Consider the following 72,089-nt stretch of genomic DNA (forward strand, 5'->3'; position numbering starts at 1 on the left):
CATCTTCCCAGGACCATTGGGCAGATGCCTTGGACGTTGGTGTGAGCACTCGGGGCAATTTTGCACAGCAACCACTAAATCGTTATACTTCACTATTACACTTGTCTCTTTTGCTATTTTCCAACCAACACAGGCACTACAGTTGGGCAGTGTTCCCTTTGGGAAGCACCATTCTAACTTGTGCTATAGTGTTTGCTCTTGGTTTCCCGGAAGGGAAAGAGGTGAATGGGCTGCTGACCAGATGACCCTTAAGAATTTTACCGATGTTGCAGGACCCTGCACCTTTTGGGTATTCACGGCCCACCCTATCCCCTGTAGGTGGATGATTAGGGTGTCTAGACACTCCTGTATCAGAGAAACACTTTCAGCAGTTTACATGATATCATCAATGTAATGAAACCAACAGATAGTAGCAGGGAAGGGGAAAGAGTCCAATCCCTAGCAACCGTACCACAGCGAATGGTGGCACTATGTAGATACCCCAGCATAGCTCCTGGAACATCCGTTGCTTTCCCTCCCAAGTGAAGGCAAACTGGTCTTGAGTGGACTGGGCTATGGGGATGCTAAAGAATGCATTGGCCAGGTCTAACACAGCATGATATGTACCTGGGTCTCTACTAAGGATGTTACTTTTGGAACTGAAGCATTGTATAGGAGAGATAGTCTTGTTAAGTTCTTTATAGCCTACAGTCATGCTCCAGGACCCATCTGGTTTCTTCACAGGCTGCACATGGTTGTTAAAAGCACTGTGGGCTCCCTGGAAGATGCCTGCTCTTTTCAATTCTAGAATGGTTTCGCTGATTTCCTTATATCCTTTGGGCAACTTCTATTGCCTGATATTTACCATTCTTCATGGTGGGAACAGGGTCACTGATTCCCATGCCACGTTCCACCTCAAGGCTGCTTTTACCATCCTCACTCACAGTTGTAATTCTCCAACAGACATGGTCAAAGTCGGTCCCATGAGGACATTCACCCCTAGAATATATTCTGGCATTGAGGAAACGTATATATTGACATCTTTTAGGGGGAGTATGTCCTAGTTTATGGCCAGGATTACCTGACGTACATGGATGGACTTTCTTTTGTACCATTCATTTGCCCAGTGGGATCCTCAAAACAACTCAGGGTTTCCAAAGATAAGGGTGTACTCTGTAACGATAACAACCAGAATTGGCAATCACTGCTTGTTTGTTCTTTACCAATGTATTGTAATCTGTACATGGGGCCTTTGGTTCCCCTGCAGGGCCCCAATCTGTAGGTGACTTTGGCCCCAGCCCTATTCCCTAGCTTGGTGGGGTCCACCCAGTGGCAAGGGTTACTTTCTTATGGGGGATGGTGGGACCCAGAGGGTGGTACTGTTGCTCTGGCTTCAGATTCTTCCAAAGATTGACCAGCAATTGCATTAGGTTGTTTACCTTTTCCACTGCTGTCCTGGCAGCTATTAAGTCTACCCATATCTGCTTTTGGATTACTTTCAAGGGACACTTAGACAGTTGCCTTACAGGATTTTCAGCCTTTCTTTTCTCTCTTCCTATGGCTCACACCCCCTTCTCTCTAGCCCTCTCAGTTTCACCCAAATTGGCTATGGCTTGTCCCACATGGTAGACAGTCTGGTCTACTAAGAGGCTAATGATAGGTACCATCATGCCATACCAGGAGCATGGGCTGCCTGTAGGATCTCTGGTTTCATTCCTGCAGTAAAGAGTTCATTGTCTGGTCCCTGGGAGTACTTGGCATAAATGGCGTGGATCATACCCAGGTCCTGTATTAGCTGTAAGTTCTCTACCGAAGACCACTTCCCAATTGTACTGGGAAGATCCCCATCATTGGGCAATGTCTTTTTATAACTCAAGCTGATCAAATTCGTGAGGGCGTGTATGTCCTCTGTGTTCTGAGCTGCATACAAACACTGCTGAAGGGTGGAATGGGTGGTTTTACTCCTTATTTTTTCTGCCTCAGCTCCATTTAAAGAGATATTGTCTCCCCTGATACCCTGCAGAAGTAATCACCAAGCTGCAATAGTTTCCTTTCCTTTCTGCTGACATTTCCCACACAATTCAATCAACTCAATGCGGGTATATTACTGCATCATCATAGAACTGGTGGGTGGAATTTCTTGTCTAGTGTCTTCTGGCTCGTGGGTAGCTTTCATTTTGTGGGTAGCAGTGGCCGTGCCCGGAGGGGCCACTCTGCAAAGCTGGGCTCCTCATCTACTATTGCCTCCACATCTGAGTCCCTAGACTCACTCTCCCAAGGATCCTACATTTTTGAGTCTTAGTCACCTTTCATCAACACTGCCCTTATCTTCACCTTTGTCACTTTCTTTCCCCCATCTTTACAAATCTGTAGGTCAGCGTTTCCAGTTGCTTATCCTGTTCTCAGATATAGCTGCTGAATACATTAGTCATGGCCACACATGACTGCTGCACATCCCTTTCTAGCTGTAATTCTTCCTGCAAAGCTCTTATGCTGCTTCATCAGCTAGCTGGGCATCAGTGGCCAGACAAATGACCCAGAGCAGTGACCAGCCTGTGGCTGCTATTGCTTTCCTAGATCATTTTCCACACTTATGAAGACATGCATCTCCCCAAACATGGTATGCAGCTTGACATTTTCAGGATGTCCCCACACTCACATGGTGGTCCACACACATCAAGCATATAGGCCAAACTTCACCATATTTAGGTTGCTGCCCAACGCAGGATTTCCACCAAGTGGCCTCACTTGTCATTTCCTTGGTCTCCTGGCTGGCTCGCCAATTGTCCTGGCATGGGTTTGTAACATGAAACTTCCCTCCAAAAATGGAGAGACTGAAGAAAGATCTGGGTGACTCCACAGTGGCAGCAAAGAAGTTTATTAGGGTGACTTACATACGAGGTGGGTCCTGGGTGGCAGCAGAACCAAGCAGATCTCCTACCCCACAGTGGGAGAGCGAAGGTTCTATAGTGGTGGCAAACAAGAGTGGCTACATGCCAGGGATGCCTCTAGGCTCCCTCAGCAAGAATTCCGTAAGAATGACTTTGTAAACTGCAATGAAATAGTGGAAGGCATGAGGGCAGTCATGTTCAGCTTTGCAAAACCTGTTTTCCCTTCAGTAACCCTTTCAGATAATCTGTTGTAGATCAGTGCTTCTGAAAGTGCATATAAATCCCTGGAAGATTTTGTTAAAACACAGATTTTGATTCAACAGAACTGGGATGGGGCTCTGAGATTCTGTCTTCTAACCTCCTCCACCCCCCTAGTGATGCCCAGCTGATGATCCAAAGACCACACTTTCAGTAGTAAGGGTTGTGTAATATATATTTTAAATGTGCAGAAGAGGAAACATACGGTGTTGAGAATGCAAATTAGTTTACAGAGCATTGAGGAGGAGGTAATATAAAAGTGGAAGCAATAAGTGTAGTGCATTATTTGAAAAGTTTGGTAACAAAAAGAAGATTAATGGTAAAATAGCTCCAATAACAAATATAGCCTAGGAAAGAAATTTTTAAGACATAGAAAAGTGATGCATATTTTGTTACTAAAGGAAAGAACTAATAAAAGATTGCTGATGTAAGGGCGATAAAATGGATAATTGATTAGTATAATTACTAGACCAGATAGAAGGGATGAAGGGGTTAGGTGGAGCTGCTAGAACTAAAAAGAAGGAGATGAAATATGAACACATAAGAAAAGATACAGGACGAAGGAGAATTTGTGTTCCATCTTGAGTCGGATGGCTTTAAATTTTTTCATTTGTAAAAATGATGGGCTTTTAAGAGATAAAATTGATGGAGGATATGCCAGGTGTTACAGAAGAATGTGCAATACTACTGAAATGTAGGGGAGATAAGGGTAACTGGAGTTAAAATTTCAAGGAATTATGAGGCCAGGCATTGGTGGGTTATATATTAGAATCTTGATAGCTTCTGTATATTGTTTATTGATTATGAGTAGGTTAAATTGCAGAATGTATGATTAGAGGGTCGTATTTTCCAGCTGGAGTCCCTGGGTGGTGCAAATGACTAAGTGCTCAGCTACACATCAGAAGGTTGGTAGCTCAAATCTACCCAGAGTCACCTTGGAAGAAGGACTTGTTTATCTACTTCCAAAAGATCACAACCATTTAAAATCCTATGTACAATTTTACTCTGACACACATGGGATAGACATGAGTTGGAAACAACTCAAAAGCAACTGGTTTGTTTATTTTATAGTCTGCCTTCTTCCACACATTCACCTCTACTTGCAAGTTTCTTAACTCTTTGCTGACAAGAGGTTCATAGTTGTAACTCATGTAGAAATGACTCACTAACATCACAAACTTTTTTTAGGAGCCTCCTAGTACTTTCTTCAAGGCATCCTTCATCTCTTTATTCCAGAGGCTATAAATCATGGGGTTGAAAAATGGAGTCAAAACTGAGTAGAACAAAGCAGTGAACTTCTGTATCCCCTGTGCTTGACCTGATCCTGGGCTCACATAGGTTATCATCACAGATCTATAGAACAGAAATACCACAGCCAGATGTGAGGAGCAAGTGCAGAAGGCCTTCTTTCGGCCAGCAGCTGAGGGTACCTGCATCACAGCCCTGAGCACCATAGTGTATGAGCCAATAATGCAGAAAAAAGTGATAAAGATGAGGAGGGAGCTCATGGTGCTGAATGTGAGAACAGTCCCTGGGATTGGGACACAGGCTGAAGCCAGATCCAGCAGAGTGTTCAGGTCATATAGAAAGTCATCAATCACTTTTGGGCCACAAAATGATAGCTGAGTAACAAGTATCACTGGGATCCGGAACCAGAGGAAACCATACACTCAGCAAAAGACCAGACTGCTACAGAATTTAGTAGTCATGACAGTGAGGTAGTGCAGGGGGTGGAAGATTGCTAGGAACTGCTCATAGGCCATGATAGAGAGAAATAAGCATTCAGTTGTGCCCAGTGAAAAGAAGTACAACTGCAGGAGGCACTGACTGAAGGAGATGGTTTTGGTCTTGGAGAGGAAGTTGTCCAGCATGTTGGGCACATCAGAGTTGACATAGCAGATCTCCAGGAAGGAGAAGTTGGCCAGCAGGATGTACATAGGAGTATGGAGTCGGTATTCCCAGGGCACTGCACACACAATGCATATGTCTCCAAGGAGAGTCAGGATGTACATCACAAAGAATATGGAAAAGAGGAACAGCTGTATTTCCCAGCAGCAAGGGAAGCCCAAGAGAATGAACTCATTCACCATGTGGGAGAGATTTCTGGCTTCTGAGATCATTTCCTTTTGTCCTGTGGGGATAGTAGCAGAAATTATATACTATAGAGTGAATAATGGCTCCTAATTCCTCCCTAAGAGAGTGAGCATACTTTCCTGATGATACGGAGATTTCCAGTTTTTTTTTTTTTTTAAACTGGGCACCTAAAAATACAGCAGTTGTGCATTAAAAAATACCCACTGGCATCGAGTCAATTCTGACTCACAGTGATCATATAGGACAGAGCATAACTGCCTCAAAGGGTTTCCAAGGAATGGTTGGTGGATTCGTGCTGCCAACCTTTTGGTTAGTAGGCATGGCACCTCATAGTTCTTAACCACTTCAATATGATCATTTACTTACATACTAGATATAAAACACTGTCAATCAATATTGTCAATACTGGTAAAGCTTTTTGAAAAAAGTTTCTTAGAATTAAAATAAAAATAGAAATTCAAATATTTCCTTCCTGCTGTGAGCATAAACACAAGTAGAAAAGAAAAAAAAGATTCCTGCAAAAAGGAAAGGGATTCCCCTCTTTTCTTAGAACATTTGCTTTAGAAAACTTGTAAATGTGATTCTTTCTCTGCATCTTTTAAATGTACATAAATCCTTTAAAAAGCTAAATAAGCCTCTTGAGGGTTTTATAACGCACGGTCATTTCCCCAAAGATGAGGGTGCCATCTCTTTTAAAGATATTCATCAAGGAAGATGGCTCTCCTTTCTCTTAGTTTCTGTGGCAGGATAAGGAGGCTAACTTCTCCAACTGCAAGTCTTACTTGCTCCAAGTTGCAAAACTATCTCCTGTAATAAAGAGATGGAAAGTTTATTTTTCCTTTGGATGAAATCAATTAACAAGCACACACACACACACATACAAAGTGGCTAGTTAATTACCAGGTGAATTTAGGATGAAGTATATGTGACAAAAATCTTGAGAACATGTGGGAAATGAGTTGTATCTGCTTGGGTATATAAAGGGTCAGATTTCTTGCTGTCTTTGCAATCTCTTTAGAGGATTGCCTGTGTGAAAACGGCATGGTGGCCACATCAGACCTCCTCCTCTAACTTCACAAGGGGAGGGAGAGAGAATCATTGTCAGCATCAACAGCCCAAGGCTGATTTCTGTGAGGTGGGGGTCCTCTCTCCAACCTTTTTAACAATTCTGACACCAGTTGTCCCTCCCACAACACTCTCTACTTTTCTGTTGGGTCCGATAATATGTTGTAATGGCCACACAGAACTCACAGACAATACTCAGGATTATGGGGCATATTAGGCAATTTACAGATTACAGTTCAGGATCAGGAACAATTCAGTATACAATTCTTTGGTCAGGATATCTTCTCAGCCGTGCCCACAGGCAGACCTCTCCATGGCCCTTGGTTACTTAACCCTCGGCCCCACACCTCAAGCTTCTTGGGGTGGCCTGGCTTCTGCCCTGCTTGGGCAAGTGCTACAGAGCTCTTTAGCTCCACTGATAAGTACCCAGAAGCACCCCACTTCTCCATTAAGCCTCGTTCTGAAGGTGCTCAGCTCTCTCCCTCCTTGGGTCTGTATACCCACCGTAGTAACCACCTTGCTCTGTGGGCCAGGAAACCCACTGTGCCATTTTGTATGAGTCTCCTGGTTCTGTTGCTGCTGTTTCTCTGCCAGCACTTCTCACCATCTTTCACCTTCTCTGGTGCTACAGCTCTCTGCCTCTCTGTTCCCTGAGTCTAGGAGGTTCTCAGTACAGGGACCATGGGTCCAAAGGATGTGGCTCTGCTACCATCTCTTCTTCTTGGTGTTAGTGTGACCCTCCCTTGTTCTGGGATTTGCTCTCTTCTTAAACCCACTGGATGGCAAAACTAAACAATTCCCTCATTAGGGTTCCATACACATATTTGCATGGTCCCACCCCCACAAGAGTGCCATGCACCTTACTTGTATTATTAACAAGCTGTCTAATCCCCTTGGTGGGCCACAACACCATGGCTAGGAAGACCATATGAAAGTGGTCCGTTATACCACAGCCTGTGGCGTGCATCATATTCTCGCTTAATGCTAATTCAATAATAAAAATATCTTCTTTCTCTTCTACCTTTGTGGAGAGCTTTTCTGGGTTGGCAGGGGATTTGGGGTTTAATTACATTTCCCCAACACTGCATTCCTCAGTGGGCTGCCTGGTGTACCCCACTTTGGAGGATACTGGCTCTCTTCAATTTAGTTCTCTGGAAAAAAATTCCCATAAACTTATGCATGAACTTAACTTCCCAAATCTGTGAAGAGTTTAGTAGTGTTTGAAACAGTTTTCCATGTTATCATGTGCACAATGCCACATGGCCAGATGGCATGCACACCAGATCTATTGGAGTGGTGTTTACTGGGGAAAACTCACGTACCTAGGGTTAGTCACAGTCATGCAGGTTGCCTGTGCTCATTATAACCACAGTAGCACACAGCAATCTAGGTATCAGATTCCAAGAGGGACACTTCAACCTTTGGGCTGTGGGCATTTTAGCTGCATCGTTAGGGAAGGACTGACCTTTCCCCTGATATGATTAAGGGACAGGCTTTGATATCAAAATGATGATGAAAACTATGATCCAGTCCTATTTCAGGAACCAAAGTTTGTGACTGGAGGAGAGCAACACCAGCCCTTCTCCTAATGTGACTGGGGTCTGGGTTTCAAGATTTACAGTTGTATCTGTATGATAGAAACCCTGGTGGCATAGTGGTTAAGAGCTATGGCTGCTAACTAAAGGGTCTGCAGTTCGAATCCACCAGGCACTCCTTGGAAACCCTATGGGGACAGCAGTGGGTTTGGTGTTTTGGTTTTATCTGAATGACATGATGAGCTAATAGCAAGATTCTCTGCATCAGCCAATGTGATGGAGCAGATGTTTGCCTGAAACACTGTACAATAGCTGATTTCATTTCTACTGAGCTTTGCAGGAGGACAACTTCCTCTTTGGGAAGGCAGCTTGAAGGAGATCAGTTTGTAGTTGTTGTTAGGTGCAGCCGAGTCAGTTCCATCTTACAGTGACCCTATGTACGACAGAATGAAGCAATGCCTGGTCTTGTGACATCCTCACAATCGCTGCTATGTTTGAGCCCATTGTTGCAACCATCGTGTCAACCCATCTGGTGGAAGGTCTTCTTTTTTGCTGACCCTCTACCTTACCAGGCATGATGTCCTTCTCCGCGGACCAGTCGCTCCTGATAACATGGTCAAAGTATGTGAGATGAAGTCTCGCCATCCTTGCTTCCCAGGGTCATTCTACCTGTATTTCTTCCGTGGCAGAATTGTTGGTTCTTCTGGCAGTCCATGGTATATTCAATATCCTTAACCATGCCATAAATCAAGTGAATCAATTTTTTGGTCTTCCTTATTCATTGTTCAGATTTTACATGCATGTGAGGTAATTGAAAATATCATGGCTTCAGTCAGGCACACCTTAGTCCTCAGAGTAATGTCTGATTTTCAACACTTTGAAGAGATCTTTTGCAGCAGATTTGCCCAAAGCAACATGTTTTTTAATTTCTTGGCTGCTGTTTCCATGGGCATTGATTGTGGATTCAAATAAAATGAAATCTTTGACAAATTTCTCCATTTATCTTGATGTTGCTTATTAGTCCAGTTGTAAGGATTTTTGTTTTTCTTATGTTGAGTTGTAATCCATACCGAAGGTTGTAGTGTTTGATCTTCATCAGTAAATGCTTCATGTTCTCTTCACTTTCAGCAAGCAAGGTTGTGTCATCTGCATAACACAGATTGTTAATGAGTTTTGCCCCAAGTCTGATGCCCGTTGTTCTTCATATAGCCCAGTTTCTCGGATTATTTGCTCAGCATACAGATTGAATGAGTATGGTGAAAGGATACAACTTTGATGCACACCTTTCCTGATTTTAAACCAGTATCTCTTCATTTTGCTTGAACAACTGCCTCCTGGTCTATGTACAGTTTCCACATGAGCACAATGAGGTGTTCTGGAATTCCCATTCTTCTCAATGTTACCCATAATTTGTTATGATCCACACAGTCGAATGCATTTGCATAGTTAGTAAAACACAGTTAAACATCTTTCTGGTATTCTTTGCTTCCAGGTGAGATCCATCTGACATCAGCAATGACATCCCTCATTTCATGTCCTCTTCTGAATCAGTTTGAATTTCTGGCAGTTCTCTGTAGATGTACTGCTGCAACTGCCCTTGAATGATCTTCAGCAAAATTTTACTTCCATGTGATAGTAATGGTATTGTTTGATAATATCCGCATTTTGTTGGATCACTTTGCTTTGGAAAGGGTACAAATATGAATCTCTTTGTACCCATTCTCTTGATGCTTCCTGCTTGTACTGGACTAATAAGCAACATCATGATAAATGTAGAAAAGAATGGAGTTGTCAGGGATTTCATTTTACTTGAATCCACAATCGATGCCCACGGAAGCAGCAGCCAAGAAATGAAACAACATATTGCTTTGGGCAAATCTGCTGCAAAAGATCCCTTTAAAGTGTTGAAAAGCAAAGATGTTACTCTGAGGACTAAGGTGTGCCTGACTGAAGCCATGATATTTTCAATCACCTCACATGCATGTAAAATCTGAACAATGAATAAGGAAGACCAAAAAATTGATTCATTTGAATTATGGCCTTGGTTATGGATATTCAATATACCATGGACTGCCAGAAGAACCAACAAGTCTGTCATGGAAGAAGTACAGCTAGAGTGCCCCTGGGAAGCAGTTGGTTGACCAGGTAGCTGTCTTCCAAGTTTCTTGGCATAACTAACTGAACACCTCCAAGCTGTATCTGTTTGTTGAAAAATCTCAATTGGTGTTCCATCAATTCCTGGAGCCTTGTTTTTCACCAATGCCTAGAGTGCAGCTTGGAATTATTCCTTCAGTAACATCAGTTCTTGATCATATGCTACCTCCTGAAATGGTTGAATGCTGGCCAATTCTTTTGGTACAGTTACCCTGTGCATTCCTTCCATCTTCCCTCGAAGCTTCCTGGGTCATTCAATATTTTGCCCTTAGAATCATTCCAAGTTGCAACTAGAGGCTTGAATTTTTCTTCACTCAGTTCTTTCAGCTTGAGAAATGCTGAGCATGTTCTTCCCTTTTGGTTTTCTACCTCCTGCTCTTTGCACATTTTGTTATACTTTATCTTCTTGAATAGTCCTTTGGAATCTTCTTTTCTGCTTCTATACTTCATCATCTCTTCCATTCCCATTACCTACATTCAGGAGCAAGTTTCAGAGTTTCTTCTGACATATATTTTGGTCTTTTGTTTCTTTCTTTCTTTTCTTTTTAAAGACCTTTTTTGCTTTCTTCACGTATGATGTCCTTGATGTCATCCCACAACTCGTCTGATCTTTGGACATTAGTGCTCAGTGCATCAAATCTATTCTTGAGATGGTCTCCAAATTCAGGTGGAATACACTCAAGGTTGTATTTTGGCTCTCATGGGGTTGTTTTAATTTTCTTCATCTTCAACTTGCACTTGCATTTGATCAGTTGGTGGTCTGTTCCGCAGTTGGTCTCTGGCCTTGTTCTGACTGATGATGTTGAGCTTTTCCAATGTCTCTGCACAAATGTAATTGATTTGATTCCATATTTTCCATCTGGTGAAGTCCACGTGTATAGTCACTGTTTATTTTGTTGAAACAAGTTATTTGCAATGAAGAAGTCATTGGTCTTGCAAAAGTCTGTTATGTGATCTCTGGCATCATTTCTATCACCAAGGCCATATTTTCCAACCACTGTTCCTTCTTTTTTGTTCCCAATTTCTGCATTTCTATCATCAGTAATTACCAATGCATCTTGATTGCATGTTTGATCCATTTCAGACTGCAGAAGTTGGTAAAAATCTTCAGTTTCTTCATCTTTGGCCTTAGTGGTTGGTGTGTAAATTTGAATAATTGTCGTATTAATTGGTCTTCCTTGTAGGCGTGTGGATGCTATTCTATCACTGACAGCATTGTACTTCAGGATAGATCTTGAAACGGTATTTTTGATGATGGATGCTTCACCACTTTTTTTCAATTTGTCATTCCTGACATAGTAGACCATATGGTTGTTTGATTCAAAATGGCCAGTACCAGTCCATTTCAGCTCACTAATGCCTAGGATAGAATGTTTATTCATTCCAGTTCATTTTTGATGATATCCATTTTTCCAAGATTCATACTTCATACATTCCATATTCCTATTATTAATAGATGCTTGCAGGTGTTTCTTTTCATTTTGAGTCATGTCACATCAGCAAATTGAGGTCCCAAAACTTGACTCCGTCCACATCGTTAAGGTCAACTTTACTTTGAGGAGGTAGCTCTTCCCCAGTTATATCTGGAGTGCCTTCCAACCTGAGGGGCTCATCTTCTGTCACTATCTCAGACAATGTTCGGCTGCTATTCATAAGATTTTTACTGGCCAGTTTTTTTTGTTTTTTTTTTAAGAAGTAGACCACTAGGTCCTTTTTCCAAGTCTTAGTCTCAAGGCTCTGCTGAAATCTGCCCACCATGGGTGACCCTGGTATTTGAAATACTGGTGGCATAGCTTCCAGCATCACAGCAGCACACAAGCCACCACAGTATGACAAACTGACAGACAGGTGGTGGGGGATCAGTTTAGGACAAGTAAATTCTTATGTTTGAGGCATATTATCTTTTTTTTTTTACACTCTTAATTACTTGTTAGGGGAGCCATAGCAAAGATTAGTACTTTAATTTCAAATATAGGAAGATGAAGGCTCAAAGCTGTTAAATGCCTGAGGCCCCAAACCAAAAAGTAAAGTTAGGACAAGAGTTCATGCTTTACGGCTCCTAGTTTGCTGTTTTCTCACTGTAGAGGAGCTTTTGTGTAATTGTGTCTAATTTGTCACCCCTCCCAGGGAAAAAGTGCATCAAACTGATCAAATACATCACTGTTGGTGCTGAAGACATCGCCACAACATCTGAAGCAGACCAGCTGGGGTCTTCAAGTATCTCTGAAATTGCTCCACTTAGGTGGAATTATAGTTTTTTCTCCTTTATTTCTCATTCTCACATGGCTATCATATTTTGGTAATTAGATTAGTTCAACAGCATGAAAATATTCCACAATTTAGTTCAGATTCAAGAGCTATACTTAATCCATCCTCAAATGCAGTCATAGAATGGAATCAACTGGCCATTGAAAATGAGATCTGCTGCAGGTGTTCTTTCACAACAATAGTTCAAAAAGAGGTGACCCCTCTCAAATTAACTGACTTGAGAAGGGCACAGCAGGCAGTTATTTGTAGGACTATTTTATTCTAGTGGACTTGTGTGACATGCAATATTCAATTCCTCCATAGTCATCCATAACCTAAGACAAATCACCCTTTAAAATCTCATACACAATCAAGGTAAAGTGATCAACAAAGACCATTCTTGAAAAAAAGGAAAAAAGGAGATATGGAAAACCAACATATATACTGAGGAAGCATGTAAGGAGGATACAGACAGTTGTTTTGTTTTTTTTTTCAGTGCTACAATTATTTGTGTAATTACATAATCTGTATCTCTATAATTCCATTTGTGAGAGTCTTTTATCACTACTTTTTATCATTTATATTTTTCCACTTATTAGCTGTATCATCTTTTCTCCCACTGCCTTCCTTAGTTTGTAGTCTTCACTTATTTTTATAACACAAAGGGCACTTGTTTCAATATGCTATGTCCTAGGAACCCACTTAAGAGAATAATTGAATCTGTCCCTTGCTCACTTGTTCACTCTTCTACTCTGGAGGAAATATAAAAACTGTCAATTCCAGACTTCTATTTTTTGGAATAACATATTGCTCACATACACTGGCTAAAGAGAAACCATGGATTAAAATGGGGTCTTGAAAGTCACATTTTCTCTTTCATCTGAACTTAATGACTTTTGGAACTAGAAGGTACTTTATTGGTTCTCTAACCTATCCTTCCACAGTGGTAAGGACCAGAAGTGAATCAACCCATAAGCAAGGTCTGCACAGGCTTACCATAAGCAAAGTATGCACGGGCTTAATTGTGTTTACTTACTAATCTGTAGTGCAAAATCTTCATTGTAGTGAAAAACAGATGAAATTAGTAAGTAAACACAAGTAAACCCGTGTGTACTTCACTTATTGGGTAATCTGTCCCTAGTAAGGACCCTTCCTTCTAAGTTTTGCTAGGAGGTTATCTAGCTTCTGCTGTAATCATCAAAGGGCTCATTACAAAGGAAGGCAGAGCACCACCTTCAGAACAACTTTCCTTTTTAAAAGTTGTAGTAAACTTCTTTGTTGTCTCTTAACTTCCTGAGTCACTTTCCCATCTTGATTTTTCATCTTCGTGTTGCTTACTTCTGCCTTAGAGAAGTTAACATTTACTGTGCGCCTATCATACGTACACATTCTGCTGGCAGTCTGGGCAGGCATTATCTTCTCAAATGCTTCAACAATGACAGAAAGCTTTAATCAGAACAGACTCACAAAGGTACTAAAGTGGCATCACTGGGTGAGATTTGTGTTCTTTCTACTACGCTATAGTTATGCTCAGGATAAGTCTACACAACAGCCCTTGGATGTATTTTAGGAAATCCCTAGTGTCCTACTTGAGCCTTTTCTACTTAGACTAAGCACTCTTGGTTTCTTCAACTGAAGACTACGTAATTTCCAGGGTGTTCATCATCCCAATTGACTTCCTTTTATTGGTCATGTCCTTCTGAAAGTATGAAGTTACTAACTGAACACAATGCCCCTGATACTGTGTGATCGATAAGGAGCAGAGTGGTGCTATAAACTTTCTTGCTTTAGAAACTCATGCAGACTAAAGTTAACATTAGCTTTTTTGAGCAACAATTTTGTACTTTTGACTTTTAGTGAGTTTGTGTTTTACCAAAGTCCTTAGAGTTTGTTCATAAGAGCATCTTTAAAACCAAATTTCCCCTCTGTGATGCTTGTGCAGTTTAGTTTTTGAAGTGTGGGAAGTTAAATATTAAATTTCTCCAAGTGTTTCAATTGATTAAAGTCTTTTAGGCTTTGGATTGACTTTGAAGATGTTAGCTGTTGAGAGTATTGACATGTTGTGGGGTTGGCAACCAATGCCACAAAACAATGTATGTACTAATTGTTTAATGAGAAGTTAGTTTGTTCTGCAAACCTTCATCTAAAGTACAATTAAAAAAAAAAAAAGGAAACGAAAAAAGAAGCAAAGGGAGGTGCCAGACAGATCTTTTATGATCCTAAACAATCGGTAACCCTCAAGTCAATTCTGAATTAATAAAAAAAAAATTATGTATATATGTATGTATGTATATTATCTATCTTTTCTATTTTTATTGCTCAAAAGTTTGATAGATATTCCTTGAGTGTGTGTGCATCATTTGTCTTGTACTAAAATATTAGGTAGAACATAATAAAGTGATTTGTCAGGCCACTTAAACCTCCTTCTAAAAAAAAAAAAAACTAGGTTAACATATTATTACCAACAATTGTGCATTGATAGTTAAACCAAAGACAGATAAATTGTGGGAAAAGTTGGTGAAAATGTCATTGTAGATCTGGAAAACATTTCAGCATATGTTATAAACAGATTGTTGATAGAATTATTTTCAAAGCAACTTCTGGACTTTTACCTTTGTGCCATTAAAAAGCTAATACCCTTGCTTAATTTCAGGTTTAAAAAAATTTCTTTTTTATGCTCCAGAATTCAACAAAAGTTTACTAGGTAACTGTTGTATTCTCATATACTTTTCAATGCAATGGGTGTTTTGAAACATTTATATACCTGCTGGGTGAAATGTTTTAAAAATTTGAAACATTGTTGTTTCTAATAACTTTAAAGGGCATTTTTAGGAGTGATATAAAATTTCAGAATGCATTCTGGAAATTACATCTATAATCTCGACATTTTTATATTGTTTTTTCTTTAAAATATGAAAGATGTAATTTTTCTATTGCTTTTCAAACTAGCAAAGATGGAAAATCATGGTGAAGGTGCAATGAAATGGCTCTCAGAAAAAGTGTTGGAGAGAATATAAACATGTAAAGTTTTTTTTTTTTTTTGAGGCAATTTAGAAGTTCTCAGAGCCTTTAAAACATTTACACCCATTAAATACAATTCCCCAGAGGGCTGAAAAAAAAAGATATTCACTATAACAGTGCATAAGGATCTCTTGAGAATCATATTAAAATGCAGATTCTCATTCAGAAGGAATGGGATGGGGCATATAATTCTAAATTTCTAATAAGGAATGAGATAATGCTGATTCATCGAATAACAAAGGTTTATATATTTTTTTATATTTCACAGCGTTCTTAACCTGGCAAGGGTTGCATTTCTGAAGAAAAATAAATACATACAATGGAATAGAAAAAAAACAAAACAAAACTCTAAAGAAAAAAAACCTGAAAATTAATAGTGGTTAGTATTGCACGGTTGGTTTATGGGTTATACCATTTTCTTCTTTATACGTGTCTACATTTCTCAAAATTTCTACGAATAATATATATTACTTTTATAATCTGAAAAAAATTATTATAAAATATTGTTTTTGAGTGTACTTACTCTTGTAGGCCTTTGCCTTTCCCAAGCATTTTTTTTCTTGTGTATGTGTGATTTTTGCTGCTTCTGGAGTGTTTCAAGGCTCTAGTCAGCACAGGAGTGGTTGAGACTATAGGCTCTGACTCTATCTGGGGAAAATGGCTTCAACTCTCTGTCCCTCTATTTCTTCATCTGCATGATGAGAATAATAATTCCTCCCTCACAGGATAGTTGTGAGGACTTAATAAATCCATACATGTAAAGTTACATTGGTAGCTAGCTCATCCCAAAGACTCACTATTAGTTGTTGTGATGATGATGATCACTATTAGTTTCACAAACAGAACCAGAGCTTCCTAGTAGTCTGGCCATGTTTTAATGATTCTCTTAAGCATAAAGCAAGGGAGGTTTGGGAGTCCTCTCTGGTTTCCATCAGTAACCTTCTCCACTCAGGTCTATTTAGGGATTCCTCTAGATTTTGTTGTTGGCTTGTAGTCAGGGGTAAGCTAGCATGAGTTGAGTTTCTGTGATTTATCCGATAGAGTCCTGGCTAATGTACTCATGAAGGAGTAAGCAAATTTAGTAAAACAAGTAGGGAGAGGGTAGAACAAGACCTGAGATTACAGAAGAATAGAGAGTATATTGGAGGTATCATAGATCATAAGGAAATTAGGGAGAAGCATAAGATTTGGCAAAGAGAAATGTTTTCCATTATGCAAATGTATGAGATTGAGTGGATTGCTTGAGAGGAGACTAGATTGAGGCTTGAGGAATATGAGGAGATTTGCAGAGATGGGCTTCCTTAGAAAGCAGTCTTTCTTTTCTGTGAGACAATGTTGGTTTCTTTTTTAATTTCCCCTGGGGAGCAACCTCATTTGGTATTTGTTTCCCCAATTCAGTGGTAACCACTGAGAGTAATGAGGTGTATGTTTTCTATTTAGAAGAATGATGGAAACTTCAGGAAGGCACATTTTCCTACTATTCTCAAGGAACTCATTATCAACCCTAAGGTATATTTTAATTCAACTGGTTGAGAAAACATACCTTCTCAATGGGGTAAAAAGTACCAACACACAAAATATGTGAATGTATGGGAGCAAGAGGACATATCATGCCCATCTGGGTTACCTTTGGAATACCTACAAATGTTGAAGACTTAGTATAAAAGAAAGTAAATATCTCATTAATAATTTTATATTAAGTATATATTGAAACAATATTTTGAATATATTGCATTAAAAAATACTAAATTAATTTCACCTCTTTCTTTTTTACCTTTATTTTTTATTGATTATTATATTTTAAGTTAATTGTATTTTATTTTCTTACTGTACTTTAGAAGTAGGTTTATGCAACAAACTAGTTTCTTATTAAACAGTACACATATTATTTTATGACGTTGGTTAACAACCCCACGAGATGTCAATGCTCTCCCTTCTCAACCTTGGGTTCCCTATTACCAGCTTTCCTGTCCCCTCCTGCCTTCTAGTCCTTGCTTCTGGGCTGGTGTGCCACTTTAGTCTTGTATTATGGGCCTGTCTTTGGCTGAAGGATGAACCTTGGGAGTGACTCATTACTGAGATAAAAGGGTTAAAATTTTTTTTTTTTTTACCTTTACTAACATGACTACTAAAAAGTTTAAAATAATATATGTGGCCCATATTATATTTCTATTGGACAGCACTGATTAAACTGATCTCAAAGAGCCCAGTAGCTTTAAATACCATTGATATGTTGATAATTCTTAGGTTTTTGTCTCCACTCCTAGCCTCATCTCTTACCTCCAAACTTGCATACCCAATCACTTATTAAATCTCCATTTGGATAATTATTAGTCAATTGAAATGTTAAGTATGAATTCCTATCACAGAGAGCATGAGTGGTGCCTAAAAATGGGCAAGGTATGAATACAACGGTTTTAAGCTCAGGTTGTAAAATGAAGCTTATAATGCATTAACTGGAGACAGTGAGTCAACTAAAGTATTGGAACACATATTTAGTAAGGTAGAAATAAAGTTTGAGCACAGGTTGAGAAAAATCTTGAATTACAAACTAAGGAAATTAGTATTTATCCCACTTTTTTTTTTTATAGGTATGGACACTGGTAGAAAGGGTGTTTAAGAAGATGATTCTGGAATTTAATATAGGAGATGTCAGAGACAGAGAGACCATTTAACTTGTTATTACACCATCACACTTATGCAGCACTACGACCTGGACAAAGCTGATAAGAGTAGAAAAGGATTGCAGGGCAGTATTTAATGACAAGCTCAAAGCGGAGAAAGAAGATGAGGAGTTATAAATATTGAGATTTCAAACCTGGGTCATACAAATCAGTGGAGCCATTGGAGAATAAGAATGGCAAGAGCTAACTTAAAAAGAGATTAACAAATTTAGGCTTAGGCATTTGGATTTGAAGTAGATATTCATGTAAAAGTACATAACGGGAGTCTGCGGATGTTTGACTAGAGTTTGGAAGTAAAGCTACTGCTGGGGTTATCCTAGAACCAAACTTTAGCTCAAGACTTCCCCAGGAAAGTCAACACTGTAAATTAAATCAATGTGCTAAAAACAAGAACTAGAGAAGAGAAACTCCCTCTGAGGGAAAATTATCCAGAGCTACGTGAATATAAGTACACCTAAAGCCTGATAAACAGTGATCTCATACATTCTATAGCTCCTTGGATTAGAATATACACCGAGTATCAACCTTCATGCATCCGCATATGGAAGATTTGGACCTACTTAATAAAGTGATAAAAAGTCCCTGAGTGGTGCAGACACCTTGTGCTGAACTATTAATGTAAACATTGGCAATTCAAACCCACCCAGTGGCACCATGGAAGAAAGGCCTGACATCCACTACCATAAAGATTAAGTCAAGAAAACTCTACGGTTCAGTTCTTCTCTGTTACACATGGGGTCACCATGAGTTGGAATTGCCTTGACAGCAACAAGTTTGCTTTTTTAGTGAAGTGATGGTATTGGAAAAATGTAGAAATTTAATCAAGTCAACAGAATATTACTGAGGAAACTTGTTTGTGTCCAAAACTACTGTTGGGAGATATAGTAGTAGTGCTAAAATTTGTTCCTGATGTAGAGGTTTTTTTTCAGTCTGAAAGATTGTTAGTAAGCTGTTTGCATATTTGCAATACATTCACTAGTTGCTATGCTCTGAAAAAGAACAATTTGCTTTGATAAAGACAGAATTTTAGGATGTTGAAATACACCAAGCAGTATCTAATGAAAACCAAAGGAATAGCCAGAAGCTCAGTTATAGAGAAATATATCAAAATCTTTTTAAACTAGATTTCAATAGAAAATTCTATCTAATTCCAGACACACCTGGGACATAATGGTAGTAATTTCCTAAAACTAAATCATGAGCCTAATGAATTCTTCAAAACCACTTTCCTAATGAATGAAAATAGATTAAAATGAAGGAAAAAAGCATGGTCTCATTTGTCTCATGATCGTTCATCTTCCTAAATATCAATGATGCATTATTGAGCTCAACTCTTGAATCCTTTAGAAATTTCCCACAAAAACACATACAGGATGTTCTTTAATGCCTCCTTCATATCTTTGTTCTAGAAGTTATAGATCAGGGGATTAAAGAATGGTGTTGCCAAAGCATAGAACAAGGTCACAAATTTCTACATCCCAGGATGGTCCCCAGAACCTGGGCTAACATACATCACCATGACTGAGCCATAGAACAAGGACACCACAGCAAGGTGGGAGGCACATGTAGAGAAAGCCTTATGCCTCCCTGAGCCTGAGGACACCTGCAACACCACTCTGAGGACACAGAAGTAAGTGCCAAGGATGTATAGGAAGGTGAGGAAGATAATGAGAGAGCTAGTAATACCACAGGTCAGAGTAGTTCCAGGTACTGGAGCACAAGACAATGCCAGTAAGGGTGCCAGATCACAGAGAAAATGGTCAATGGTGTTTGGACCACAGAAGGGGGCCTGAGATATTAGGGTCAAAGTAGTCAGTAACCACAGAAAGCCACCTGCCTAGCAGAAACCCACTAACTGGGCACATAAGTCATGGGTCATTAAGGTGGGAGAGTGCAAAAGTCTACAAATAGCAAGAAATTGATCAAAAGACATCGCCGACAGAAATAAACATTCAGCAGCGCACATGGAGAAAAAGAAGTAGAACTGGAGCAGGCAGCCAGCATAGGAGATGCTCTTGGTCTGGGAGCTGATGGTGGCCAACAACTTGGGCACATCCGAACTGACATAGCAGATCTCCAGGAAGGAGAAGTTGGCCAGGAGGATGTACATGGGCTTGCAGAGTTTCCTGCTTGACCACACTGCACAGATGATGGACAAGTTCCCCATGAGGGTCAGGAGGTAGATGAGGGAGAAGAGCACAAAGAGGAGGATCTGGATCTCTCTGTGGCAGGGGAAGCCCAGGAGGATGAACTCACTCACAGACCCAGAGATATTACTGGTCTTCAGGATCCTCATTGGTCTCCCTGTGAAGACAACAGGATAGTAAGAACCACAGAAATATTTACACTGTTTTTCTTCTTCCTGGTAAAGAGATGTGTTTCTTTTCCTCAGTTTGAGTTTGTAAGGTTAGAAGGGTTGGCTGCTTTTTCCTCTCTATCTTCCTTCCTCCCTCATTTATTCAATAAATATTTATTGAACATATAATATTTCCAGGCACTGTACTGGGAGATGTAGAAAGAACAATAAATAAAACAAGCTAAGTCCTTGCTCTTATGGAGCTCATATCAAATACCCTTTGTTCAAAGCTACTTTAAACAGTTACAAGGTTGCTGTAGGATTTCTATATGGAGGGATTTTAAGAGTTTAAATCTGATTGGAAGAAATGCCGGAACTTTTTCCTCGAAACCTCATTTGCCTAGCAAGGAAAACATTTCATATGTTTGTGTCAACTTCATGGGGGGCTGCTAGAGATTATGGGGTGCATGTTAATATCCCTCCACCTGCATTATGTGCTTCTGCTGACATAGTAACAGCAGGATGTGACAATTCAGAACAAAATTTTCAGTTGTCGTTCAGAGACACGGACATTAAATTCAGTTGGACAAAATTGGGAAGGCTTTTGAGTGGGAGATGGACCTTGGCAGCAAAGGATAGAATTTTCCAAGGTAAAATATGGAGACAAGAAAAGATTTGGATACAAGAAATGATGTTCAGGGAAGAGTCGAAAAGAATGAAAGTTAAAATACTTGTAAGAGAATGGTGAATTATAAATGACAAAGATGAGGCCACATGGCAGAAAACTCCCTGCCAGTCTGACTAGTTCAGCTTTAGCTTGTCAGTCAATGGAAAACAGATGATCTAGAAGACAAAGATAATCAGAGCTTTATCTAAGTAGCATTTTGCAAGACTATTTGGTACAGGCTAATAAATTAAGCAAGGATTCTCTATGTGGTTCAAACGGTTAACAGGTCCAATTGCTACCAAAAAGTTTGGCTGTTTGAGTCCATCCGAGGTGCCTTGCAAGAAAGGCTTGATAATCTACTTCCCAAAAATCATGGAAAACCTTCTGTAGCACAGTTTTATTCCTACTCACAGGGAGTGGCATTGGTTAGAATAGTTGATTCCCCAACCCTGTATTTTTTTTGAATCATTTTAATTGAAATATTAAATATTTCATGAAAGTAAGTAGGTACAACTTACAAAGTTTTCCTTTCCTGTAAGTCACACACAATCACAGATTTGTGTGAAAGAGAACAGTAGACAATCCAGTTAGTCTTTTCAATTATTGCCAAGTCTTAAAAAGAAAAAAAATCCCTATTTTCCCATTTTCTTGGAATACTATTCTTTTGAAGGTGATCTGCACAGACAAGATGAAAATTTGACAAAAGATATTTCTTTATCCCATGCCTAATAAGCCTAGTGTAATAGAATAATTGTGAAGTTTTATATTCCTTTATTTATAGCAATATATGAAATAAAATGGACCCTGAGAGATAGAAATTACTGATCAATGTGCCCACGTATCCTAAACGCAGCCAAAGGGTCTGACATGTTAGCTCTTTGGTAAAGCACTATTTGGTTCTTTTCTTCACAGATGTCCCTTTGTGAGTTTACTTAGGGAATACAACATGCCAAGCAACTCTCCATTCCCCATCATTTAGCCCTTCCAGATTATGAGGTCTTATCTCTAGAGGCCAAAATCCCAGGAGCAATGGGGGCAATTAACATGCATCACACAGACCTGAGTACATTTCCTCTTCAGTGATTATCATGTTGAAGATGGAAACATATGAATGTGCATACATACATGTGTGGACTCACACACACACACACACACACGCACACACACATTGTAGGCTGCTAACACCGTAGTGCTTCCTCCAGAGTTACTTCTCCTGACTGTAATAAACTACCCCTTGGCTAACAAAGCTTTTCCACATGAGATGCATCAATGTTTTCAAGCTTTGTTAAGCTTTGCATCCTATATCCAGAGTCTTGCATTACTATTGTCCAAATGACAGTTTAAAGACCTTGTCCACTACATCCAGAATGATCCTATTCCCAGACATCCACAGTGCTACCTAGCTTCATTCCTTACAAACTCCTATTTCCACATACAGATCAAACAGTAGGGTAGATGTTCGTCAACCAAGAAGTTAAGAAGTCAATTGAGTGACACAGACGTGTCCAATTCCTCTTCCTCAAGTCTAGGCTACATTTCTAAGCCTCCCTTACAGTTAGGTGTGGTCATGGTACTGAGTTCTAGTCGGTAGAATGCAATGAAAATGTATGTGCAATGCTTCTGATCTTATCCATACACAGTCCTTGATAATCTCTGACGCAACTGAGCATGGTGACAGTGAAAGTCACAATTAAACATGGTAAAGCCAAAGATGGAGAGAACCTGAGTTCCAGAATCACAATCTGAAGCATGATTACCTGCTGATCAGGAGTACCCATTTGGATTTTCAACGAGCATTAAATTCACTTATTTTATGTGTGATCTACTAAAAACCATTTTACCCGGAGAAGAATAACATGACCAATTCAAACAAACATTTCCATTTTGAAAAATGTATAAAGAAAACAATCTGTGGGTGACTAAAAATTTATATATTTGGGGGCTTTTTCTCTTGAAACATCTAATTTTAAAACAGCAAGAAGAAATTAAAGAAATCATTTTTATGAAGACCAAGTATCTACTAGCAGGGAATAGAAAGTGAATGCCAGCGAACAAATTTACCAATAATTCACCATCAGGCTTTATTCAGAGATGATTTACTTAAAAATTGTGATCTTTGCCAATCTGCATTCACAGCAAGCATAATCACTCTTTCTTCAGCTTGAGCCAAAACCTGTGGAGCAGAAATAAGAAAAACCTTAAACATCATGAAGGACTCCTGAGGTTTGTTTTTTGTTTTATGATTTGTTTTGTTTTTTGCACAAAGGTTTACAAACACCCCAGGACATTGAATTAAATGGACATAACTACAGAGGAAAAAATCTTTAGCAAGAGCAATCTATATTAGTAACATTCAATTAGCAGTCATTGGAAAAGAAAGCTGTAAAACCAATTGCTTGTAAGTTCAGTCCAGGCCAAATTCAGAGGTCCTTAAGTCCTGAGAGCTTCAGTAGTGTAAAATTTTTCCTTAAAGCCAGCCAGGGAAAATAAAGTCATAATTAAAAGTTTACTTCTAAATGCATTGAATTTTTCCACAAGTGTTTAAGACTTTTTTTGAGTGGCATATCACTTTCTCAGATGTTACAGAATTAAATTAGACATGTTAATAGAAAACTCATTTTTGAAAACCTAAGAAATTGAATTATTTCTTTTAATGCTCTGTTTTAGTTATCATTGTATCTAAAAGATCAATTCCTATATCTGTGCCTCTGCTTCTGCTTGTTTTTCTGCCCATAATGCCCTGCTTCCTGTCTTTGCTAAGGCAATTTCACCATTTCTTAGGCAAATAACATACTGACTCTTAAAACTTCCATTTGGAAATTACACACATCACATCCACCCACATGTAATTTGGTAGAGTAAGTCTTTTGATCCTACCAACCTCCAAGGTGTCCAAAAAGCAAAACAAAACAAAAAACCCCATAGCCATTGAGTTGATTCCGACTCATAGCAACCCTATAGGACAGAGTAGTACTGCCCCAAAGGATTCGAAGAAGCAGCTGGTAGATTCGAACTGCTCACCTTTCAGTTAGCAGCCAAGCTTTTAAACACTGTGCCACCAGGGCTCAAAAACATACAATTCCACCATTAGCTGAGGAGAATATTGGTGAACATATTAATGACTACCGCAATCTTCAGCCTTCCTTGAAACCCCCTTGTTCTTTGTTTAAGCATTTAAATCTTTCTTAAAAGAATGTGGAACAATTCTATGTGTATAGAGACTATAATACTTTAAGTTCTTGTATGCAATGGTCTTTTTGTTTTATCTTTTTACTTTAGAAAGACTTCAGAACCATGGGTTCTCGCTTTGCATCTAATGAATGAAAAATGAATACATTTCCCGTCATCAGAAATGCATTGAAGGAAGATGAGTACCATATACAACCTCCTCCAGAATTCTTCCTGGAGATAGGTCATGTATCATAAAGGCCATTGCCAAAGTTTTGACAACTTGCTCTCAGAAAAATTTATTAGCTAATTTGTCAAATTTTGATTCTACCCCCCCTTTTTTTTTTATTAATGCCTCTACCTTAGACTCAGTATTTCACAGATGCGCTGCTGTACCGAACAGGGCTCAGTAAAGGAAACAGAAACTGCTCCAGATAATTTAAGTAGAAAGAGATTTAATAAAGGAATTAAGTGCTTGATTAACCCTTTTCCCTTGTGAGCTCATGGTGTTGTTGTAAGCTGCCGTTGAGTAAGCTCCGACTCATGGCCACCGCATGTGTTACAGAGTAGAACTGCTTCCTGGGGTTTCCTTGGTTGTAATCCTGACAGAAGCAGTTCTCCAGGCCTATCTTTTGTGGATTCTCTGAATGGTTTCAAACTGTTACAGGTTATCAGCCAATCTGAAACACTCACCATTGAAGAGTTAGCCTAATGTTACTATACTAGATCATCTACACTTTCTTTCAAGGTCCCATTGTATATTCTTCAAAATACCCTGTATTAGTCACTTGATAATATTCATCACAGATGGAGTCATTAATTCATTCAGGCAATAAATATTTACTAACTAGTTTTCATCAGACATTTTTCTGTTCACTGGTGATATTATAGTGAGTAACACAAAAAACTCCCTCCCAAAGTAATTTATTTACTGAGATAGGAAACCACAGAGATGAGAAAATTTGAGGTAACCAAATGAGTTCACTTGCAGATATACCGAATTATCTGTCTCTGAGTCATCCAAGTAGAAGTGACCAGTCAGCAGTTGTATATGAGTCTCAAGCTCAGCAGAGGGTTCTAGATGTATTTAGAAGTTGTTAACATAGAAAGAGTATATGAACATAAAGTCTATTTGATTGCCTAATGAACAGATATGAGAGAAAAGAGAAACAAGTCTAATGTGAAGGCATCAGAAACGCCATAATACACATAGATAGACATATAGGCCATGGGAAGAGAAGCAGAAACCAAGAGAGAAAGCTGAAGAAGGAGTAAGTACAGAGTTAGGAGAAAAAAAATAGAATGAAGGCCACAAAAGCAAAGAAAATGGAGTTTTCTTTGAGCATGGTCAGCCTGGTTAAATACTGGTAAAATGTAAAAGAACATAAGTTCTCAGAAGGGGCTCTTTGATTTAGCTACATGGAATTCACTCATAACATTGGGAAAATGTCAATGAAGTTGTGGAGAAGGAAGCCAGATTCCATAGATTGACGAGTCAAGGGGAGACTGAGAAATAGAAAACAAGTGTAGACAAGGGGTTTGACTGTGAAGGAGAGCGAAGAGAGAGTGAAAGCTGAAGGGATATGTTAGGTCAAAGAAGAGTTTTGCTTATGTTTGTCTTTTGTAAGATAAAAAAGGAATGAGCAATCATCAGAGAAAGAGAGTTTAAAAATGAAGGAAATGCAGTGTGCAAAACTACATTAACTGTGTTAGAGAGAAGGGTCCAAAAATGAAAGTTTGAATTTCGATAAAAGAATGAAAATCTCTTTTTGTGTTACAAGACAAAATGAAAAGAACATTGACTACAGATCCTTTTACCTTCTTAGTGTGTTCCACTCATTAATAACCACCTTACCTGTGGTTCTCTACCAGTGAAGTCCTCCAGTCAAACACACCATACACTAACTCTGCCTCCAAAGCCTTCTGTTATTTAAGTAATCTATCTGCAAAGGAAAAAACCAATAAATAAAATATTAAATAGTATTTACGACTGTACAATAAAAATAACTCTATCTTCCATCCAAGTCCATCAATTTTTCTGAGAGAGAATGACTAAGAAGATCATGTATAGATATGCATTTACAAATATATGTATATACACACACTTTTAAATGAATAGCATACTAATCACACTTCTCAGTACCTTATTTACTAAAGTACTTAGAGATGGTTCTATATGAGAATGTAAATATCTATCTTAATTCTTCTTAATGGCTATATAGATTTCCATTCTGTGGTTATAAAATGATTTAGTGAATCAGTCATCTACTAATAGACATTTATTTGTTTCCAGGATGTAGCTATGACAAACAATGCTTGAGGATTATTAACGTACATGAAACAAGCAAAATATTAAAAAAAATACGTGAAGGGTATATTCTGAGAAGTGAAAATCCTGAATTATAGGGTATGTCTATTTTAAATTTATGGTTAATGTAGCCACCTTTCTCTCCAAAGAGGTTTCTGTGTTTTCTTTTTTCTTCTTTGCTGCTATTTTTTCTCTATCCTTACCTAGACCTAGGTTTCCACACTGTGCTGCTGGTCTAGTTCTTGAAACTGGGCTTCAAAAATTATTGAAGCATTGTTTTATTGCTTCACTATGGTGATATATGTCTGTGTCAATTGAGAGAAACTGGTACATACCTTTAAGACTCTTTTTTCACTTGAGGTGCCCAATGTCTACCCTTTGAACCTGTATACCCTCAAAAAAACTAGAAAAATAAAGACCTGGGAGCTAACTACCCACAAGCTAGCCATTATACAAGCAACCTAGCTCTTTCTGTGTTTCCTTCTGAGGACAGATGATGGATATACGATTCTTCAGACTCTCTAGATATGTTATGAAACCAGTCTACCATTCTAGGAACTCTCCTCACACCTCAGAAATCACACATTTCATACAGAATTTTTGTATTCGAGTTGCTCAAGATGGGCTCTATACTCTAGCACATGTTTTTTTGACCTCTTAACTACACACTCTGTAATTTTCTCTGGCTCATAAGAGCTCTTTGACACTTAAGACAGATTTTGTCATACATTCTACGTGCAAAGACAAAAAAGCATCCACAGGAACATGCTGCCAACATAGACTTTCAAATTGTGCTCAAAAGCCAAATAGTCATGGAGGCCCCAGGATCTTCCACTGCTTGAGTTCTCAGGACAGTAGAAGGCACAGAGTTTCATTCTGGGCACATACAACTAGAAATAAAATATGGTTTTAATTTAATGCCCACCCAATGGAAATACCAGGCCATTAGTCAACCTTCAATTCTGACACTGTTAATGTAGGGTATAGATTTTGTGTCTTGACTTTGTGAGACTCTGAGATGTCAGCAGTATTTTCAAGGGAGATTGTGAAACTCTCAGAGGATTCTGACAATACAATTAATTTGAAATCGTCATCTTAAAGCTAATTGTACTGCTTACAATACATTTGAGAAAAGAAGAAGAAGCTAAATTGCGACATTAAACAACACAGAATCTCAACTCAAAGATGTTGAGTTTTCAAAAATTCTAACCTGATCATGTCACTTCTTTGCATTCAGTCCCTAAATATTTCCTTCTCACCTATAGGACCAAGTTCAACCTCTTTAGCCTATCTGGATCATTTCTGCATTTCTAAGCTCATCTCCTTTCAGGAACCCCAAACTCACCCTACATTCAGTCACCTACATCCAGAACAGTTCTGGATGCTACTCCTTCTGTTACTTCATCCTCCACCACCTTCCAGCCTTCTATGTAGAAAACTTCGCTCATCATTCAAGACTCCGCTGAAATATCAGCTAATCTGTGAAGCCTTCTCTGACATTTCCCACCCACACATGCCCAACCTATACTCTTAGTCCAACACTCCTCTGTGCTCCTATGGCACCTTAGGCATTCCTCTTCCTAAACACTCTTTTAAATTGCAATTGTTGGCACTAGTGTCCCTTCATAAGCCAAGAGACCATTGGAAACAGGGATCATATCTTATTCCCATCTATGAATCATCAATACCGAGAATGCTGCTTGGCACTTGATAGGAGTTTAAGAAGCCAAATACCTTCTTTACATTGATAGAGAAGTCCTTTGACTTGGAAAGAGACATCTTTGGCTTTCTTGGGTATTCTGGTCTCTTTACCCTTTTCCTAATACCTATCAATAGCCTCATACATGAAAAATAGATAATTCACTAATTATCAGATTTTTCTGTAAAGCTCTGTTTCATAGTATTTCCTATGTACAAAATTTCTGAAGTAAAATTATTATGTCAAAGGGTAAAAAATATGAAGTTTTTTTTTGATACATAATACCATTGCATTCAAAATGATAGTTGAAACTTATTCTCTCACCAGCACCATATGTGGGGTGTGTGGGTGCGCATGCACGTGTGTGGAGGAGGGTATTTTTTAATTATTTGATAAAACAAAAAGTGTTTTATTCTGGTTTTAAATTCCAGTGTTTTGATTACTTGAGAGGATATATTTAATGCTTAGCAAGTAATAGTTCTTCTCTTGTCAGCTGACCCCACAAGTCTTCTCCTAATTTATATGTAGAAAAATTACATTTTTTAAGTTGATTAAAGTAAGTTCTTAACAGTGTGGCTGCTATTTTAAGTTGGATTCTTCAATGCCCACTCTAATTCCCTTCTCACTTCTCTATGAAAGAAACTGGAAAACTAAAATTCACCTTCCCAGGCTCTCTCATAGTTGGGGATGAACAGGTGATGCAGTTCAAGTCGGTGAGGTGTAAGCTGAAGTCTCTTGTTGATGTACCTTCTACTTCTTTCTTCCTGCATGTTTGATGCTTGGAGGTGCAACAGCTATTAATGAAGATGGCAGAGCAGGAAAGTAGACAAAGCATGGTCTCTCAATGGCATCACTGAATCACAGTACCAGAGTTAGACCACCTGACACTTGGTGTCTTGTTGCATAAAACAAGCCCTATTTGCTCAGCGGGATTTTCTTTATCCTCAGATGAAAGAAACCCCTAACAAACAGAATAGACATTCACTCTTTGTAAGTCATATTGATGACATATATTTTCACATTTGCAAAATGTACTTTTTTATTACAAAGAAATTTTTTTTTTCATTACAACCGTGATGTATATCATTGATCTTTCACTTTGGTGATTATTAACATCATCCTTAAATTTAGAAAGTTCTTCCCTTCAAATTTCTACTTTGTCTGTGCTGCCCACATTCAATTCCTTAACATGCCTAGAATTTTTTGATAAATGATTTGCAACTCTTTATGGGCCCATGACTTGAAGGAGTTTGTGAATTCTCAAAAATAGTAAGTAAAATATTGTGTACACAGAAGCACGTGTATGGGTAGATGTTATAGCTCTCATGAGATTCTCAAAGATGTCTATTGACAAGATGCATTAAGGATACTATATGATCGAAATTTTAATTGCTCCTTTTTATTAAAAATATTGGCATGCTCAAACCAACAAAACACAAATGTGTACTTCAATAAATTCTCAGCAGGCAACATTCTGATTTGAGAAAGGAATCAAATCCATGCTAGCATCATATTTTAAGGAACCCCCCCTTCTGAAAATACTTATTTCAGATCTAGTATGTTTCCTTACATTTCTTTTTTTTTTTTATCGTGCTTTAGTTGAAAGTCTACAACTCAAGTTAATTTCTCATACAAAAATTTATACACATATTGTTATGTGACAGTAGTTGTAATCCCTATAATGTGACAGAACACTCCCCCTTTCCACCCTGGGTTTCTCGTGCCCATCCAATCAACTCCTGTCCCTCCCTGCCTTCTTATCCAGCCTCTGGACAAGCTACTCATGTGGTCTCGTCTATCTCCTCGAACTAAGAAGCACACTCTTCATGAGTATTATTTGATGTTTTGTAATCCAGTCTAATCTTTGTACAAAGCGTGGGATTTGGGAAGGGTTTTAATTCTGGGTTAACAGAGTCTGGGGACATGGCTTTGGGGGTTCCTCCAGTCTCAGTCAGACCATTAGGTCTGGTCTTTTTATGTGAATTTGAGTTCTGCTCCACACTTTTCTCCCACTGTATCAGGGACTCTGTTGTGTTCTTTGTCAGGGCTGTCATTGGTGGTAGCTAGGCATCATGTAGTTTTTCTGGTCTCAGGCTGATGGAGTCTCTGGTTTATGTGGTACTTATGCCTCTTGGGCTAATGTTTTCCTTGTGTCTTTGGTGTTCTTCATTCTCCTTTGCTCCAAGTGGGTTGGGACCAATGGATGCATCTTAGATGGCTGCTCACAAGCTCTTATTTTTAATTGTAATTCTCCAGATTTCTTTACAACAAGACCCCAAGAGATTTTTATTTCACCAAGGTCTCTCTCATTCAGCAATAATTTTAAAACTCTACACAGAACTTTCCTCAGGGCAAGTTTCATCTCTTTATTCCGGAGGCTGTAGATCAGAGGGTTTAAAAGTGAAGTAACAATTGAGTAGAACATGGTCATGAACTTTTGCATCCCAGGCTGCTTGGCTGCCCCTGGGGTTACATACATCACAATGATTGAGCCATAAAATAGGGACACCACAACCAGGTGGGACATATAAGTGGAAAAGACCTTCTTCCTATGTGAACCACTGGGAAACTGAAACACAGCTTGAAGGACCAGAGTATAGGACACAAGGATGAAGAATAAAGTGATGACAGGATCACAGCACTGAAAATGGTACAATTCAAAGTTGTTTTGGGATAAGGAACATGGAGTTGGCCAACATTGCCCCGGATCACACAGGTAGTGTTCAATCACATTCAAACCACAGAATGGAACTTGGGAGATAAGAGTGGCAGGTGTCAGTAACCAGAGGAAGGCACCCACCCAGCAGACAGACACAGGCTTCTGTAGACTTTCCTGGTCATTATGATGGGATAGTGTAGTGGACAGCAGATGGCAACATACCTATCAAATGCCATGAGGCTCAGGAAGAATAACTCTGTGGCACAAAGAGAGAGGAAGATGTAGAACTGGAGGATACAGCCATTATAAGAGATGGTCTTTGTCTTGGAGAGGAAGTTGAACAATATGTTGGGCACATTCGAACTGATGTAGCAGATCTCCATGAAAAAGAAGTTGGCCAATAAGATATACATGGGAGTATGGATTTTCTGCTCCCACCACACAGCACAGGTAATAGTCCCGTTGGTCAAGATGCAGATGATGGAGAACAAAAATAAAAAGGAGAATTTCTATTTCTTGGCTCCACAGGAAACTCAGGGGGATGAATTCATGAATGGTAACCCTGACATTATTGGCATAAGAATTAGGCATTTCCCTGTAACCTGTAATGAGCACAGACATAATCAGTACTACATACTGAGTCACTTATTTTATTCAGTTCTCCACATCACCTCAATTTCTCATTGGAAGTAGGTGGTCCAAGTAGAAGATGAAATGAAATATTAATATTTAGTCAATGTAGAGAACTTTTATTAAAAAGCACAGTTGAAAGATGAATAGTAAAACACCATTGGACATTTCAGTTTAAATATTACCCACAAAGTTTTCTTGTTGTTGTTGTTCCTGTTTTAGTCTGTAAGAAAAAAAGAGAGAGAAAGATGAATCATTATACACCTTCTCCAACCACCTTTATTTAATTCAAATGCAGTTAATGAGCTTCAGGAAGGTATTTATGCCCTTCAGCTAGGCTTGAATTATTTCATTATCTACACTTTTATTTCAGTCAGCAGTACAAGGTCCATTAAGTTTTAAAACCTCCCTATTTAATTTTATTGTTATAGACAATTACCCGTATCCATTGCCGTCAAGTTGATTCCAACTCATAGAGACCCTATAGGACAGAATAGAACCGCCCCATAGGGTTTCCAAGAAGCACCTGGTGGATTTGAACTGTCGACCCTTTGGTCAGCACTCAGAGAAGCTTGTACTCTAAGAAAATTGTTTCAGAAGGTATGGATTACCAGCAATTAAATAAGTACATTACACTAATGGATTAGAAGCACAAATCTATAAAATGAAACAGAGCTCATAAATAAATGGACACCAATTCATTAAATGTTGTTGTTAGGTGCTGTTGAGTCAGTTCTGACTCATAGTGACCCCATGTACAACAGAGCGAAAACTGCTCCATCCTGCACCATTCTCACAATAGTTGCTATGCTTGAGCCCGTCATTGAAGCCACTGTGTCAGTTCATCTCGTTTGAGGGTCTTCTTTTCTTTTGTTGATCCTCTGCTTCACCAGGCATAATGTCCTTCTCCGGGGACTAGTTTCTCCTGATGAGATACCCAAAGTAAGTGAGATGAAGTCTCATCATCATGGCTTCTAAGGAGCATTCTGGCTGTACCTCTTCCAAGACAGATTTGTTCGTTCTTCTTGTAGTCCATGGTATATTTAATATTCTTTGCCAACACCATAATTCAAAGGCATCAATTCTTCAGTCTTCGATTTTCATTGCCCACTTTTCACATGCATATGAGACCATTGAAAATACCATGGCTTGGGTCAGGTAGACCTTAGTCCTCAAAGTGACGTCTTTGCTTTTAATACTTTAAAGAGGGCTTTTGCAGTAAATTTGCCCAATGAAGTACATTGTTTGATTTCCTGACTGCTACTTCCATGGGCGTTGATTGTGGATCCAAGTAAAATGAAATCCTTTACAACTTCAATATTTTCCCCGTTTAAGATGATGTTGCTTATTTGTCCAGTTGTGAGGATTTTTGTTTTCTGTATGTTGGGGTGTAATCCATACTGAAGGTGGTGGTCTTTGATTTTCATCAGTAAGTGCTTCAAGTCCTCTTCTCTTTCTGCAAGCAAGAGTGTGTCATCTGCATATCGAAGGTTGTTAATGAGTTTTCCTCCAATCCTGAAGCCATGTTCTTCTTCTTATAGTCCAGTTTCTCTGATTATTTGCTCAGCATACAGATTGAATACGTATGGTGAGAGGATACAACCCTGAGGCACAGCTTTCTGATTTTAAAGCACAAAGTATCCCCTTGTTCTGTTTCAACAAAGGTCTCTTGCTCTACATACAGATCCCACACGAGCAAAATGGAGTGTTCTGGAATTCCTATTCTTCACAGTGTTACCCATAATTTGTTATGATCCATGCAGTAGAGTGCCTTTACATAGCCAATAAAACATAGGTAGGCCAAGATCCATCTGACATCAGCAATGAAATCCCTTGTTCTATGTCCTCTTCTGAATTCAGCTTGAATTTACAGCAGTTACTGTGTGTTTTTTTTTTTTTTTTTTTTTACTTGTTGGTGTATTGCTGCAACCATTTTTGAGTTATCTTCAGGAAAATTTTACTTACATGTGATATTATCTGATAATTGCTGCATTCTTTTGAACAAACTTTCTTTGGAATGGTGACAAATATGGATCTCTTCCAATCAGTTGGCCAGGTAGCTCTCTTCCAAATTTCTTGGCATAGACGAGTGAGCACCTCCAGCACTGCATCCATTTGTAGAAACATCTCAACTGGTATTCTGTCAATTCCTGGAGCCTTGTTTTGGAATTCTTCGTTCAACACCAATGGTTCTTGATCATATGCTGTCTCTTGAAATGGTTGAACATCAACCAGTTTTTTTTTTTATATTGTACTTTAAGTGAAGGTTTACAGAACAAACTAGCTTCTCATCAAACAATTAGCACACATATTGTTTTGTGACATGGTTGCCAACCCCACAACAAGTCAACACTTTGCCTTCTCGACCTTGGGTTCTTTGTTACCAGCTTTCCTGTTCCCTTCTGCCTTCTAGTCCTTGCCCCTGGCTGGTGTGCCCTTTTAGTCCTGTTTTATTTTATGGGCCTGTCTAATCTTTGGCTGAAGGGTGAACCTCAGGAGTGACTTCATTACTGAGCTAAAAAGGTATCTGGGGGCCATTCTCTTGGGGCTTCTCCAGTCTCTGTCAGGCCAGTAAGTCTGGTCTTTTTTTTCTCTTCATGAGTTAGAATTTTGTTCTACATTTTTCTCCAGCTCTGTCCAGGACCCTCTATTGTGATCCCTGTCAGAGCAGTCAATGGTGATAGCCAGGCACCATCTAGTTGTGCTAGGCTCAGTCTGGTGGAGGCTGTGATAGTTGTGGTTCATTAGTCTTTGGACTAATCTTTCTCTTGTGTCTTTGGCTGTCTTCGTTCTTCCTTGTTTCCGATGAGGTGAGACCAGTGGAGTGTCTTAGATGTTGCTCACAAGCTTTCAAGACCCCAGACACTACTCACCAAAGTAGAATATAGAACATTTTCTTTATAAACTGTGCTGTGCCAATTGAGCTAGATATTCCCCAAGACCATGGTCCCCATAGACCTCAGCCCAGTAATTTGGTCCCTCAGGGAGTTTGCATGTGTCTATGGAGCTTCCATGACATTGCCTTGGACAAGTTGTGCTGAATTCCCCATTATTTCAGCCAATTCTTTTTGGAGAGTTACTCTGTGTATTTTTTCCATTTTCTTCTGATACTTCCTGCATAAAAGCATAACTCAATATTTTGCCCATAGAAACCTTCAATAGTATAACTCGAGGCTTGAATTTTTTCTTCAGTTCTTTCAGCTTGAGAATGACGAGCATGTTCTTCCCTTTTGGTTTTCTAACTTCTTGTCTTTGAACATTTCATTATAACACTTTACCACAAGCTGCCCTTTGAAATCTTCAGTTCAGTTCTTTTACTTCATCAATTTTTCCATTTACTTTAGCTGCTCTACATTAAAGGGCAAGTTTCAGAGTCTCTGCTGACATCTATTTTGGTCTTTTCTTTCTTTCCTGTATTTTTAATGGCCTTATTTTTCTTAATGTAGGCTGTCGGTGATGTCATCTCACAACTCATCTGGTCTTCAGTCCTCGAGGTCTCTAAATTCACGTGTGATATACTCAGAGTCGTATTTTGGCTCTCATGGACTTTTTTTATTGTGATTTAGATGAAGGTTTACAGAACAAACTAGTTTCTCATTGAACAGTTAGTACACATATCATTCCATGACATTGGTTAACAACCCAATGACATGTCGTCACTCTTGCTTCTCAACCTTGGGTTCTCTGTTACCAGCTTTCCTTTCCCCTCTTGCCTTTTAGTCCTTGCCCCAGGGCTGGTGTGTCCCTTTGGTCTCATTTTGTTTTATGGGCCCATGTAATCTTTGTGTGTGTGTGTGTGTGTGTGTGTGTTTTAATTATACTTTAGGCAAAGCTTTACAGAAGAAACTAGTATCTCATTGAACAGATAGTACACACATTGTGGTATGACCTTGGCTAACAACCCCACGACACATCAACACTCTTCCTTCTTAACCCTAGATTCCCTACTACCAGCTTTTCTGTTCTCTCCTGCGTTCTAGTCCCTGCTCCAGGGCTGACACGTCCCTTTAACTCTTGTTTTGTTCCATGGGCCTGTTCAATCTTTGGCTGAAGAGTGAACATCAGGAGTGCCCTCATTATTGAGCTGAAAGGGTGTCTGGGGGTCATACTCTTGGGGTTTCTCCTGTCTCTGTCAGACCAGAAAGTCTGATCTTTCTTTTTTGAGTTAGAATTTTGTTCTACATCTTTCTTCAGCTCTGTCCAGGACTTTCTATTGTGCTGCCTGTCAGAGCAGTCAGTGGCAGTAGCCAGGCACCATCTCTTTGTACTGGATTCAGTCTGGTGGGGGCTGTGGCAGATGTGGTCCTTTAGTACTTTGGACTAACCTTCCCCTTGTGTCTTTAGTTTTTGTCATTCTTCTTTGCTCCTGAAGGGATTAGACCAGTGGAGTATCCTGGATGGCTGATCACAGGCTTTTAAGGCCCCAGGTGCTACTCACTAAAGTAGAACATAAAATATTTTCTTTACAAACTATGGTATGCCAGTTGAGCTAGATGTTTCCCGAGACCATGGTCCCCACAGCCCTCAGCCCAGCAAGTCAGTCCCTCAGGGAGTTCGGATGTGTCTATGGGGCTACCATGACCTTGCCTTGTACAGGCTGTGCTGGCTCCCCCAGATCGTGTACTGTCTTACCCTTCACCAAAGTTACCGCTTATCTATAGTCTATTAAGTGTTTTTCCTTCACTACCCCTCCCCTCCTTTGTAACCATCAAAGATTGTTTCTTTTTGTATGTAAACCTTTTCATGAGTTTTTACAGTAGTGGTCTCATACAATATTTGTCCTCTTGGGATTGACTTATTTCACTCAGCAAAATGCCCTCCAGATTCATCCACGTTATGAAATGCTTCACAGGTTCATCGTTGTTCTTTATCATTGCATAATACTCCATTGTGTGTATGTACCAGTTTGTTTATCCATTCATCTGTTGATGGGCATCTAGGTTGTTTCCATCTTTTTGCTATTGTGAACAATGCTGCAATGAACATGGGTGTGCATATACCTATTCATGTGAGAATCTTATTTCTCTAGGATATATTCCTAGGAGTGGGATTGCTGGATCATATGGCATTTCTATTTCTAGGTTTCTAAGGAAGCATCATATCATTTTCCAAAATGGTTGTATCATTTTGCATTCCCACCAGCAGTACTTAAGAGTTCTGATCTCCCCACAGCCTCTCCAACATTTATTATTTTGTTTTTATTGATTCATGCCATTAATGCTGGGGTGAGAAGGAATCTCATTGTGGTTTTGATTTGCATTTCTCTGATGGCTAGAGCTTATGAGCATTTCCTCATGTGTCTGTTGGCTGCTTGAGTATTTTCTTTGATGAAGTTTCTGTTCATTTCCTTTGCCCATTTTTAATTGGATTATTTGTCTTTTTGTTGTAGAGGTGTTGGATTTTCTTGCAGATTTTAGAGATTAGACCTTTGATTTGGAATAGCCAAAATTTTTTCCCAGTCTGTAGGTTCTCTTTTTACTTCTTTTGGTGAAGTCTTTTGATAAACATAAGTGTTTAATTTTTAGAAGATCTCAGTTATCTAGCTTATCCCCTGGATCTTGTGTGTTGTTGGTTGTGGTTTGTAGCCTGCTAATGCTGTGTATTAGGGCATCTAGTGTTGATCCGATTTTTTCTTCTACAAACTTCACAGTTTTTGGCTTTATATTTAGGTCTTTAACACATTTACAAGTTAGTTTTTGTATATGGTGTGAGGTATGTGTCTTGTTTCATGTTTTTTGCAGATGGACATCCAGTTTTGCCAGCACGGTTAAAGAGGCTGTCTTTTCCCCATTTGATGGACTTTGGACCCTTGTTGGAGATCAGGTGACCATAGGTGGATGGTTTTCCATCTGGGTTCTCAATTCTGTTTCATTGGCCAAGGTATCTGTCGTTGTACGAGTACCAGGCTGTTTTGACTACTGTAGCTGTATAGAAGGTTCTGAGGTCAAGTAGTGTAAGTCCTCTTACTTTATTCTTCTCCTTCAATAGAGAATCACAAATTTCCCAGTAACTTCCTTTTTATTGTTTTCAGAACAGATAAGTTATAAAGACATGGACAATGGAAGGGGTGGTCACATGTTTCATAATTGGTATTCCTCCTTCCCCTTCCTTTTCCTGGTTTTTTGGTGGCTGTCATCTGGTTGTTGATTTTGGGGGTGAAATATACATAATGGCACTGTGGCTGTTTCCCTTGTTTCAGTCCTTAGCATTAGGATTGATGACTATGACTGAACCTAGAGATTGGGCATGCCCTTCTTGAAGGCAAAGAAAGCAAGTCAATTCAGAAAGTTTTTCTTCAGTCTTTCGCCTTTTCTATCCCTCAAGTGGGATGTGTCACTCTTTGAGGGATCACAGGGCCTCTCCATATTGCCACAAATGTTATGCACTGAAGAACTCCAAGAAGTGCCAGTCACATAAAACTTTAGGAGTGGCATTTCCTCCAGGATAGCCTGGAGTACAATCTGCCAAACTCTGTGCCAATGCCTTAATTCAGACTTTTATTATATAACACTTTGAATTGTTCAAAACCTGATTGTTTTCCCTATTTCTAATAAATTTTGTATATTCTTATTAGAATTTGCTTTCTAAACATAAATTGGATCTCATTGATGTATAAAAGTCTGCCCTAGAACAATTCTCCATGGTCTACAGAATTACCTTCAAACACTGAAGCCTTCACAATCTGACACCATTCCTGTATTTCTAGCTAAATTTCACATCTCATGACAGTTATGGAAGAGGATTTTTTAATAATAAAATTATTGTAAAGTTTCTCAAAAGGAGGAAGGGACTAATAATGTTCACCTCATATAGGTTTTAAGTAAATTAAATGAGCTAAAATATGTGAATTTTAGCTGTGAAGAAGCTGGAAGGAATACACAGAGTCACTATACCAAAAAGACTTGGTTGACGCTCAACCATTTCAGGAGGTAACATATGATCGGGAACCAAGGGTACCGAAGGTAGAGGTCCAAGCTGCACTGAAGGCATTGGCGAAAAACAAGGCTCCGGGAACTCATGGACTAGCCATTGAGATGTTTCAACAAAGGGATGCAGCACTGGAAGTGCTCACTTGTCTATGCCAAGAAACTTGGAAGAGAGCTACCTGGCCAACTGACTGGAAGAGATCAATATTTATGCCTATTCCCAAGAAAGGCAATCCAACCAATACGGAAATTATCGAACAATATCATTAATATCACATGCAGGCAAAATTTTGCTGAAGATCATTCAGCAGCGCCTGCAGCAATAGATTGACAGGGAACTGCCAGAAATTCAAGCTGGATTTAGAAGAGGACATGAAATAAGGGATATCATTGCTGATGTCAGATGGATCCTGGTTGAAAGCAGAGAATACAAGAAAGATGTTTACTTGTGTTTTATTGACTATGCAAAGGCATTTGACTCTGTGTATCATAACATATTATGGATAACATCGTGGAGACTGAGAATTCCAGAACACTTAATTGTGGTCATGAGAAATCTGTACATGGATCAAGAGGCAGTCATTCAAACAGAACAAGGGGATATGGCATGGTTTAAAGTCAGGAAAGGTATGCATCAGGGTTGTATCCTCTCACCATACCTATTCAATTTGTATGCTGAGCAAACATTCCAAAAGCTGGACCACATGAAGAAGAATAAGGCATCAGGATTGGAGGAAGATTCATTAACAACCTGCGTTATGCAGATGACACAACCTTGCTTACTGGAAGTGAAAGGGACTTGAAGCACTTACTGGTGAAGATCAAAGACCGTAGCCTTCAGTATGGATTACATCTCAACATAAAGAAAACAAAAATCCTCACAACTTCACAAGTAAGCAATATCATGATAAATGGAGAAAAGATTGAGGTTCTAGAGGATTTCATTTTACTTGGATTCACAATCAACAGCCATGGAAGCAGCAGTCAAGAAATGAAAAGACGCATTGCCTTGGGCAAATCTTCTCCAAAATACCTCTTCAAAGTGTTGAAAAGCAAAGATGTCACCTTGAGCACTAAGGTGGTCCTGACCCAAGCCATGGTGTTTTCAATCACCTCATATGCATGTGAAAGCTGGACAATGAATAAGGAAAACCGAAGAAGAATTGATATCTTTGAATTGTGGTGCTGGTGAATAATATTGAATATACCATGGACTGCCAAAAGAATGAACAAATGTGTCTTGGAAGAAGTACAACAAGAATGCTCCTTAGAAGCAAGGATGGAGAGATGGCATCTCACTTATTTTGGACATGTTGTCAGGAAGCAACTGTCCCTGGAGAAGGACATCATGCTTGGTAAAGTAGAAGGTCAGCAAAAAAAGAGGAAGACCCTCTACAAGATGGATTGACAAAGTGGCTGCAACAGTGGACTCAAATAGCAAAAATCGTGAGGATGATACGGGACTGGGCAGTGTTTTGTTCTATTGCACTTAGGGTTGGTTTTAGATTTAAAGATTATCTCAGGGCAATAGTTTCAGGGGTTTATCCAGCCTCCGTGGCTCCAGAAAGACTGAAATCCATGAGAATTTGAAATTCTGCTCTGCATTTTCCTCCTTTTGATCAGAAAATGGCCTAAATATATTAGGAGAATGTTATAAAAATGAGATTAACCAGATACAGCTTTAAAAATAGTTATGAAGTACTTTATCTGAAAAAAATGCCTATGGAAGGAGAATACTAATTTTAAAATGTTATATTATCTCAAATATGTAAAGAAAAATGATTAGAATAAAAAAATCAAGTTTTTAAGTGAATTTGTCTTAATTGAATTATGTCAGCTTGGTGGAGTTTTTTGATCTTCCTTAACTTTTCTGAATCATCCAAATTTTTGCAATGAACACATATTACTTTGATAATCAGGGAAAAAGCAGTTTTTTTTTTTTTTTAATTTCAGAAGTAATATCTGGCACACAGGATGTTGCAAGGAATAAATAAAATTATTTATATTTAAGAATTTGTCAGTGTGCCTGGCATGAGATGAGTTATCAATGAATATTAGCTTCTTTCCCTGTTAAATCAAGGGATAGGATAGTTTAGTCTTGAAGAAATCAGATTCTGCTCTGAGAGAAACCTAAGTTCACATATCGGTATTAGTTGAGAGAACATGAACTAATTAATTAATTTCTTTAAGTTTCAATGATCTCATCAATAAAATAAAAATAATAGTAAAGTCTAATTCATTGATTATGTGAATTAAATGAGATTTTTCATAAAAAGTACTCAGTTCAGTGCCTAAACATAATAAACTTTGAATATTAACTTCTAATATTTTGTACGGCAAAGATCAGCTGCAAGCCCTTTTAGACCCATGTAATGAATTCAAAAATAAGTAAACAAAATAGATATCCCTTTAATAAGAGAAAGAGTACCAGAAGACAGAGTAAAATTTCCAGTTCGAGTGAGAAAAGGAGTATCAGATGCTTAAAATGAACGAACTCATCAAAGGATATGTCCTTGGGGTAATGTCCATCCACCTGAGGGAGACTCAGTGACTTTACTCAGGAAACTTTTCGGGAAGCTGGCTCTGGCTCAGCAATTGTTTCACTGGGACAAATGAAGAATCCAAGCTTTCATTCTTATCACTGCTGGGTCAAAAATAAATAAATAAAGCTACATTTTCTCTTGTCTTTCAAAAAAAAAAACTGTTTTTTCCTCCAAATGCAATCAAAGTGAAAGCACCAGGGTCAGAACTCTGAGATTATCCGGCGTCACGGTTCCCTTTTGCTGATCAGTGCTGGTCTCAGCTCCTTCCTCGAAGAGCAGATGTCCCTATTTCATGAACATGGGACCTGGAAAAGTGTGTGTTATATTTTGAGTTTGAAAACGTGAGTTTAAGAAATTACCCTTCCATCTTACAGTTTGTAGCTGGAAAAGAAGCTATCAATTACAAATTTTGTCAGTTTGAAAGGCAGAAGAAAAATTAGAAGATAAAAAATCATATTGCTTCCATATAATCCTTTTCACCATTGCCACAATGTTTGTGACTGCCATTTTAAGTTGCAGCGTCTTCTTAAAATAAAATGTACTGAAGAAAAGCAAAACTCAAAATTCAAACTAATGCCATCTTCCTTTATGTTTCTTTTAGGGAAGAAAACTACACTGAGGATGTGCTATGACTCCTTCCAAACAAGAGAAGGCTTGACAAAGCAAATCCCCTCCAGAAACTGATGGTTATCACTCCTCATAACGTTGTGTTCAAATTTTTAAACTTCACTTCTAATCCCAGCCCTGGGTTTATGAAATGGTACTGGTCATCCAAAAGTAAAATACAGCCTTCAGAACACCCTCGGGAATTTTCCTCAACTACAGAACAGAGGCTGACTTCACTGGTTTTAAGTTCAAGTAGCAAATGAAGGGGGATGATATCCTCCATGGGAAGTCAAACATGGCACACATAGGAGGCCTCCTAGAGCCTTGAAACATTCCAGAGGAAGCAGATAACACAAAAAATTCTTGGGGGAGGTAGAAGACCTACCAGCATAAGTACCTTCAAAAAATATATTTTATAATGATTATTTTTTTCAGATTATACGAGTAATAACATGTTATTCATAGATATTTGGAGAAAGATAGACATGTATAAAGAAGCAAATTATATAACCCATAATCTAACCGTGCAATATTAACCACTATTAATTTTCAGTTTTGTTTCTTTCCAGGATTTTTTTTTCTATTCCATTATATGCATTTAATTTTTTTTTTCAGAAATGTATGTAAAGAACTATAAAACACTGCTAGGTAAAGAACGGTATAAGATATAAAAACATGTAAACTTTTGTTATTCAATGAATCGGCATTATCTCATTGCTTACTAGAAATTTGGAATTATATGCCCCATCCCATTCATTCTCAATGAGAATGTGCATTTTAACATGATTCCCAAGAGATTCTTATGCACTGTTATAATGAATAACTTATTTTTTTTTTTCCACCCCTCTAGTTTATATGGAAACCCTGGTGGCATAGTGGTTGAGTGCTATGGCTGCTAACCAAAAAGTCTGCAGTTTGAATCCACCAGGCACTCCTTGGAAACTCTACAGGGCAGTTCTACTGTGTTCTTGACGGTCGCTATGAGTCGGAATCGACTCGCCGGCAGTGGGTTTGGTTTTGGGTTTACTAGTTTATACTTAATGGGTATAAATGTTTTAAAGGCACTGGGTATTTCTAAACTGCCTGTCCAAAAAAAAAAAAAAAAAAGCTTTATACGTTTATATTCCTTCTAACACTTTTTCTGAGTATCATTTCATTGCACCTTCAGCATGATTTTTCATCTTTGCTAATTTGAAAAGAAAAAAAAAATACGTCTTTCATATTTAAATGAAAAAAAAGTGGAGATTATAGATGTAACTTCCAGAATATATACCGAAATTTTATATTCAGTACTAAAAATGCCCCTTAACTTTGTTGAAAACAGTAATGTTTCTAACTTTTAAAACATTTCACCCTACAGGTATATAAATATGTTTTCAAACCCTTATTACATTGAAAAGGATGTGAGAATACAATAGGTACTGAGTAAAATTTGATGAATCCTGGATAATAAAAAAAAGTTTTTTAAAACATGAAATTGAGCAAGGGTACCAGCTTTTTAATGGCACAAAGGTGAAAGTCCAGAAGTTGCTTTGAAAGTACTTTTATAAACCAACTGTTTAATAACATATGCTGGAATGTATTCCAGAGCTATAATGTCATTTCACTAAGGTTTTTCACAATTTATGTCTTAAGTTTAGCTATCTACAATTGTTGATAATATATTGTCTTAGCTGCTGCTATAATAGAAATACCATAAGTGAATGGCTTTAACAAACAGAAATTTATTTCTTCACTGTAAAGTAGGCTCAAACCAAATTCAGGGTCTCAGCTCTATGGGAAGTCTTTCTCTTTCTGTTGGCCTTATCAGTCTTCTGCTGGTTAAGGGGCTTCTCAGGTGTGAGGACCCCCGGTCCAAAAGGATAAGCTCTGCTCTGGGCACTGCTTTCTTGGTCATATGAGGTCCACCTGTCTCTTTGCTCTCTTCTTTCTTTTATATCTCAAGGGATTGACTCAAGACACAATATAATCTTGTAGATTAGTCCTGCCTCACTAACACAACTGCTGCCCATCCTCCCTCATTAACATCTTAGAGGTAGGATTTACAACATATGGGAAAATCGCACAATAACGGGAATCATGGCCCCGCCAAATTTATACACACACTTTGGGGGAACATAATTCAATACATGACATACACTAACCTGGAAGGAGGTTTAAGTGGCATGACAAAGCACTTTATTATGTTCTGCCTAATATTTCAATAAAAGAAATGATGCTATGTGGGTAATAAAAATAGAAAAGATAACTAATATTTTGAAAGTCAATCCAAAGCCTGAAATATCTTAATGTATTGAAACACTTGGTGAAATTTAATATTTAATTCCCCACACTTCTAAAACTCAATTGCTCAAGCATCCCCAAAACCCACTGCCTTTGAATTGATTCCAACTCCTAGCAACCCTACAGGACAGAGTAGAACTGCCCCATAGAGTTTCCAATGAGTGCCTGCTGGATTTGAATTGCCAACCGCTTAGTTAGCGGCTGTAGCAAATATCCACTACATCACCGGGCTCAAGCATCAGAGAGGGGAAATCTGGTTTTACAGAAGCTCCTGTGAACAAACTCTAAAGACTTTGGTAAAACACAGGCTCAATAAAAGTCAAAAGTGCAAAATTGCTGCCCCCACAAGCTAATGTTAACTTTTGTCTGCGTGAGTTTCTAAAACAAGAGAGTTTACAGCACCACTCTGCTCCTTCTCAATCACACAGTATTAGTGGCACTTTAGAAGGACATGACCAATAAAAGGAAATCAACCAGGATGATGAACACCCTGGAAATTATGTCATATTCAGTTGAAGAAACCAAGAGTGTTTAGTCTAAGTAGAAAAGGTTCAGGTAGGACATGAGCGCTTTCCTAAATATACCCAAGGGCTGCTGTGTAGACTTATTCTGAGCATAAGTATAAAAACCAAAACCGCTGCCATCATGTCGATTCTGACCCTTATTAAGCCTATAGGACAGAATAGAACTGCCCATATAGTTTCCAAAGAGTGCCTGGTGGATTCAAACTGCCAATCTTTTGGTTAACAGCTGTAGCTCTTAACCACTATGCCACTTGGGTTTCCAGCATAAGTACAGCCTAGTAGAAGAACACAAATCTTGCCCAGTGATGCCACTTAGTACCTTTGTGAGTCTGTGCTGATTAAAGCCTTCTGTCATTGTTGAAGCATTGAGGAGGATAATGCTTGTTCAGAGTCCTATCAAAATGTGTATATATGATATGCACAGAGTAAGTGTAACTTCTCTAAGGCGGAAGTAAGTAACACCAAGATGAAAAATCAAGATGGGAAAGTGACTCAAGAAGGTAAGAAAACAAAGAAGTTTACTACAACTTCTAAAAAGGAAGGCTATTCTGAAGGTGGTGCCCTGCCTTCCTTTGTAACGAGCTCTTTGTCACTGATGATTCCAGCAGAAGCTAGATGGCCTTCTAGCAAGACCTTAGAAGTGAGGGTGCTTAAGAGGTATGGATTACCCAATAAGCAAAGTACACACAGGCTTAATTGTACTTACTTATTAATCTGTAGTGCACAATTTCACCTATTTTTCTCTACGTCAAAGATTGTGCACTACAGATTAGAAAGTAAATACAGTTAAGCCCGTGTGTACATTGATTACTGGTTAATCATCCCTGGTCCTTATTGTGGCACCCTGGTGGGGCACTGGTTAAGAGTTTGGCTGCTAACCAGAAGGTTGGCAGTCCAAATCTACCAGCTGTTCCTTGGAAACACTATGAGGCAGTTCTACTCTGTTCTATAGGGTTGCTGTGAATTGGGTTGGTTGGTTGGTCCTACTGCTGTGGAAGGACAGGTTCAAGAACCAATAAAGTATCTTCTAGTTCCAAAAGTCATTAAGTTCAGATGAAGAGGTATATGTGACTTTCAAAGTTGCATTCTAATTAATGGCTTCTCTGAGACCAGTGTCTATGACCAATACATTGTTGCAAAGTCCCAAAAAGTGGAGTGCACCATGCAACCCACTCAGGGATGCAGTGTTGGAGAAATGTAATTAAATACAAAATCTCATGCCAACTCAGAAAACTCTCCACAGAGGTAGAAAAGAGAATACAGTTGTACCACTGAGTTAGAATTAAGTCAGAATGAGATGTGCATCACAGCTTGCTTGCAGTGCAAAGGATTGCTTTTATATGGCCTTTGTAGTCATGGTCTTATAACTCCTACCAAATGAATGGGTGGGGATATGCAAATAAGGTGATTATGACCCACCGAGGGGATTGGATGGTTTCTTAATAATGGAAATAAAGCGCATGCACCTTTGTGGAAATGGATGATGGGACCATGCAAATAAGGTACATGGAACCCTAATGAGGGGATTGGTTAGTTTTGCCATCTGCTAAGCTTAAAAGAGAGCCAATCCTAGAGCAGAGAGGGGACCATGCTATCATCAAGAAGAAGAGATGGGAGTGGAACATGTCCTTCGGACTCAGGGTCTCTGTGCTGAGAACTTCCTAGACCAAGGAGACAGAGAGAGCTGTAACACCAGAGATGGCACAAGATGTCAAGAAGCAGTAGTAGAAAAACAGCAGTGGCAAAACTGGGAGACAGGCACGAGATGGTGCAGTGAGCCTCCCGTTCAAAGAGCAAGGTGGTTATAGAGGGTGTGCCAACCCATGCAGCAAGACAGCTGAGCACCTTCGGGTAAGAAGCTTCCTGTCAGAGTGGTGTGCCTTGGGGCACTTACCGGCGGAGCTAGGCTTGCCGACCCAGAGAGCAAGAGAGCTGAGTACCTTTGGACTGAGTCTTCCTGGCAGAGTAGGGTGCCTCTGGCACTCACTGGTTGAGTTAAAGAGCTCCGTAACATTTGCCTGAGCAGGTCAGAGGCCAGGCTGACCCAAGAGGCCCTAGGGGCTGGGGGGCCAAGAGCCAAGGGGAAAGATCCAGGGAGAAGCTTGCCTGTGGGCACAGCAGAACCTGTCCTGAATCATTCTTGGTCCTGAATTGTAACCTGTTATTTCCTTAATAAACCCCATAATCATGAGTATTGTCTGAGTTCTGTGTGGCCATTGCAGTGAATTTTTGAACCCAGCAGAGAAATAGAGAGTGCTATGGGAGAGACTGCTGGTGTCAGCATTGGTAAAAAGGTTAGAGAGAGGATGTATGTCTGACCTGCGCCTCATAGGAATCAGCCTTGGGGTGTTGGTGCTGATAATGATTCTCTTTCCTTTCCCTTGTGAAGTTAAACAAGGAGGCCTGACCTGGCTGCCACACCATTTTTACAGTTGGTGTCAGGGTGGAACTTGTTGCAATAGCTTCAGACTCATGGAAGTATGGGACTTTGGAAGCAAAAGAATGAAGAGGTGTGGGAAATGAAACTTAACATTCTTAGGTGGTTGCTTTGGTTTTTGTTATCTGCAAGGAAAGTAAGAGAAGTTATGCTGCAGCTGAGGGGAGAAAAGCCACATCTGGAGTGGCTTGGGTCAAAAGCCAGGTCAGTTAAACAAGATGATTGATAGGAGGCCAGGGTCTTCTGGTTCCATGTAGTCAGAGGCCCAAGGCCATAAAAATATGAATGGGAAAATAGTCAAGGTGTGGAGAAAGGAAGATGAAACTGGAATGTTTTAGAAAAGGGTTATGTATTTCTTTAATGTACTGTAGATATTGAATGTTTCTCCTACCAAGTGTTGTAAAACAGACCTAAATGTTTGATGGAAATGAATACTGGATGTTAAAGATTGCAGAGAGCATTTAACTTTACCTTCAGCCAATACTTGATTGGATATGCTAAAAGGGGAATTAGGGTTTGTGGTGGGTGTGGGGGTGGGGTAGGGAATACAGGCTGTCCATTCCAATGCAGAAGCCCTGTATATAAAGTATCAGAGGCCTAGTTTGAAAACCTGAGCCCAATGCATATTATTTCCAGTCAAGAAATTTGCATTTGCAAAGATAGGCAGACCTGTCCAGAACTGCTGAGAGAGCAGTAAATTTGCATTTAAAGGACAGACCTCCAGGAAAATAGAGACTGTTTTGCCTTTTGAATTTCAGGCTAGTGGTTTGCCCTTCAATGCCTCAAGGCAGGAAATGTCAGTGTCCATCAGAAGATCCTCCTTCCACAATGGAAGTTAAAGGAAGCTGGTTAGTAGACAGCCTAGGGTACTTACTTGATTTGACCACCTGGGGCCATGAGATTAGTGGGGGTAGGGGAGATGCAGCAGTGAAGAGAGGGGTTGAGTTTGGACATGTTCCATTGGAACCTGTTGCCCTAGCCTACAGAAGCTAGGGATAAGAGAGAGAAAGGGCTGGCTGGTCAAAACTACAAGGAGGTGCATGGACACCCAAGTCTATGGGTGATGTCTGTTGACACCATAGGTTGGTGTAAACTGCTGCAATTCGATGGTTTGCTCTGGACTGGACTTTTCTTATGGGTGCAGATGCTCAATGGTCCAACCAGAAAAGAAGATTTTTCAGACCAAGGAATATGCTTGTCTCCTCAGAGTACTGGTTTGAGAGGGATGGGCAATTTAAACATTTGCTATTGAAAATGGGTGGGGGGAGATAAAGGCATGAATTGGCTGGCTTACACGCTTTCGTGGGTATGCTTACACTCACAATGAGGGGGACAAGAGAGGAACCACAGTGAATAGATTCTTCCTTTCCTGATGAGTCTGGGGAAGAGAGGGTTGGGGAAGATGCTGATAGAATTATACGATTCAGTTGTGAGTATTTATTGTTAACAGCGTTAATTATGATTGTACAAACAGTAATCGTAGAAGCAATAACTGTGAAAGAGTGGACTAAGGGGAAAGCATTGTTGGATTGGAGTAGAGTGATTGAAAGTAAAGTCCAGTAAAGGATTTGTTATGCTGATTGATACTTCCTGAGGCTCAGAGCAAGGGAATAATATTCTTTCACTTAAATTTTGTCAGACACCAGAAAGAGTGAAGCTGAGATGACTTTGGAGAACCTGACTACGAGAAATGAATACCTGTAGCAGTCTAGAATGTTTGATACCTAAGTAACCTCATCCTGGGGACTTTTTGACCTACTGAAGGACTAATTGCTAATGACTGTTTTGGATTGGTAAAACAATTGGCAGGGGAAGTTATCCTCCAAGTATGAAAGAACTGTGGCTAGAAAAGCTACGGGGTGGCCTGTGGTGTGGTGGATCACTTTTATATGGCCTTTCTAGCCATGGTCTTGTAACTCCCACCAAATGATTGGGTGAGACTATGCAAATAAGATCTTTATGGCCTACCAAGGAGATTGGACAACCTGACGATAATGTAAATAAGGTGCACGGCATGCTTGTGGGGGTGGGAAGATGCAAATAAGGTGTATGGACCCTGACGAGGGGATTGGTTAGTTTTGCCTTCCCGTAGGCATAAAAGAGAGCCAGTCCCAGAGCAGAGGGGGGACCATTGTACCACTAAGAAGATATGGGAGTGGAGCATGTCCTTTGTACCTGGGTTCCCTGTGCTAAGAACCTCCTACACCCAAGGGACAGAGAGAGAGCTATAAGATGGAGAGAAGTGGTGGCAGAGAAACAGCGGCAGTAGAATCAGGAGATTGGCATGAGATGGCTCAATGGGCTTCCAGGCCTGGGGAGCAAGGTGGTTACAGAGAGTATGCTGACCTACAAAGCAAGAAAGCTCAGCACCTTCGTGGAGGAGGCTCCCTGGAAGAGTGTGGTCCCTCTGGGCACTTGTAGTCGGAGCTAGGCTTGCCAAGCCATAGAGCTAGAGAGCTGAGTGCCTTTGGACTGAGGCTGCCTGGTGAATTAGGGTGCTTCTGGACACTTACCAGTGGGTCTAAAGAGCTTGGTAACTCTTTTCCAAGCAGGGCAGAGGCCAGGCCAGCCCAAGAGAACCAAGGGGCCCCAGGGCTAAAGGCCAAGATGCCAAGGGTCAGGATGAAGCCTGCCTGTGGCACAGCTGAGAAGCTGTCCTGATTGAAAAACTGTATGCTGCCTCGTTCCTGATCCTGAATTGTAGCCTGTTACTTCCCTAATAAGCCCCATAATGGTCAGTATTGTCTGTGAGGTCTGTGTGGCCCCTGCAACAAATTATCAGATCCAGGAGAGAATTAGAGAGTCCTGGAAGGGATAGTTGTTGTCAGAATTGGAATAAAAGTTGTAGAGAGGAGTTATTCCTGAACTCCACGTCGTAGAGGCCAGCCTTGGACTGTTGATACTGATAATGATTCTATCTCTCTCCTCTTGCGAAGTTAGACAAGAAGGTCTGACACTGCCATAGCACGATTTTTACACAGGCAATCTTCTAAAGAGATTGCAAAGACAGAAATCTGATCTTTATATAGCTGAGCAGATGCAACTCATTTCCTACATGTTTTCAAGATAAACTATAACTAGTCCAAAAGTCAGAGGATGTGAGGGTAGCATTTATCACATATACTTCATCCTATATTCACCTGATATTTGGAGTAGCCACCTGTCCTTGCTAATTTGCCTTTATCCAGAGGAAAAATAACCTTCCCATCTCTTTATTACAGGAGATAGTTTTGCAACTTTTAGACTTGCAAATGGAGAAGTTAGTCGCCTTGTCTTGCCTAGAAACAGACAGATAGGGGAGCCATTTTCCCTGATTATATTTCAAAGATATGACTCCCAGATCCTTGAGGAAACAAGGAAACTTATAAAACAGGCAAGAAGCTTATTTAGCTTTTTACAAAGATTTATATACATTTTTAAAAGAGGCAGACAAAGAATTCCCAAGTCAAGTTTTCTAAAGTGAATGCTCTAACGGGAGCAAGAAGGGATCCTGTTTCCTTTTTGCAGGAATTTTTTATTTTCCATTTCAATTTGTATTTACTCTTACAACAGAAAGAAAATATTTGAATTTATGTTTTTATTTTAATTCTAAGAAACTTTTTTCAAAAACCTTTACCAATATTTACTATATTGATTTATAGTGGTTTATACATAGTGTGGGAAACCCTGGTGGCATAGTGGCTGAGTGCTACAGCTGGTAACCAAAAGCGCGGCAGTTCGAATCCACCGGGTGCTCCTTGGAAACTCTGTGGGACAGTTGTACTCTATCCTGTTGGGTCACTATGAGTCAGAATCAACTCAACGGCAATGGATTTGGTTTTGGTTTTAAAAGGAAACCACTGGTATAGACCTTTTCCCTACCATGAGAAAAGTGTGCTCATATTACCAAACACCAAACCTGTTGCAGTCCAGTTGATTCCGACTCATAGCGACCCTATAGGACAGAGTAGAACTGCCCTGTAGAGTTTCCAAGGAGTGCCTGGTGGATTTGAACTGCTGACCTTTTGGTTAACAGCCGTATGTCTTAACCACTACGCCAGCAGAGTTTCCCATACTATATATAAACCACTGTAAATCAATATAGTAAATATTGGTAAAGCTTTTTGAAAAAAAGTTTCTTCCCTCTATAGTACGTAATTTCTGCTGCAATCCTCACACGAGAAAAGGAAATGACCTCAGAAGCCAAAAATTTGTCCCACACTCTGACTAAGCTCATCCTCTTGGGCTTCCCTTGCTGCTGGGAAATACAGTAATTCCTCTTTTCCATATTCTTTGTGACATATATCCTGACTCTCCTTGGAAACATGGACATTGTGTGTGCAGTGTCCTGGGATCTCCAGCTCCACACTCCCATGTACATCCTGCTGGCCAACTTCTCCTGCCTGGAGATCTGCTATGTCAACTCTGATGTGCCCAACATGCTGGTCAACTTCCTCTCCAAGACCAAAACCATCTCCTTCAGTCAGTGCCTCCTGCAGTTGTACTTCTTCTTCTCACTGGGCACAACTGAATGCTTATTTCTCTGTATCATGGCCTAAGACCGGTTCCTGGTGATCTGCCACCCCCTGCACTACCTCACAGTCATGACTACTAAGTTCTGTGGCAGCCTGGTCATCTTTTACTGGGTATATGGTTTTCTCTGGTTCCTGATCCCAGTGATACTTGTTACTCAACTGCCATTTTGTGGCTCAAATGTTATTGATGAGTTTCTGTGTGACCTGGGTCCTCTGCTGGACCTGGCTTCAGCCTGTGTCCCAATCCCAAGGACTGTTCTCATATGTGGCACCATGAGCTCCCTTCTCATCTTTGCCACCTTTTTCTACATTATTGGCTCATACACCCTGGTGCTCAGGGCTGTGATGCAGGTGCCCTCAGCTGCTGGCCAAAAGAAGGCCTTCTCTACCTGCTCCTCCCAGCTGGCTGTGGCGTTTCTCTTCTATGGATCTGTCATGATAACCTATGTGAGCCCTGGGTCAGGACAAGCAGAGGGCATACAGAAGTTCTCTACTTTTTTCTACTCACTTTCGACCCCATTTTCAACCCCATGATTTACAGCCTCTGGAATAAAGAGATGAAGGATGCCTTGAAGAAAGTGTTAGGAGGCTCCTGAAAATGGTTTGTGATGTTAGTGAGTCATTCCCACATGACTTCTAACAATAAACCTCCTGTCAGTGAAGAGTTGAGAAACTAGTAAGTGATGTGAACATGTGGAGGTAGGCAGACTGTGAAATAACCAAACCAGTTGCTTTTGAGTTGTTTTAGACTCATGATGAGCCCACGTGTGTCAGAGTAGAGCTGTACTCCGTAGGGTTTTTGATGGTTGTGATCTTTTGGAGTAGATCACCAGGTGTTTCTTCCAAGGTGATTCTGGGTAGATTCGAACCTTCTGGTTTGTAGCTGAGTACTTAATCATTTGTAACAGTCAGGGACTCCAGCTGTAAACTATGACTCTTTAAATTCCCTAGGCCTCTCCTCACAAGTTCTGTGATTTGACCTACTTGTAATCAATAAACAATATATGGAAGATATCAAGATTCTATTAAATAACTCACCCAATCCTGACTTCATAATTCCTTGATCTCTTAACTCTGTTTACCTTTATTTTGTCTGCACTTGAGCAATATTACACATTCTTTAACGTTGACATATCCTCCATCAATCTTGCTTCCTAAAAACCCATCACTCTTACCACCGAAAAAACGTAAAGACAGCCCATATAGACAACACCAATTCCTCCTCCTCCTCCTCCTACATCTTTTCTTGTGTTCATATTCCGTCTCCTTCTTTTAAGTGTGAATAGTTCCACCTAAACTCCTCATCCTTTCTATCTGTTCTAGTAATTTTACTAATCAATTATACATTTTATCCCTCTTACATCATCAATCTTTTATTAGTTCTTTCCTTCAGTATCAAAATACACATCACTTTCCTCTGTCTAAAAAAGTTTCTTCCCTAGGCTATTCTTATTATGGAGATATTTACCATTAATCTCCTTCTTTTAGTTACTAAACTGTTCAAAAGAATGCGATACACTTACTTTCTCCACTTTTTTTTTTATAGCCTTCCCCACTGCTCTGTAAACTGATTTACATTCTCAACATCCCATGTTTCCTCTCCTGAACATTTAAAAACATATATTATACGACAGTTACAATTGAAAGTGTGGTCTTTGCATCATATGCTGCACATCACTGGGGTGTGGGGAGGAGAGTTTTTTAGAAGGCAGAGTTTCAGGGCCCCATCCCAGATCTATTGAATTTGAATCTGTGCTTTGAGGAAATCTTCTAGGGGTTCATATGCACTTTGAGAAGCACTGATCTACAACGGATTTTCTGAAAAAGGTTAGTGAGGGGAAACAGGTTTTGTGAGGTCGAACATGACTGCCTTCATGCTTTCTGCTAGTTCATTTCTGCTTGCTAAGTCATTCCTCTGTAATTCTAGCTGAGGCTGCCTTATGTAAGTCTAGAGATGTCTTAGTTATCTAGTGCTGTATAGCAGAAATACCACAAGTGGATGGCTTTGACGAAGAGAAATTTATTTCCTCACAGTAATGTAGGCTAAAAGTCCAAATTCAGGGCATCAGCTTCAGGGGAATGCTCTGTCTCTCTGTCCACTCTGGAGGAAGGTCCTTGGCCTCAATCTTCCCCTGGTGCAGGGACCCCACGTCCAAAGGACTCCTCTGCTCTTGGTGCTGCTTTCTTGGTGGTATGAGGTTCCCAACTCTCTCCTTGCTTCCCTTTCCTTTTAACTCTTGAGAGATAAAAGGTGGTGCAGGCCACACCCCAGGGAAACTCTCTTTACCTTGTATCAGGGAGGTGACCTGAGTAAGGGTGGTGTTACAATCCCACCCTAATCCTCTTAACTTAAAATTACAATCACAAAAGGGAGGACAACCACACATGGCCTAAGCAAACTGATACACAGATTTTTGGGGGGATGTAATTCAATCCATGACAAGAGACATCCCTGGCATGTAGCCAATATTATTCACCACCACTTTAAAATCTCTGCCCTCCCACTGTGGGGCATGGAGATCTACTTGGATTTGCTGCTACCCAGGACCCATCTCATAGGTAAGGATCCCTAATAAACTCCTTTGCTGCCACCCTGGAGTCACCTGCAACTTTATTTGGTCTCTTGGTACCTTCCATTTTTGGAGGCAAATTTCACATTACAAATTCATGCTGGGAGAATTGATGAGTCACCCAGGAGACTGAGAAAATGGCAAGTGGGAGTGAGGCCTCTGCTGAGGAAATCCCTGGTTGGCCAGCAACCTGCATGTAGGGAGGTTTGGCCCATATGCTTGATGCATATGGAATGCCATGTGAGTGTAGGGACACACCAAAAATGCCACGAAGCATAGCATGGTTGTGGGAAGATGCATGCCTTTGTAATTGTGAAAGGAAGCTAGGAAAGTAGTAGCAGCTTTAGGGTGGCCACTGTGCTGGGCCATTCAGCTGACTGCTGAAGCACATGCAAGAGCTTTGCAGGAAGAGTTACAGTTAGAAAGGGATGTGGAATAGTTGTATGTGGCCATGACTGATATATTTAGCAGCTGTGTCTGTGAACAGGATGAGCAAATAGAAACTGTCTCCTGCAGGTTTGTAAAGATGAGGGGAAGGGAAGTGCCAAAAGTAAAGATTAGGGAGAGTGTTGTGGTAAGGTGACTGAGATGAAAAAATGTAGAATCTTTCAAAGAGTGAGTCTAGAAACTCTCCGATGTGGAGATAATATTAGAGGAGGAGCCTAGCTTTGCAGAGTGGCCCCTCTGGGAATGGCTACTCAACCCATAAAATGAAAGCTCCCCAAGAGCTGGATGACCCTAGACAAGAAATTCTGCCCATTATTTCTATGACAGTGCAGGAATACACCCTCACTGAGTTGATTGAATTGTGTAGGAAATGCCAGCAGAAAGGAAAGGAAACCACTGAACCTTGGTTATTACATCTGTGGGATACTTGGGAAGTAGTGTCTATTTCAATGGAGCCAAAGTAGAAAAAATGAGTAGTAAAACCACCCATCCCCCCCACAACAGTGTTTACACGCAACAAAGAATACAGAGGGCATACATGCCATCACCGATTGGATCATCTTCTGTTATAAAAAGTGTGGCAAATGTGGGGGATCTTCCCATTAGGTTGGGATGTGGTCTTCCACAGAAGGGTTACAGCAACTAATATGGGAGCTAGGTATGCTCCACGCTGTTTATGCTGACCACTTCCAGGGACCAGGCAATGAACTCTTTTTTTTTTTTTTAATAATATTTAATCGTGTTTTTGGCAAACGTTTACACAACAAATTATGTTCCCATTTAACAGTTTCTGTACATATTGTTTCCGGAGCCCTGGTGATGCTGTGGTTAAAGAGCTTGACTGCTAACTGAAGGTCAGCAGTTTGAATCGACCAGCTGCTCCTTGGAAAACCTATGGGACAGTTCTACAGTGCCCTATAGGGTCACTATGAGTCAGAATTGACTGGATGGCAACGGGTTTGGTTTTTTATTTTGGGTTTATACATATTGTTCAGTGACATTGATTACATTTTTCACAATGTGTCAACATTTTCATTATTTCCATTCTGGTCATTCTGTTTCCATTAATCTAGCTTCCCTAGGTCCCTTACCTTCTCATCTTTGCTTTAGGTTAACTGTTGATCATTTGGTCTCTCATAGATGATTTGTTTTTTTACATTTTTATTGTGCTTTAAGTGAAAGTTTATAAATTATGTCATTCTCTCACAGAAAAATTTATGTAGACCTTGCTACATACTCCTAATTGCTCTCCCTCTAATGAGACAGTCTGCTCCCTCCCTCCACCCTCCCTTTTCATGTCCATTTCGCCAGCTTCTAATCCTCTCTGCCCTCTCATCGCCCCTCCAGACAGGAGATGCCAACATAGTCTCAAGTGTACACCTGATCCAAGAAGCTCACTCCTCACCAGCATCCCTCTCCAACCCATTGTCCAGTCCAATCCTTGCCCGAAGAGTTGGCTTTGGGAGTGGTTCCTGTCCTGGGCCAACAAACAGTCTGGGGGACATGACCATTGGGGTCCTTCTAGTCTCAGTCAGACTATTAAGCCTGTTCTTTTTATGAGAATTTGGGGCCTCCATTCCACTGCTCTCCTGCTCCCTCAGGGGTTCTCTGTTGTGTTCCCTGTCAGGGAAGTCATCAGTTGTAGCCAGGCACCATCTAGTTCTTCTGGTCTCAGGCTGATGTAGTCTCTGGTTTATGTGGCCCTTTCTGTCTCTTGGGCTCCTAATTATGTTGTGTCCTTGGTGTTCATCATCCTCCTTTGATCTGGGTGGGGTGAGACCAATTGTTGCATCTTAGATGGCCGCTTGCTAGCGTTTAAGACCCCAGACATCACTCTCCAAGGTGGGATGCAGAATGTTTTCTTAACAGATTTTATTATGCCGATTGACTTAGATGTCCCCAGAAAACATAGTCCCCAAACCAAGAGTGCTATGAAGCATTCAGTTTATTCAGGAAACTTCTTTGCTTTTGGTTTAATTCAGTTGTGCTGGCCTCGCCTGTATTGTGTGTTGTCAATCCCATCACGTAAAGTAGTTCTTACCTACTATCTAATTAGGGAATACGCCTCTCCCATCCTCCCTCCTTCCGCCTTCTTGTAATTATCAAAGAATATTTTCTTCTCTGTTTAAACTATTTCTCAAGTTCTTAAAATAGTGGTCTTCCACAATATTTGTCCTTTTGCAACTGACTAATTTCACTCAGCATAATGCCTTCCAGATTCTTCCATGTTATGAAATGTTTCACAGATTTGTCACTGTTCTTTATGGATGCATAGTATTCCATTGTGTGAATATACCTTTATTTATTCATCCATTCAACCATTGGTGGGCACCTTGGTTACTTTCATCTTTTTGCTACTATAAACAATGCTGCAATGAATATGGGTGTGCAAATATCTGTTTGTCTAAAGGCTCTTATTTCTCTAGGATATATTTCAAGGAGTTGGATCATTGGATCCTATGGTAGTTCTATTTCTAGGTTTTTAAGGAAGCACCAAATCGACTTCCAAAGTGGTTGTACCATTTTACATTCCCACCAGCAGTGTATAAGTGTTCCAATCTCTCCACAGCTTCTCCAACATTTACTGTTTTGTGTTTTTTGGATTAATGCCAGCCTTGTTGGAGTGAGATGAAATTTCATTGTAGTTTTGATTTGCATTTCTGTAATGGCTAATGATAGTGAACATTTCCTCATGTATCTGTTGTCTTCCTGAATGTCTTCTTTGGTGAAGTGTCTGTTCATATCTTTTGCACATTTTTTAATTGGGTTATTTGCCTTTTTGTAGTTGAGTTTTTGCCGTATCACGTAGATTTTAGAGAGCAAGAGCTGATTGGAAATGTCATAGGTAAAAACTTTTTCCCAGTTTGTAGGAAAAAGTATTCTTATTACTCTTCCGGTGAAGTCTTTGGATGAGCTTAGGTATTTGATTCTTAGGAGCTCCCAGTTATCTAGTTTTTCTTCTGCATTGTTAGTAATCTTTTGTATACTGTTTATGCCATGGATTAGGGCTCCCAACATTGTCTCTATTTTTTCTTCCATGATCTTTATCGTTTTAGATTTTATATTTAGGTCTTTGATCCATTTTCAGCTCATTTTTGTGCATGGAGTGGGCTATGGGCCTTGTTTCATTTTTTTGCAGGTGGATATCCAGTTATGCCAGCACCATTTGTTAAAAAGACTGTCTTTTATCCATTGAACTGTTTTGGGGCCTTTGTCGAATATCAACTGCTCATATGTGGATGGATTTATGTCTGGATTTTCATTTCTGTTCCCTTGGTCTATGTGTCTGTTGTTATACCAGTACCACACTGTTTTGACTACTGTGGCAGTATAACAGGTTCTAAAATCAGGTAAAGTAAGGCCTTCCAGTTTGTTCTTCCTTTTCAGTAATGCTTTCCTTATCCGGGGCCTCTTTCCCTTCCATATGAAGTTGGTGATTTGTTTCTCCATTTCTTTAAAAAAGTCATTGGAATTTGGATCAGAATTGTATTAAATCTATAGAATAGACATTTTTATAATGTTAAGTCTTCCTATCCAACAGCAAGGTATGTTTTTCCACTTATGTAGGTCTCTTTTGGTTTCTTGCAGAAGGGTTTTGTAGTTTTCTTTGTATAAGTCTTTTACATCTCTGGTAAGATTTATTTCTAAGTGTTTTATCTTCTTGGGGGCTACTGAAAATGGTATTGATTTGGTGATTTCCACTTCAATGTTCTTTTTGTTGGTGTAGAGGAATCCAAATGATTTTTGTATGTTTATCTTGTATCCTTAATCTCTGCTGAACTGTTCAATTAGTTTCAGTAGTTTTCTTGAGGATTCCTTAGGGTTTTCTGTGTATAAGATCATGTCATCTCCAAATAGCGATACTTTTACTTCTTCCTTGCTAATCTGGATGCCCTTTATTTATTTATCTAGCCTAATTGCTCTGGCTAGGAACTCCAGCACAATGTTGAATATGAGCAGAGATAAAGGGCATCCTTGTCTGGTTCCCGATCTCAGTGGGAATGCTTTCTGGCTCTCTCCATTTAGGATGATATTGGCTATTGGCTTTGTATAAATGCCCTTTAAATTATGCTGAGGAGTTTTCCTTCAATTCCTGTTTTGCTGAGAGTTTTTATCATGAATGGGTGTTGAACTATTTCAAATGCCTTTTCTGCATCAATTGATATAATCCTGAGATTCTTGTCTTTTGTTTTATCTATATGATGGATTACATTAATTGTTTTTCTAATATTGAAGCATCCCTGCATACCTGGTATGAATCCCACTTGGTCATGGTGAATTACTTTTTTGATATGTTGTTGAATTCTATTGGCTAGAATTTTGTTGACAGTTTTCGCATCTGTGTTCACGAGGGCTATAGGTCTGTAATTTTCTTTTTTTTGTGGCATCCTTACCTTGTTTTTGTATCAGGGATATGGTGGCTTCATAGAATGAAATACCTTTAGTAATAGTGGTGTTAACTCTTCTCTGAAAGTTTGGTAGAACACTGCAGTGAAGTTATTTGAGCCAGGGCTTTTTTTTTTTTGTTGGAAGTTTTTTGATTAAATTTTCATTCTCTTCTTTCATCATGGGTCTATTCAATTGTTCTACCTCTGTTTGTGTTAGTTTAGGTAGATAGTGTGTTTCTAGGAATTCATCCACTTCCAGTTTTTCTAATTTGTTAGAGTACAATTTTTTCATAGTAATCCGATATGACTCTTTTAATTTCAATTGGGTCTATTGTAATATTGCCCATCTCATTTCTTATTTGTGTTATTTGCTTCCTCTCCTGCTTTTCTTTTGTCAGTTTGGCCAATGGTTTATCAATTTTGTTGATTTTTTCAAAGAATCAGCTTTTGGTCTTGTTAATTCTTTCAGTTGTTTTTCTGTTTTCTATTTCATTTAGTTCTCCTTTAATTTTTATTATTTGTTTCCTTCTGGTGCCTGAGGGTTTCTTTTGTTGCTCTCTTTCTATTTGTTCAAGTTGTAGGGATAATTCTTCGATTTTGGCCCTTTCTTCTTTTTGTATATGTGCATTTATTGATATAAATTGACCTCTGAGTACTGCTTTAGCTGTCTCCCAAAGGTTCTGGTAGGAAGTGTTTTCATCCTCACTGGATTCTCTGAATTTCTTTATTCCATCATAACGCAGTCTTTTTTGAGCAGGGTATTGTTCAGTTTCCGAGTGTTTGATATTTTTTCCTTCCTTTTTCTGGTATTGATCTCCACTTTTACAGCCTTATGGTCAGAGAAGATGCTTTGTAATATTTCAATGTTTTGGATTCTGCTAAGGCTTGCTTTATGAGCTAATATGTGGTCTATTCTAGAGAATATTCCATTTGCACTGGAAAAGAAAGTATACTTGGTTGCTGTTGGGTGGAGTGTTCTGTATATGTCTATGAGGTCATGTTGGTTGATCATGGCGTTTAGATCTTCCGTGTCTTTATTGAGCTTCTTTCTGGATGTTGTGTCCTTCACCGAATGTGGTGTGTTGAAGTCTCCTACTATTATTGTGGAGCTATCTCACATTTCAATGCTGGTAGAGTTTGTTTTATGTATCTTGCAGCCCTGCCATTGGGTACATAAATATTTAATATGTTTATATCTTCTTGGTATATTGTCCCTTTAATCATTGTATAGTGTCCTTCCTTATCCTTTATGGTGGATTTAACTTTAAAGTCTATTTTGTCAGAAATTAATATTGCCACTCCTGCTCTTTTTTGTTTGTTGTTTGCCTGATATATTTTTTCCATCCTTTGAGTTTCAGCTTGTGTGTTTCCCTTCTAGGCAGCATATACATATATTATGTTTTTTAGTCCATTCTGCCACTCTCTGTCTCTTTATTGGTGTATTTAGTCCATTTACAGTGCGCGTAATTGTGGATAGGTATGAATTTAGTGCTATCATTCTGTTGTCTTTTTCTGTGCGTTGTTGGCAGTTCCTTTTTCCCACTTAATTTTATGTGATGAGTAGATTATATATTGTCCTTTCCTCATATTTGTTGTTGTTGATTTTATTACTGCTGACTCTCTATTTTTTCTTGTATTTTATTTTGATGTGTAGGATAGTTTGTCTCCTTTGCAGTTACCTTCTTATTTACCCCTATTTTTCTAAATTTAAACCTAACTTATTTCTTTGTATCGCCTTTTCTTCCTCTCCATGTGGAAGATCTATGACTACATTTCTTCGTCTCTCTTTATTGATTTAATGTTGTCTTCTTTTACATAATAACATCGCTGTTACTCTGTTTTGAACTTTTTTTTTAATCTCTGTTTATTTTTTGATTTCCCTGTGTGGATTGACTTCTGATTGCTCTGCCCAGTCTTCTAGTCTTGGGTTGATACCTGATATTATTGATTTTCTAACGAAAGAACTCCCTTTAGTATTTCTTGTAGTTATAGTTTGGTTTTTTACAAATTCCCTAAACTTCTGTTTATCTGGAAATGTCCGAATTTCACCTTCATATTTCAGAGACGGTTTTGCTAGATATATGATTCTTGGCTGGCAGTTTTTTTCCTTCAATTTTTTATATAAGCCATCCCATTGCCTTCTTGCCTGCATGGTTTCTGCCGAGTAACCCAAGCTTATTCTATTGGCTCTCCTTTGTAGGTGACTTTTCGTTTACCCCAAGATGCTCTTAAAATTCTCTCTTTATCTTTGGATTTGGAAAGTTTGATTATAACACATCTTGGTGACTTTCTTTTAACATCTGCCTTATGTGAAGTTTCATGAGCATCTTGGATAAATATTCTCTCATTTTTCACAATATCATGGAAGTTTTCTGCCGACAAATCTTCAACAATTCTCTCTGTATTTTCTGTTATCCCTCCCTGTTCTGGTACTCCAATCACTCATAGGTTATTTCTCTTGATAAAGTCCCACAGTATTCTTAAGGTTTCTACACTTTTTAAAATTCTTTTACCTGATTTGTTTTCAAATATGTTAGTGCCAAGTGCTCTATCTTCAAATTCAGAAATTCTGCCTTCCTCTTGCTCAAATCTGCTTCTCTGACTTTCTATTGAGTTGTCTACTTATGTAATTTTATCATTAATCGTCTGAATTTCTGATTGCTCTCTGTCTATGGATTTTTCCAGCTTACTAAATTTTTCATTATGCTCCTGAATAACCTTTTTAATTTCTTCAATTGCTTTATCTGTGTGTTCCTTGGCTTGTTCCACGTATTGCCTCATTTCCTTCCTGATATCTTGAGGGTTTCTGTATATTAATCTTTTGTATTCTGCCTCTGGTAATTCCAGGAATGCACTTTCACCTAGAAGATCCCTTAATTCTTTGTTTTGATAGCTTGTTGAGGCGATCATGATCTGTTTCTTTATGTGACTTGATATCGACTGTTGTCTCCAAGCCATCTATAAGTTATTGTATTAGTCGATTTTATGTTTGCTTACTGTGTCTTACTTCTTGCTTTATTTCGTTTTGATATGTCCAAATGGGTTGCTTGACTGAGTTAGTCTCATTATTTTTGCCTTTGGAGCTCTGATGTCCTGTCCTGAGAAGGCTAGATCTGTTATCAGGCATAACAGATCTAGGAGTGCATTCACCTTTCTTGTATGAATTCAGCTGAGGTGCCCAGGTACCTGATCATCATGTGCGTGGTACAGGCTCTGTCCTACCATCTTAGAGGGGCAAGCGGTGATTGGTGTAGGTACCGGTATCTGGTTATAGCAAGGGGTCACACTCTGAACAGGCGGAGGGTGAGAATCATCCCCCACGTGTCTCTGAGGAAAGCGTGTCCCTGTTCCCTAGAGCATACAGGTGGGTGGGTTCTGCAGACAGACTATGGGCACCCAATATTTTTGGTTGTAAGGACTGGGAGGTACCAGTTATCCTTGGACCCCTGTCGCAGGTGGCTAGGTGACCTCGTTAGAGCTACCAGTCCTTAGACCCTTGATGTGGGTAGGTGAGGACCCCATTTAATAGGCAAAACAATGTCAAACATCTAACACCCACCTCTCCGCCACACAGCTGTAACAGTGGGAGTCTACCAACAAGGACCTATTCTCCTGAAATAGGACCACACAAGTCCATGCAGAGGGGAAATGCACTCAAAGTCCATGGACCATTTATGCCTGGGCAGGAGCCACTTCTGTCCTGAGCACCCCGGGTAGTGGAGCTGGCAATTTATCTTTTCCCCTAATAGCAAATTTATTCCTTATCAAGGCCAGGAGGATGGCTGTAGATGCTCAACAGGGCCTATCTCAGCCCCAGGAAAGTCAGCCCCTGAAGCCAGCTTGGGAGCGGGCAGGCACAGTAGAATATATGCAAGTACTTAGCTTTTGCGAAGAGCGCTGTTCTTCTCTGGTTCTGGAAGTGTGAGTAGGCTGTATGGGTGGCTGCTTCTCCCTGAGGAAACTGCGACCGAATGCTAGTACCAGCCTGCCACCACCACTCCTGGGAATGGTGCCTGAGGGCTCCCCGCAATTCAAGTCTGGTAACTCCTCTCCTCTTCTGAACTGTCTCCTCCTCCCCTTGCCCCTCAGTTCATTTTTTAAGCTTGCCTTTGATTCTCAGGGCTCCTAGCTTGTAATAAATGTACTCATTTCACTTGTTTTTTCAGGTCTTTGTTGTAAAGAGGGCTCTCCGGAAGTGTCTGCCTATTCCACCACCTTGGTTCCACCTCTGACAATGAACTCTTTATTGCAGGAATGAAACCAAATATCCTACAGGCATCCCCACCTTCCTGGTACAGCACGCTGGTGGCTATGGTTAGTCCCTTAGTGGGTCAGATGGTCTACCAGCTGGGGCAAGCCATAGCCAACTTGGTTGAAACAGAGAGGGCTGGAGAGAAGGGGTTGTGAACCGTGGGAAGACAGAAAAGAAAGGCTGAAAACCCTGTAAGACAACTGTTCAAGGGCCCCTTGAAAGTAATCTGAAAGCAGATGTGGATGGACTTAGCAACCACCATGACAGCAGTGGAAAAGATAGATTAAAAAATGAATGCAACTTTGGAAAACCTTTGGAAGAATCTGAAGCCAGAACAACTATGCTGACCTCTGGGTTGCACTGCCCACCATGAGGAAGTGCCCCTTGAAACTGGCTGGATACCACCAATACCTAGAACTAGTGGTGGACTGAGGTAACCTGCAGATCAGGGCCCTGCAGTGGAACCTGAGGTCCTGTGTAGATGTCACAGTACATTGGACAAAAACAAACAAACAGAATGTTCTACCTCTGTTCGATACAGGGGCAGAGTATACCCTTATCTTTGGACACCCTGAATGGTTTCAAGGGCCCCCTTAACAATTGATGGGCAGGGTGAAAAGTCCATTTGTGTACGTCAGGTACTCCTGACGCTACAACTAGGACATACTCCCCCTCAACTGTGTCAAGTTTGTAATTCCCAATACCAGAATACATTCTAGGGGTGTATGTCCTCATGGGACTGACTTTGACAACATCTGTCAGAGAATTCTGACTGCAGGTGAAGTTGGAAAAAGCTGTCTTGAGGGAGAATATGGCATGGGAACCAGTGACCCTGCCACTACCACCAAGAGTGGTAGACATGAGGCAATATAAGTTGCCCAGAGGACATGAGAAATCAGTGAAACCATTTTGGATTTGAAAATGGCAGGAATCCTCTGGGCAGCCCACAGTGCTTTAACAGCCCTGTGTTGCCTGTGAAGAAACCAGCTATGTCCTGGCACATGACCATAGACTATAAAGAACTTAACAATATGATTCCTCCTATACATGCTTCAGTTCCAAACATAATTTCCTTGTTGGAGACACTGAGTAGAGACCTGGGCTCCTATCTTGCTGCATTGGACCTGGCTGATGCATTCTTTAGCATCCCTCTAGCCCTATCCACTCAAGACCACTTTGCCTTCACCTAGAATGGATAGCAGTGGATGTTCCAGGAGCTATGCTAAGGGTCACTACATAGTCCCACCATTTGCTATGGTATAGTTGCTAAGGATCAGACTCTTACCTTTTCTACTATTACCTGTTGGTTTCATTACATCTATGATGTCTTGTTAACTGCTTTTGATGTTTTTCTCTTATATTAGTGTCTAGATGTTTTCCTCTTTTAGTACCCTATAGAGTCTCTAAGAGTCCGAATCGACTCGACAGCATTGGGTTGTGTTTTGGGTTTAGATACCCTAATCATCCACCTAGAGGGGAGAGGATGGGCTGTGGATCCCCAAAAGGTACAGGGGCCAGAAGCATTGGTAAAGTTCTTAAGGGTCATATGATCAGCAGTCCATTCACCTTTTTCCCCACTGGGAAACCAAGAACCAGACGCCACAGCACAAGTTAGAATGGTGCATCCCAAAGGGAAATGTGCTCACTAGATTCATGAGAAAAGTGGATAACATTGTGACTGTATTTTTTGGAAAATAGCTAAAGAGACAGGTATAACAGTGAAGTGTAGTGATTTAGTGGTTGTTGTACAAAATTGCTCCATGAGCTCATGTCAATGCCCAAGACATCTGACCCATGAGGATCCTGGGAAGATCCATAAGGGATCACAACCAGTGACAGACTGGCAGGTAGATTATATAGGGCTCCTACCTTCCAGTGAAGAAGAAAAATACACTCTTGTTTGTGTGGACACTGTTACCAGCTTGACACAGGGGTCCTGTATAAATGAGCAAACCAGGCTTCTACAATAAAAGGATTACAAAAAATTGAGCGTTATGTACGGAATACCACAAAATATTGATAGTGACCAAGGTACACACTTGACAGGTCACGATGTGTGCAAATGGACAGCCAAGAACAAAGTACAGTGGCGTTACCACCTGCTCTACAACCCCCGGGCACAGGCCTGGTGTAAAGGAAGAACAGAGTCCTAAAACAACAAATACAAACACTTATAGGTAAGGCTTCCCTGGCTAGGTGGACCAAGGTGCTATTTGAGGCTTTGAGGTTGACAAATTAGGGAATAATTGAGGTTTTAACCCCATATGCCAGAGAAGTAGCCCCAAGTGACCCTCCAACAATATGAGTGACATCACAGACTCCAGAAGTATATTCACCAAGATTTTTAGCAGACCAAACTGCATGATCCTCTGGACACCTCAGGACCTGGTGTTTGGAACTGCAACCATCTATTGGCACCTGTCATGGGCGCCAGGGTGGATTGGTTACTTCAACCCCTGGAGGCAGATGTATTGATCAACCTAATGTGGGAGCCCACAGTCCTACTGTGCATAGGACCTCAAGAGTCACACTTTACATGGAAAGGAATGATGGCTGTATCATGAAAATCAAAAATGGGTCTTCTTTTCTGGCAGGTGACTTTACTCACAACCCCTTAAGTGACCTCCTCAGGGGACTACATATGGTACACTCCCCAAAACCCAGTAGCCAGTAAAAAATGCCTAAATCAGCCGCTGTTCTCACCGCCTGAATGGGAGCCAGTAGTGTGATCTTAATTGAAGGGGAAGATTTACCCCACTTAGTACTTACTAAACCCCTGTTTTTCCTACTGTAGGTATGCCGTACTCTGCTTTCTTCCTTTTGGGGCTGCCAGTGTCTTCCTAGAGTGTGAACATAGCTTTGCAGTAGTCCACAACAAAAACAGCTGCTGAGTCTGTGGACAACACCCCTTCTCAAGCACCAAAGGAGTGCCTTGGAGCGTGAAATGCCTGAATGGAACTGATTGGGCAGCTGTGGGAGACATGGGAGGGGGTATTAAAGTCTCTTTAACTAATTGGGGTATAACAGATAGGGGCCTTGAAGACACCTGATGGCTGGTCTACTGTGGTAGCCTGGTTTTCCTCTTTTCCCTCTGGCTGACAAGGTTTTTTGTTGGGTCTTGATCTTTTCCTGCATATAGGGTTTATCTGTTGTGTTTGTCTATATTGCTGGTGTAGTCAGTGCTTCCAATTACAACAACGCTGTCTGTTCTTAACTGCAAAAGTGTAACACCTCCTTTCCCAGACCTAAGGGAACTTGCGAATGAGGAGGAACATGCCAGATTGTAACAGCCAACATCAAGGGGTGCCCTGAAGGGGCACATGCTTTGCAAGGCCAAACATGACCGCCCTCATGCTTTCCAGGAGTTCACTGCCATTTGCTAAGTTATTCTTATGTGATTCTTGTTGAGGCAGCCTTAGGTAAGTCTAAGGCATCTGTGGTGTGTAGCCACTATTGTTCACCACCACTATAAAACCTCTGCCCTCCCATTGTGGGGTCTGGAGATCTGCTTGGTCTTGCTGTAAGTTGTCCTAATAAACTCCCTTGCTGCCACCTTGAAGCTGCCCTCCTCTTTCTTTGGTCTCCTGGTGCCCTCCAATTTTGGAGACAGGTTTCATGTTACAAGTCCATGCAGGGACAGTTACAGTAATCACAACCACACATGGGAGTTTTCATTGACATCTCCCTTCACCTGAGCAGTGCTTCTCAATCAATTGATTCAGAATTGGTGGTGGGACCTAGGCACAGCTATTTTTTAAAAGTTCCTCAGGAGATTCTAATACACAGAGAGAATTGGAAATCACTGCATTCACATTTAGGAATTTCCAACCTCTACATTAACACAGGATGAGACCACACCCACATTCCTTTCTTTTCAAAAGCCACCTTGGTAGAAATTAACTAAAATTGATAAAATATTATATTGCAACAAGACATATTATATTCCATTTATGCCATAGTGTTCTGTGGATTTAATGAGATAATAAACACAAAGCACATAGTATTAAATAAATTGTTGGTGTTTCATCACCACTAATCTGAACTCAAAGAAATTACAACAATGGCATTTTGAACATCATGACCATTGGACATAAGGCAGGTATTTGGGGGATTTGGACTTTCCAAGAGTCTCTGGATTCAGTCATGGAAGAAAAAATATTTTTACTACTGAAAAGTCACACTCTATTTAAAGAGAAGTTTGTTTTTTTGCGTTTTTATTCCAGGTAGCTTAGAATTAACCTAACAGGATTTGCTCCACTGATAGAACTAATCACAGGAAACATGTTGTAAGCTCCACAATATCACTGTCAAAGCAGAATATCTACTAAGCAGCAGTGGCAAGAGGATTATGATTTCACACATTTTCTTGAGGAAGCCATGTAATTTGGAACACGATTATAATAGTTCACATCCTACCCCCAATTTCCCTTACAGTTTACATCGTGAGATTCCTGACGACAGAGCTATGCTTTCTTTTTACTCTTGCTTCAGTTCTCTTGCCTAGAAGCACAGAAATGACCTGGAAGAGAAATCCTTTCACCAAAGTAAAGGAAGTAGCTCCCCCACAAGCTGTTGAACGAGTCAATAGGAAAGAAAATTATAACTCTAGTGTCAACTCTGGTATTAACAAATAAGAGAGTCCAAAATTTACAGACTCAAAAATGAATAAAATTGAATGTGAGAGAACAGGAAGAACAACATAATCAAGTGTTCTAAATAAGCTAGTGTTGCTGGTGTTTGCACCATCAAAACAGCAACTTTTCAACAGAACCAAAATAAACATCTGCCCCAAAATAACATGAAGTGATGTGATCATCAGTGGAAATACTGAGTCCCAAGAGCCAATTAATGGGCTCCAGAGGGAAAAGAACCTTTGGGGTATGACTGACAATCTTCCTGCATAAATTCCCACTTTTAGAATTCATAGGAGACTATATCCCTTAGGATGCATAAGACATGACTTTCAGAGTAACATAGATAAGACTGTTGTAGAGCAAATATGCCACTTTCCCCACAAACCAACACTGAGGGTACAGCAATGTAAGTCCCTTCTCTGGCTGCTGGTTACCAAGGATGCTATGCCTTCCATCCTGCCTGCCATTCGTTGCAGTAAGAACAGAAGATTACAAGTCAGACCTGCCAGTTCTATGTGGAGATGGGTTCAGAAGAGATACAAGTATATGACAGCTCTTAGGCTTACTGTTTAGCTAGCCTTCTATTGTGTGACTGTAAAAACAACAGCATCCTCAGGCTGCATGAATGAATGTAAGCAGACTCATGTTTAAAACTAAGAGGGCTGGGGAAACTCAGGAGAGATGAGGGTGAGGAAGAAACTTCAATAGCATGTAAGAGCTGTCTTTATTTACCAATCAGAACTAATTCTTTAGGGGAACAGAGACATTGGCAAAGTGTCATCTGGAAAGGTTTGGGAAAGGGATGATGAGGAGCAGGGCTGTAATAATTTTCATTTCTCCCCGTCTGGCATGTATGGCTGTGCCTAAGAACAGATGATAGCCACTGAAAGATGGGAGAGCAATGAGCTGATTGAGCATTCCAAATTGGTGAAATACATTTCCACTTGGTTTGTGAAGCCATCAGAATGCTCATACACATTAGTTACCAAATATTTCTTCTTGCTTTTCTTATTCTTTGCTCATTTTTTTTTTTTTTTTTTAGCTTCCTGGGTACTCTGATTTCCTGCTACAGAGGACACACTCACAGCTTTGCCACACCAGAGACAATCTATCAATGGACTGAAGAGGAGCCTTACAGTGAAGTTTGCCTTGAAAAGTTCTGAACCTCTCCCATCTCATTGTGTCTCCAATTGCAATAATCAAGATCATCCTTAAAGGTATGGCATTATGTGATGTGGACAGTAACACCTTTTATAACTAATACATTAATAAATATTCTTAGCTAGAATATAAAAAACGAGTAAAAGTGTCTGGAGCTGTATTCTGGGCTTATATTTTCCTAAATAAATATTACTCAATCATGTCACCTGGGATCATTTAAGCCCATCTAGGGGATCCAGAAAGTAAAATAAGACCAAACTATTGGCTACGGAATCTCAGGAGATTTTGATGACCTTGTTTTGCCCCTCTCACAACGAAAGTCAGATAATGTTCTAGACAAAGTTGAAGTCTGAGAAGGAAGCTTTCATGAAGATTTTTTTATACTGCAAAATTACAATGACTTCCCAGCTTTCCCTCTACTTCTCAATACCAATCCACCTTCCCACACCCATAATGTGACGGAGAGAATCCTTATCTGGAGAGACAGTTTAGGGCCCTGTCATTTGTCCCAGGGGTCTCTGCTTGTGTATGCTTGAGACTTTTAATCCTTTGCATCCATCTCTAAATCAGATGAGTAGGAGCTTTCTAGAAATTTTGACACCTTAGGCAAAAATTTTAAAATTAAATATCACATCTATTCCTCATTTTTTTTTTTTTTTTTTTTTACCTGTAAGGAGAATTGTAACTTAGATCAAGGCTTAAGAGTGATATTTTAATTTAGCTGGTGAAATACAGAATCAAATAGAAAGCCATCATGTAGATGCCTAGGTGTTCAAAAAGTGTCCCTGGGTGGTGCAAATTGTTAAGCTCTCACCTATTAATTGAAAGGTGGCTGTCTTGGAAGAAAGTCCTGGTGATCTGCTTCCAAAAGATCATAGCCGTGAAAACCCTGTGGAGCTGTACTACTCTGCAACACATGGGACTGCCAGCTGTCAGAACCAACTCAACTGGTTTTTGGATGTTCAAAGATTTCCTGCATTAACAGGCTTGATGAACACTAAAGAAAGGACAGAATATTTGACATTGTTTTGAATGGGGTATAAGATCACCTTAAAACCAATAATAGTATAACTCTAACTCTGATGCAGAATGAAAGTGAATTTCATAAAGACTTTGTTCATTACCATTCTCCCTCTTCTCCTTCTCTGATGCATAGTGTTTATGTTTCCGATTCCAGACATCCAAGTAATTGAAATTATGTGTCCAATATTAAAGGTGTTTCATATCTTATTCTATACATGATTTTCATATTTCCTTACATATGTTTGTAAGTACTGTTATTAATCTTCTCCACAATGCTTATTGCACAGGATCCTATCCTTTACTTTGAGAAAATTCTGAAAGAGGAATAAGAGTTCAAGGATTCTAAGTGTCAGATTATATCAAGCACTCTCAAAGTTCAAAAGTCTTTAAGAGTAGAGTAATATTATTAGCTATGTAATAAAATAACATAACCTGAAGAAATTAGGAATTTCTAAAAAAAAAAAAAAAGAAGTAAAGTAATACCCCTGAGAAGTAATAAGGTTGTCCGAGTCATTGTCACTCTTTTGCTCTTCACCCCTTAGGAAGCCATGAATATGTCAAGAGTGAACACAGTGACTGAATTCATACTCTTGAGTTTCCCCTGCTCCAGAAAGATCCAGGTCCTCCTCTTCATACTGTTTTCTGTGACCTACATCCTGACACTGATGGGCAATGGGGCCATCGTCTGTGCAGTGATGCTGGATCAAAGGCTCCACACCCCCATGTACATTCTGCTGACCAACTTCTCATTCCTGGAGATCTGTTACATCAATACTACTGTTCCCAATATGTTAGGTAACTTCCTATCTGAAGCTAAAACCCTCTCTTTCACTGCCTGCTTCCTTCAGTTCTACTTCTTCTTCTCCATGGGCATCACTGAAACCCTCTTACTGCCCCTCATGGCTTTTGATCGGTACTTAGCTATCTGCAGGCCTCTCCACTATCCGACTATCATGACCAATCATCTCTGCATGAACTTGGTGGCCATCTGCTGGGTGACAGCCTTCCTCTGCTACCCAGTCCCTATCTATTTTATCACACAACTCCCTTTTTGTGGCCCCAATACCATTGACCACTCTGTCTGTGACCCAGGTCCCCTTTTGGCTCTGTCCTGCATCCCTGCCCCTGGAATTGAGCTTTCCTGTTCTATATTGAGTTCTCTTATTATCTTTATCACCTTCTTCTTTATCATTGGGTCATACACCCTGGTTCTCAGAGCAGTGTTACGGGTCCCTTCAGCAGCTGGCAGGCGTAAGGCTTTCTCCACCTGTGATTACCACCTAGTGGTGGTGTCTCTGTTTTATGGGAGTGTGATGATGGGGTACATCAGCCCAAACTCTGGAAATCCAGCTGGGGTACAGAAGATTGTAACCTTGATCTACTCATCAGTGACCCCACTGGTAAACCCTCTGATCTACAGTCTCCGGAACAAGGACATGAAGGCCGGCTTGAGAAAAGTTCAGATGTATGTGAAAATTGGTCAAAGTGAATAGAACAAATGAGTGTACCAGGATCAGACTATTTTTTCATTTGCACCTATAGACCCATACCCAAATTCATTAATTGCTGCCTAGTCAAGGAATGAATAGCTGCATCCCAATTAAATCAGATTTTGCCTGCAAATCAGAACTTGGTAGCTGGTAATTTGAATTAAATCACCTGGATATCTGGACTTTAGGTCTTTCTCCAATAATTTCTTCTGCTTTTATTGCTGTTGTTAGGTGCCATCAAGTCAGTTCCAACTCATAGCAACCCTATAGGACAGAGTAGAACTGCCCCATAGAGTTTCCAAGGAGTGGCTGGGGGACTTGAACTGCTGACTTTTTGATTAGCAGCCAAGCTCTTAACAACTACGCCACCAGGGCTCCCTTTCTCTGTGTGAATATTTACCTAGTCCCTGACCTCATGTTTTTGTTTTGTTTTTACCTCTGATAAGTGCATATTCCATTCTTATGCTTGTTTTTTTCCAGCCTAGTGTCTCTAATCTACTCCAAGCAGGGGAATAAAGCATTCACACCATTGAGGCTCAGATAAAAGGAAATTAATGCCACTCAATAAATCATAACTGGGCTAAAATTTTTATTTAGTTGGCATCCAAGTTATTAATAATGATCTAAAGCACTAGCTCCAAAGCCTGTTTCGTAATTACTTGAGAAAATTTTTTAAAGAACAGATTCTTGAGACTTTCTTCAAATCTCCTAAAACAGAATCCTTAGGTGAACCCTAAAATCATAATTTTAAAGCAACCAGGTGATTCTGATGCACCTGAACCAGCACCAGTCCACAGACTGTTCTTTTAGAGACACTATGTTAAATAAGTATGTGATACAGGCCGACACATAAAAATCTTATATTAGTTCTGTTCTTAGCAGGAAAAAGGAAAGAAGCTACAGTGAATACTTTGATTAAAACATCTACAACAGTAG

The 72,089-nt window shown here is 39.8% G+C and overlaps 1 protein-coding gene and 2 pseudogenes across 1 annotated transcript; 2 read left to right on the forward strand and 1 right to left on the reverse strand.

Annotated features, from left to right (window-relative positions):
* Positions 1-3,748: 3,748 nt before the first annotated feature.
* On the reverse strand, positions 3,749-5,218 carry LOC100676106 (olfactory receptor 11H4-like; annotated as a pseudogene).
* Positions 5,219-50,583: 45,365 nt separating this feature from the next.
* Positions 50,584-53,993, forward strand: LOC100675260 (olfactory receptor 11H4-like; annotated as a pseudogene).
* Positions 53,994-70,140: 16,147 nt separating this feature from the next.
* On the forward strand, positions 70,141-71,193 carry LOC135232533 (olfactory receptor 11H6-like). Its single transcript, XM_064291915.1, has one exon. The coding sequence runs from the start codon at positions 70,212-70,214 to the stop codon at positions 71,154-71,156; it is 945 nt and encodes a 314-aa protein (XP_064147985.1). The 5' UTR covers positions 70,141-70,211; the 3' UTR covers positions 71,157-71,193.
* The last annotated feature ends 896 nt before the right edge of the window (positions 71,194-72,089 follow it).

This window comes from Loxodonta africana, chromosome 10 (assembly GCF_030014295.1).
Source record: "Loxodonta africana isolate mLoxAfr1 chromosome 10, mLoxAfr1.hap2, whole genome shotgun sequence".
Lineage (NCBI taxonomy): Eukaryota > Metazoa > Chordata > Mammalia > Proboscidea > Elephantidae > Loxodonta > Loxodonta africana.

Coding starts and splice junctions, on each gene's coding strand:
- LOC135232533 (XM_064291915.1), top strand. CDS start 70,212: ATGAATATGTCAAGAGTGAACACAGTGACTGAATTCATACTCTTGAGT.